General features: G+C 37.7%; 1 protein-coding gene and 4 non-coding genes across 7 annotated transcripts; 1 reads left to right on the forward strand and 4 right to left on the reverse strand.

Moving 5' to 3' along the window:
- Window positions 1-271: 271 nt before the first annotated feature.
- On the reverse strand, window positions 272-343 carry TRNAD-GUC (transfer RNA aspartic acid (anticodon GUC)). The gene has a single exon. It is a non-coding gene; the product is annotated as a tRNA-Asp (tRNA).
- A 709-nt stretch (window positions 344-1,052) lies between these two features.
- Window positions 1,053-1,134, reverse strand: TRNAS-AGA (transfer RNA serine (anticodon AGA)). Its single transcript has one exon. It is a non-coding gene; the product is annotated as a tRNA-Ser (tRNA).
- Window positions 1,135-6,127: 4,993 nt separating this feature from the next.
- TRNAS-AGA (transfer RNA serine (anticodon AGA)) lies at window positions 6,128-6,209 on the reverse strand. Its single transcript has one exon. It is a non-coding gene; the product is annotated as a tRNA-Ser (tRNA).
- A 13,976-nt stretch (window positions 6,210-20,185) lies between these two features.
- TRNAS-AGA (transfer RNA serine (anticodon AGA)) lies at window positions 20,186-20,267 on the reverse strand. The gene has a single exon. It is a non-coding gene; the product is annotated as a tRNA-Ser (tRNA).
- Window positions 20,268-25,511: 5,244 nt separating this feature from the next.
- Window positions 25,512-51,337, forward strand: LOC124233300 (zinc finger protein 184-like). 3 transcript variants are annotated; one of them, XM_046650462.1, is made up of 6 exons: window positions 25,512-25,635; window positions 26,169-26,312; window positions 36,285-36,352; window positions 44,554-44,680; window positions 45,009-45,092; window positions 48,372-51,337. In XM_046650462.1, exons 2-6 carry the CDS (start codon window positions 26,306-26,308, stop codon window positions 50,330-50,332), a joined length of 2,247 nt encoding a protein of 748 aa, XP_046506418.1. In that variant the 5' UTR covers window positions 25,512-25,635; window positions 26,169-26,305; the 3' UTR covers window positions 50,333-51,337. The 3 variants fall into 3 exon arrangements, with proteins under 3 accessions (XP_046506418.1, XP_046506417.1, XP_046506420.1); XM_046650461.1 differs by lacking the exon at window positions 25,512-25,635 and adding an exon at window positions 25,642-25,880; XM_046650464.1 differs by lacking the exon at window positions 25,512-25,635 and adding an exon at window positions 25,911-25,930.
- Window positions 51,338-64,515: the final 13,178 nt, after the last annotated feature.

Raw genomic sequence — 64,515 nt, forward strand, 5'->3', positions numbered from 1 at the left:
GGGGGACGGTGGTTGTTTGAAGAACCGATAGGCTGGTTCCCAGGTAGTTAAATTCTCGGTTCCCAGAGCCCGGTCATCACCGAGCGCGCTCCGGAGGAAGCTGCCGCACCCACCGCGGATTCTGAGGTCCGCTCCCCAGGATTGCTAACCAGAGTGACTTCCGCAATTTTCACATTAAAGAAAGATGGAATGCAATATTTGCTCCTAAACAAACTACGCGATTGCCAGGAATTCTAAAGTGGGTGACGAAATACAAAAGTAAGTTGTTGACCTCCCCGTCGGGGAATCGAACCCCGGTCTCCCGCGTGACAGGCGGGGATACTCACCACTATACTAACGAGGAAGAAGTCAGTTACAGCCTCTTACGGATGTCTAATAAAGTGAAACACTGCGGTCGGCCTTCTTTTAGCCTATAGGTTTGTGTTCTACTTGCTTGCATACCTTTGGCAAATCTGCATCTGAACGCCCTGGGATTGTCCGCCACCAACCAAGCCTCATTCCAGCCCCTCTCGCTCCAGCCGGCTCCGCCCTAGAGCTGAAAAGCTCGGGCCTGGCAGGACAGCCTGCTCTTTTGACAGTGACGGTTTCGTTTTCTTTGACGGTGTTTCTCGTACTAGATTTGCAAGCAGTGAATCTAGGCGACGAAAGCAGTTGAACCTTTGATCCATGGAATCTCTCTGCAAATTAACCAAAGACTGTGATCTAGGAAATAAGGCTTATTTCCGTGGGGAAAGAAAACACTATAAAGAGTTGTCTTGAAAATGTAGGCTTCAAGCGGGTTTGGAGGGCAAGGAAACACGAGGTGTCCCCCAGATCTGCGCGGAGGTTCCGCTGATAGGAAAATAAGTAGGGCTCTTCTTACTAAGGCACCTTTAATTTTAATAAAAATAGTGGAGTAATAATAACTTCCATTGCCCGTTGCTATGGATTTTGGCCTGGGCCAAGCCGAACAAGTTTAATCAAGGATGTTACACATTCCGGTTTGTTTCATTTTTCTCTCTCCGCTGAGAAATCCCCAGTTATTCTCGCTCGGAAGAAAAAAACGTAGCTTCCGTAGTCGGCAGGATTCGAACCTGCGCGGGGAGACCCCAATGGATTTCTAGTCCATCGCCTTAACCACTCGGCCACGACTACACAGCCTCACGGGGTTTTTTTTTTCAAATTATAGACAGGAAAGAACACAAACCAGAGTAACCGTTGCCCGATGTGCAAGAAAATAAACTTTGTGAGTTGAACACAAACCTTCGGGTAAAATGAGGATTTGGTAAAAAAAATTAAAAAGCCTCCCTCTTGCCGCCTAGGCAATTGAAAGCCCTGGGATGAGGGTCCTCACCTCTGAGCACCAGCCTTTCAAGCAAACGAGTCAATTCAGTAAACCGCCAGCGAGGCCTGCCTGCTCTGGGGACCAGGTTGTGGTCTGAGCTCGGGCTCTCCCCTCTAGAGTGGCCACAACCAGAACCAAACTTTGCTTACTCCGAGGCGGAGTCAGGCCCTAACTTCCAGTCGCCTCTGATGTATTGCCTTTGAACAACTCATCTTCCAATAGTCCTGGACGATCATAAGCACAATGAAGACAGAGTGGGAGATTAGATAGCTTGTGTGAAATCACCACTTTGACCGAGGAGGAAACAGGGCAGAAATAGCTGGTGAATTGCAGTTACAATGTCCACTGCAACACTGTAAAAGCAAAAAAAAAAAAAAAAAAAAACCAGGAAGTAATCTGTTCATCGTTAAAGTATTAGTTTTATGCATTCCTACTGCAGGGAACCGTGCAGCTGTTAAAGAATTAGATCCTTATCGTTTTACTTGGAAAATGTGTGTGAACATTAATACACAAAACAACAAATATAAATAGTCCCATTTATATAAAATGAAACCCAAAATTAAACAAATACATTTTAAAAAATCTGAAAGGATACTGACCATCTAACAAGAGAGCAAAGTGGAGTGGAAGTAAGAAATAAAAATGTCTATTTCAGTTACTTTTGTATTCTTTAATTTTTTCATAATAGGCATTGCTTTCTGCATTATTTTTGTAACTGGAAAATATATAAATGGAAAAACAGGTTAAAATCAATATGCCACTACATATTCTTACATCAAAAATCTGGATAGGTATTAACGAAAAACTTAATACTAGTTTCCCTTGGGTTTTGGAACATAGCTTCTCCTTGTTTTCTTCTTTCAGCTTTTCTCTCTCTTTCAAATTTTCAGGTAAAGCGTATGTATTTCTTTGTGTTTAGATTTAAAGTATCCCCACACTTTCTTTAAAACTGTAGGATGATTCCACATCGCTTGTCATTTGTTTGAAGAAACACGGACATGGCACCCCTTGGCAAGCCATGGAAGATTAGCCCTGAGCTAACATCTGCTGCCATTCCTCCTCTTTTTGCTGAGGAAGACTGGCCCTGAGCTAACATCCGTGCCCATCTTACTCTACTTTATATGTGGGAGGCCTACCACAGCATGGCTTGCCAAGCGGTGCCATGTCCGCACCTGGGATCGGAACCAGCGAACCACGGGCCGCCGAGAAGCGGAACGCGCACACTTAATCACTCTGCCACGGGGCTGACCCCTATTATGTCTTGTTGATGTATTTATTCCCTTATCACTATGAAATGTCCCTCTTGATCTGTTTCCAGGCAATAAGCAGGGACAATTTGTTTCTCATTTGTTCTCCTTCTCCCAGGTATCAAAGTTAGTCACTGTCTGAAGTTGTTTACTGTGTGAAGAACATTGTTTGATATACTTTATTCAGTTTTCTATTTTACGGTGGCAGAGTAAGTCTGGTCCCAGGTTCTCCACCATGGCAAAAAAGAGAAGTCCTTCTGGCATAGATCATTTTAAGTCCACCAATCTGACTTTAAATCTTGGTGGGATATCATCTTTCCCTTTGTGTGTGTTTATTCATCCTTTTCTTCCATGATCCTCTCCTTAAATATACACATTACTGCAACTAACTCTATTCCTGGTCAACACTGTAAGGGTTAACAGTTAGAACAAGTCCATAAAAGAAATTGCAGTCAAGATTCAATAAGCAAAAACAGTGGGATGGATATATACACTTCATTTATATATAATATATAATATATATGAGAGATTTGTAGGAGCTGGTTAAGTAGCCTCTTTTATGCTGAAGTTTGAAGTCCATAGGGCAGATTGTCAAGAAAGGAAGATGTATGTAAAGTGGGGAAGATTAGAACAAGCTAGGACCCACAAGCATGAACTGGAGCCCCACAAGATGGACAGAAATCTGTGCAACTCTGATTGCCTCTGACCTGAGTGGTGCAGATGTCCTGCAGAAGCCAGGGCCCTTTGTTTGTAGCTAAACACACACATTTGGTCCAGGAAAGAAGGAGACTGAAGGAGGATCCAGGGGAGGGTGGGGAGGTTGTAGGCCCAACTGCTGCCGCGTGACAAGGTAAGTCAGCAGATGAGTTAGTGTGAGCTACGAAATGGCTGCTACTTGACTTTCTTCCCCCAAATCTCTTACAAGACTATCTCTTGAGGACTGTCCAACCAGAAACCTACAGAAGAGGGAATTCTGGAGAATGTAGTTCAACCTGGCCAAGTTGACATCAAAGATTTGAAGAGAATGTTTCGGTATTTACATATGTACAATAACCAATAGCATACTGTCTTAACTGCTGTAGATTTAAAAATAATCACGTCAATAAATATTGTATAAGTCCTCCAACTTTGCCATCTTCTTCAATATTTTCTCGTTTTTTAAGTTGCTGTACATTTCCAAATATGTTTTTGAAACCCTGAGTTAATTTCCATAAAATACATATTTGGAGGATGATTGGGATTTCATTGACTCCGTTAATCAATTTGGAAATAGTCATCATCTTGACAAAACTGAATCTTCCAAAAAATGAACATAGCATTTTCCTCCATTTAATTTCCACCAGCAATATTTAGTAGTTTTTAATGTAGATTTCTTGCACATCTTTTGTTAGATTTATTCCCAGACTTTTAAGATTTTGCTGCAAATGGAATATTTGAATTTTAATCTCCACTTGTTACTCACACATGCATTTTGTATAAGGTCTATAATGAAAAGAAGAAACAGAGACAAATAGTGTTCAGTCTTAGCTGAAAGTGGACATCTACATATGACTTCAAATGTGAAGTAGAGTGACTGAAGAAATAATGTAGTGAATAACCCTGCTGCACAAGTCACTCTTTAACATTGTAACCACTAACATTAACATAACAGAATGGTAATCATTAATGCTTAAATTAAAATGTTGTTTAAAATTTCAGGTTTGTTTTTACATCCTGGGAGATTGTTTCTTGATTATGAACTTTGATGGTGACTTCACAGAAGAACTCATATAACACTCAATCATTCAACGCACCTCTCATTGTCACCTAATACAAAATCATGAGACTCCAGAATTTGCTAATATTCACACCCTCCTACCATGCATGATACTGCTGTATAATACTTCCATCCTGTACCTATATTCTAAATATCAGTCATTATTAAAAATAATGTTTATTAACTTTGTTGCTTACTATAGAATTTTGCATACTATTCTTTCATGACGTCTAAATTCATATTTAGTAATTTATCACATGTTATATCTAATATTCAAGTTGTATTTGGGCTTTTATTTCAATGAGTGTATTTTTCCTTTATTGTTCTATTGGTTTCTTTTTCTTCTTTCGACTTTTTATTTTGACATAATTTCTAATTTATTGGAAAAGTGGCAAGAATAATACAAAGAATTTTTATAAATCCTTTACCTAGATTTACCAAATGCTAACAATTTACCACATGTGCTTTATTTTTCTCAATAGATAGATAGATATGGATAGATTTACATATATGTAATTTTTTTAGTTGTTGAAAGTGAATTTCAGACAAGATGTTCCTTTATCCCTAAGCACTTCATTGTGTATTTTGTAAAAACAGAGGCCTTCTCTTTCCTAACCACAGAACAATTATAAAAGCAGGATTAAAACTCTTATTTAATTTATACACCTTGTTAATGTTTTGCCAATTGTGTGAATACTTTATTTCAGGAAAATTACATTGCATTCACTTGTCATGTCTCTTTAGTCCTTTAATATGGAAGAGATTCTTAATCTTTCTTTGTCTTTCACTTCACTGACATTTTAAAAACTAAGTAGGTCAGGTGTTTTGTAGAATGTTCCCTCAGTTTGAATTTGTCTGATGTTTCCTGTAAGTTAAATTCAGATCATGCGTTTTTAGCAGGAATACCACACAAACGAGCATGTGTCCGTTGTAGTTCGTCATATTGGGGGGCACGTGACGTTGATTGTCCTAACATCGGAGATGCTAACTATGATCAATTGATTAAGGTGGTGTCTGTCATGTTTCTCCACTGTCAAGTTACTGTTTTCCTTTTGCACTACTCACCACACAATTTATGCAGCTCACTTCTTTTTCATTATATTTGGTTGCTTGAAAAGAATAAGTTCAACGAAGAAGAAATTTAATATTTGATAGACGAACAAGAACAGTTTGTCAGAGCCTCAAAATTCGGTGAAAAGACCCAGCCACCCCATCCTGGAATTGAACCCGTACATTCCAGGTGACAGGCGAGGATGCACAGCCCTACGCCAAACAGGAAGTACTTGAGGGGAAAAAAATACCTCTCACTCCACCCCTATTCCAGACTCCTGGACTGCATGATCCCGGGAGACAGTGCTGGTTTACCTGCTGGTGTGACGATTCTCTTAGTAGAATCATAAACAAATATCTCAGGTTCGACTCCCTGCCAACGGAGCAGTGAATCAAGGATTTCACGGAGCTTACTTTTTTAAGTGAGATATTTTTTGCATTCTCTCAAGAAGGGCGTGATTTGGTGGAGGAGAAAATCCGAGGCGGGGGTTTCAATGATAGGAAATGAACCGGCGTCATGTTTGTTTGTTTTGTTTTTTGCCTATGGAGGCAATTTTTTAAAACATCATTGCACGGTGGGAGCTCTCTGGCAGTAAAATTTTGAGTGGGGGCTGGAGCAGGACACGTTTAGTCAAGAAGTTTGCCCTGCCGTGGTAGGAAGTGGTTAGTGAGTTCCTTTCCGTGTAATTTCAGATTGTCAAACTGATCATTTGAGAAGGTAGTACTAAATTCAGAGAGGAAAAAACATCCCGTAGTCGGCAGGATTCGAACCTGCGCGGGGAGACCCCAATGGATTTCTAGTCCATCGCCTTAACCACTCGGCCACGACTACACCTGCTGAAAAGAGACGAATTGACAGGAATCACGTGGCAGACTGAAAAAGTGATGTGTACAAACCCGCGTCTTTAGTGAGCCTGGTGGAAATGCTGAGGTGAAATGAGAGAGGAAGGGAGGCTAACCTGTCGGACATACCCAGGAATCAGGGGCACTGGAATGAGAGACATAAAGTCGTCACCGCATAAGCATCAGCGTTACCGGCAAACTTCAGGTTAGTTCAGATCACACCCCGCGAGCGCCTGCCTGCTCTGGGAACCCGACCGGCTGGTGCGAGCTTCTGTCCTCACCACCACTGGCGCCAAACCTAGCCCATACCAAGGGGGAGGCAGGTCCTAACCCTCTTCTAGTCTGGGATGTTGGGACTTCCCGACGCCCAAGGCTCCTCTTTCATTAACGCTGTGCGAGGTGGATTCCAGGCAGGGAATCGCTTCCGCTGATTTGCGTTGCAGGTTGGGGGCGCGAAGAATGATGTGGAAAAGCCGCCTCTGTATCCCCTCGCCGTGATGTTGCTAAGCCTTTGGGCTCATACTCTGCTTTGAGTTTTAGCCGACGCAGGGGCTATTTCTTCCTAGATTTAACCAGCGCAACAGGTTTTCTTTTTCTCCTTACATTTCGACCTCAGTTGCTCAGTCACAGTGTTTTTGCCAAGTCTTGAAACTGTTTTTGTCTATCTTGCTTAGAAAATCTTAATCTAATTTTTAAAAGAAGGAGAAAAAGGAAGAGAGATCAAAGAAAGAAGGATTTATTCTATCATCTAAACAAAGAAGAAAAGGACGGAGAAGAGGAGTGAAGAGTGAAATGGTGGGGAGAGGATGAAGAAAGACTGCATTTCTACTGACGTAAAATCAACTCTAAGAAACCTATGGTTTAATGGAGTGGAGTCTATTAAGTCGAGTTTTGGGTAAGGGAGCCAGAATCCATATTTAACTGAGCAGTCTATTATATAAACTGTCTTTTCTATCAAAATGAGTATCAATCACATAAACATTCTTTAAAAATCATGCCAGGTTACGGCATGACTAAATGCAAATTTTAAGTAAAATGTAAGTTGTGTTATAGATGTTGCCACAGTTAGTCATATCATGGCCCTTTTATTTGGTCTCCTCGTTTTAAACAAGAATATAACGTTTTAGGTAAATTTCTTTGGATCTCTAGTTTGAAGGAAGTTAAATACTGAAGAAATAACACAAACGTTTCATGGTTTAAAAAATATCCCATCAAAAAAGGAAAGTGGCTGTGATTAATGCACACTGAATTTGTTTTTTCTTTTTTTACTTAGAATACAATGAACAGAGATCCTTGACAGTTTCAATCTTATCATATATAGTTCAAAACAGGCAGAACAAATCTATGATGTTAGGAATCAGGAAGTGATTGTTGAAGGTAGTCATGGCTGAGACAGTCCATGGGGCGCCTGCTGGAGATGCTGGGAATTGTTGATTCTCATTCTGGGTGCTGGGTACATAGATATTGTTCACTTTGTAAAAATTGCTTGAGCTGTATAATCAGGGTTTATGTACTTTTCTGCTTCACTACTGCGTTATACTATATGTCAATAAAAAATTACTTAAAAAACAAAGCCTCTCAAGTTGTTTTAAGCAGAAGGGATTAATAAAGAATTGCAGAAGCTTACAAAATTTTTTAAAAGAGGGGTAGGGGGAGGTGCCAGCTCTAATCCAGCCCTGCAGAAATGATTCCCGAAACAACCCTGCAGAAATGTCCTCCCAGAGAGGCTGCTATTGTCTCTACAATCAAGAAAGTAGGAAATGAGGATGCTGCCACTGGAATCATTGATTTCAGGCATGTATTGCCTGAACTATACAGCAGAGATTGGCACTACAATATTCTCTCTAGGGCAGTGGTTCTCCAAATTTAGCAGGACAGCTATCCATCATGACAGAAAGCAAGTCAGCCTGGGTCTTAATTTGTAAAGGGAACAGAGTGATGACAAGGAGAAGTCAAAACCATTGAAAGAAAAGTTTAATGTTACTCATAGTTACCCTAGAAATGAGAGGCATGGCACACCACATAGGGCCACAGAGGGAGGCACCAGTTTTGGTCAAGAGGCAGAAAAGAGAAAGGGGAAAGCATAAGCCACAGTCTCTACTGAGATTTCCACAGGAAAGAAAAAGCAGGTCAGTTTAGTATTGGCTAATTTGAATAATTCTTTGAGCTTTAGGGCATGGGAGCTATCCCTAGTTGTCTGTTACCTGGCTCTGGGCTGATGTAGGACACAGGCAATATTGGCTTAGTGTGAGAGAGTTAGATAAAGGAGGTGGTTCAGACCATGGGCTCTGGATTGCAGGCTCTGGCAGTTAATTTGGCCCTGTGATTAACGGGTACCAAATGGACAAACGCAGAAGCTAAGAAAATACGGAACAGTCAGAAAGCAATTTACATTTCTCAACAAGTTGTCAAATGCTGCTGCTGGTGCTGGGCTGGGGACCACACTTTGAGAAACACATGTTCTGGAGCACACTATGCCTCCTAGATGTGAATTAGCAACACAATGGATGTGCCTTACCTTGCAGAAAATTCCAACAAGTCCATGACAATTCTTGTCTTGTCAGCACAAAAAAAAATGAACCAGAAGTTGGCTCATTTCCACATTTGAAAACTCCAAGGCAAAGCTTAAGTCACACTTAGAACCCTAGCTGAAAGGGAGCTAGGGAAATGTAGTTTTAACTTTCTAGCCTCTATAGTGTGGGAAGAATCACCTGAAGGAGATAGAAATAGATGGTTACTGCCAAAAATGGGGGGCCTGCCCACAGGATTAACAATAATTTGTCAGTATCACCCTGAGGGGAAGTTGACTGTCACTGTTCTTGAAAGAGGACCCTACTGTTAGAGACCAGTGTGTCAGCCACTGCCCTAGGAGACTACCCAGATTCCTACCATCTGATTTCTTGCAGATAGCATAGTCTTTTTTCTTATTGATTTAAGGAGTTCTTTATACATTCTAGACATACGACTTTTGTCAGATATATGTATTACAAATATCTTCTTCTACTCTGTGCCTTTTCACACTGCTAATAGTGTCTTTGGAGGTACTAAAGTTCTTAAATTTAAAGAAGTCCAATTTATCAATCGTTTTTATGGTTTTTGCTTTTTGTCCTTATTAAACAGGACCTCTTTGCCAACCCAAAGTTCATGAAAATAGTCTCCTGTTTTCCTCTATAACTTTCATTGTTTTACCTTGAACATTTAGGTCTTTAATCCATCTTAAATTAGCTTAGGGAATAGTTTACAGAAGAGATCAATGTCCACATTGTTTTCCTTTGTATATTCAGTTGACGAAGCACCACCTCTTGAAAAATTTATCAGTTTCCCCATCGAATTGCGAAGACACTTTGTTAAACGTATGTCATTTTTTTATGGACATATCTATTTTGTTCTGTTGATCTCTTTGTTTATCTGTATGTCAGTAACACACTTTCTTAATTAGTTTAGCTTTAGAGTAAGCCTTGTTACGTGGTAGCAAAAGTCCTCCAGATTTGTACTTCCTCTGCAAGATTTCCTTTCCTATTCAAGTTCTTTCCACTTGCACATACATTTTAGAGACAGTTTGTTAACTCTACCAAAAGTTCTGTTTAAATATTTTATTTCAATTACATGGAATCTGAGTCTTTCAACCAATGAATATGGTATACCCTTTCATTTATCTAGATATTTAAAAAAATTCTCTGCACAGTGATTTGGAGCTATTAATGTAGCCCTGTTGCACATTTTTATTACATTTATTGTTATATCTATTATGTTATTGATAGTTTTCTTGCTATTGTAAATGACATTTTAAAAAATTGTCTATTTCTGTCAGTACAACATATATTTGAAAATTGAGTTTTGTATCCATCAAATTTGCTATTTTTACTTAATAATGCTAATAATTCATAGATTTTTGGAATTTTCTGAGCACATAATCATATCAACTTCAAATGACGACAGTTTTACTTCTTCATTTCCCATTTTAATATCTTGTAATTTTTTGCCTTGTCTTATTTCATCTGCTAAAATCTCCAATACTATGTTGAATAGCAGTCATGTTTGTCTTGGTCCCAATTTCTGGGAGAAAGTGATAAATATTTACCATAATTAGGATGTTAGATGTAGGATTTTGTTTATATGAATTATGAGATTAAGAAGTCTCCTTTCTATTCCTAGACTGCTAAAAATTTTAAAAGTGTGGCACTGAATTTTGTCAAATGCTTTTCCTGCATCTACTAATAAGATTATTTGCTTTTTCTCTTTCACTTTGTGATAAATTTAAAGTGACTTGTTTTTTATATTAAACAAATTTCATGTTACTAAAACAAACATTACCTCTTTACTTTTGATTGTTCTTTCTATACGTTACTGGATGTGATTGCTTTTATTTTGTTTAGTGGTTTCGCATCTAGAATGTTTAACACAAAGATTAATTTATAATTTCTTCTCTAGTGACATCTTTGTCAGATTTTAGTATGAAGATTATGCCAGCCTCCGAGAAGAATTGGGAAGTGTTTTTGCCTTTTCTATTTTCTGAAAGAGTATATGTATGATATTAGCTCTTCCTTACTGTTTTAAGATTTCAACAGAGAAGATACTTTTGCGTAGTGCTCGCTTTGTCAGAAGGAGTTATAGGCTGAATTGTGTATCCCCAAAAGTTATATATTGAAGTCCTAACCCCCAGTACCTCAGAACGTGACTATGTTTGGAGATAGAGTCTTTAAAGAGGTGATTAAGTTAAAATGAGGCTATTAGGCTGGAAACTAATACACTCTGGCTGGTATCCCTATAAGAGGAAATTTGGACACACAAAGACACACCAGGGATGAGCAAGCACAGAGGAGTGACCATGTGTGGACACAGCAAGAAGGTGGCCATCTGTAAGCCAAGGAGAGAGGCTGCAGGAGAAACCAAACCTGCTGATACCTTGCTCTTGGACTTCTAGCCTCCAGAACTGTGAGAAAATAAATTTCTGTTGTTAAGCCACTCAGTCTGTGGTATTTTGTTATGGTGGCCACAGCAAATTAATACAGAAGGTAATTATGATTTTAATTTCTTTAATAGACTTCAGACTATTTGAAATTTTAATTTCTTTTTTTAACTTTTTATTAAGATTATGATAGTTTACAACCTTGTGAAATTTCAGTTGTACATTACTGTTAGTCCTGTTGTAGGTGCACCACTTCACCCTTTGTGCCCTCCCCCACCCCCCATTTCCCCTGGTAACCACCAATCAATTCTCTTTGTCTATATGTTTAACTTCCACCTATGAGTGGAATCATACAGAGTTCGTCTTTCTCTGTCTGGCTTATTTCACTTAACATATTACCTTCAAGTTCCATCCATGTTGTTGTAAATGGGACGATTTTGTCTTTTTTTATGGCTGAGTAGTATTCCATTGTATATATATACCATATCTTCTTTATCCAATCATCAGTTGATGGGCACTTAGGTTGCTTCCATGTCTTGGCTATTGTAAATAATGCTGCCATGAACATAGGGGTGCATGGGACTTTCGGAATTGCTGATTTCAAGTTCTTTGGTTAGATACCGAGTAGTGGGAGGGCTGGGTCATAAGGTATTTCTACTTTTAATTTTTTGAGAAATCTCCATACTGTTTTCCATAATGGCTGCACCAGTTTGCATTCCCACCAACAGTGTATGAGGATTCCTTTTTCTCCACAACCTCTCCAACATTTGTCACTTTTTGTTTTGGTTAGTTTTGCCATTCTAACAGGTATAAGGTGATATCTTAGTGTAGTTTTGATTTGCATTTCCCTGATGATTAGTGATGGTGAGCACCTTTCCCTGTGTCTATTGGCCATCCGTGTATCTTCTTTGGAGAAATGTCTGTTCATGTCCCCTGCCCATTTTTTGATCGGGTTGTTTGATTTTTTGTTGTTGAGCTGTGTGAGTTCTTTAAATATTATGGAGATTAACCCTTTGTTGGATAAATAACTTGTAAATATTTCTTCCCAATTAGTGGGGTTTTTTTTTGTTTCAATCCTGTTTTCCCTTGCCTTGAAGAAGCTCTTTAGTCTGATGAAGTCCCATTTGTTTATTCTATTGTTTCTCTCAGCTGAGGAGTTATGGCGTCCGAAAAGATTCTTTAGAAACTGATGTCAAAGAGTGTACTGCCTATATTCTCTTCTTATTGTTTCAGGTCTAATCTTTCGGTCTTTGATCCATTTTGAGTTTATTTTTGTGAATAGTGAAAAAGAATGGTCAATTTTCATTCTTTTACATGTGGCTGTCCAGTTTTCCCAGCACCATTTGTTGAAGAGACTTTCTTTTCTCCATTGTAGGCCCTCAGCTCCTTTGTCGAATATTTGCTGTCCACACATGTTTGGTTTTATTTCTGGGCTTTCAATTCTATTCCATTGATCTGTGTACCTGTTTTTGTACCAGTACCATGCTGTTTTGATTACTGTAGCTTTGTAGTATGGGAAATTTTAATTTCTTTTTGCATCTGCTTTTGTAAGTTGTGTTTATGAAGGAACACGTAATTTATCCTCTATTATGGATTTTATTCCCCCCGAACAATTCATTTCGTCCTCTATCTCTGATCTTGATATCAATAAGATCTTTAATGTAGTCCTCTTTTTATCCTTGATTTTTCTTCTCTGTTTTTCATTCTTTAAAAAAAAAATCAGTCTTGATTTGGGGTAACAATTTTACTAATTAAAAAACAAATTTTTGCTTTGTTGATTTCCTCTATTTTTTCTTTCTTTTTCAGTGATTACAGCTTTTATTCTTAATATGTTTTTCCTTCTAACTTTTTAAAGTTTAATTTACTGGATTTTTTAGCTAGGTTCTTGAAATGAAAGCTTAGATCATTAAATTTCCGTTTTTCGTCTCTTTTAATATGTGAATTTGGAGCTAAAAATTAGACTTTGAGCACTGTTTTATCTTCATGGCACAAGTCGTGATGTATCCTATTTTCATTATCATTCAGTTAAAAATATTTTATAATTTTTTAACTTATTTGACCAATGGGATTACTTAATTTTCAAACTTTTTGGAATTTTTGATTTATTTATATTATTGATACTGATTTTTATTTAATTATACTGTGCTCAGAGAACATACTCTGTGTGATCTCAATCTTTTGAAACGTGTTGAGACTTGTATTATGCTCAGCATATGGCGACTTTGTTAAATGTTTCATGTGTACCTCAAAAACAAAGATTCTGCAGTTGGGTAAAATATTAATCCTATTGCTTAAAATTTCCTTACTAAATTTTTGTCTGTTTGTCCCATTAGTTATTTCTATAGAAGTATTAAAATATTCAAGTATGATTATGGGTTTTTTCCCCTCCATTTAGCTCTGTCAATCTTTTGTTTTCTACACTTTGAAGCTGTTATTATGTGCATACAAATATAGGGTTGTAGTATCTTCTTACTAAATTTACCCTTGAGGTTATGAAACAGCCTCATTATTTCTAGTAATGCTTCTCTCTTGAACATCTATAAAAGTCCAATTATTATCATTAAAGTGGTTCTGGTCTATCTTTTTTGCTTACTTGTTCTGATATGTCTTTTACATTCCTTAATGTTAATCCTTTTAAAAATCCATATGTTTAAATTGTACACCTTATAAAGAGCATGTAGTTTGGGTAAATTTTTTCCATTATGACCATCTTTGTCTTTTAATTCAAATATTTAGTCTACTTACATTCAAGATAAATATTTATTTAGTTGAGTTTGCATGCTATTCTTTTAATTTTGCTAATGTGATCATTGTTCTCTAATTCCTGCTCCCTTGTCTCTTTTTAGATTGAAAAGTATTTATATTATTCTACTTCTCCTGGATTAATTTTCAGTTATATATAAAAGATTTTAGTGTAGCTGTCTTCTCATCTTTTATTAGATTTACCCCAGGGAATTGACACTTTTGATGCTATTGAAATTGGAACTTTCAATTTTTAATTTCCACTTTCTTTTCTTGGTACATACAAATACACTTGACATTTTGTATATTGACCATGAAATCAGCTACCATGCTAATTCACCTATTAATTCCAATTTTCAGATTCTTTATTTTTCTTTAGTCTCAAGAATGTCCTTTATTATGTCTTGTAATGTACATCTGCTAGAGAGGAATTCTCCCTGCTTTTGTTTGAGTTAAACCATCCTCATTTTGCCTTAATTTTCCTCATTTTATAAATTTAGGTATAATTTACATCCCATAAAGAGCACAAATATTAATTATACAGCTTGATGAATTTTAACATATGCATATACCTGTGTAAAAATCACCATGATCAAGATACAGAATATCTTCAGCAATACAAAAGCCTCTCTTTTGTACCACTCCGATCAGTGCATGCCCTCTCCCACAAGGTCAATTACTCTCCTCATTTCTATCACCATAAAATAGTTTTGCTGTTTTTGCACTTCTTCTAAGTGGAAATGTAAAGTGTGCACTCTTCTGTATCTTCTTTTGAGTGACATTATATCTGTGAGATTTGTCCATGTTACTATATCAGTAGTCAATCTTTATAATGACTGTATAATATTACACAATTCCATTCTACCACTGACGGACATTTAGGTGGTTTCAAATTTTGATTATTACAAATAAAGTTGTTATGGACATGCGTGTATATGTTATTTATGTTAGTTATATACTCAAGCAGTGGAATATCCAAGTCATAGGAAATACCATGCTTAGCTTTTGTAGATATAGGGAAACATTTTTTCAAAGTGGTTATTCTAATTTATACTCCTACTAGCAATGCGAAAATGTTCTTACTACCAATCAGCATTGTTAGACTTTTTAATTTTAGCCATTCTGGTGGGTGTGTAATGCTATCTAATTTTGGTTTTGATTTGCATTTCTCTGATGACTAATGATGCTGAGTGCCTTTTCATATGCTTCTTGACCATTTTGAATCTCTTGTAAAGTATCTGCCAATTTTGTACAATCTCTTGTAAAGTGTTTTGCCCATTTTCAAATTAGATTGTCTGTCTAATTCTTATTGATTTGTGGAGGTTCTTTATATATCTGTATATTAGTCATTTGATGGTATATATGTATAAATACAAATACCTCCTCCCATTCCACGGCTTGGGTTTTCACTCTTTTAATGAGTGTCTTTTGCAGCCAATACATTCTTAATCTAAAATGTCTAACTCATCAACTTATTTTATGACTTGGATTCTTTATGTCCTGTTTGAGAAATCTTTGCCTCACCTAAGTCCATGAAGATATTCTACTATGTTTTCTTCCAGGAACTGTGCTATTGTTTCCTTTCACATGAAGGTCTATCTTGAAATAGTTTTGTTTATAATTGTGTGTTTATAATGTGAGGTAAGACTCAAAGTTTATTTTATTCTATATGTATATCAAAATATTGCATCATCATTTATTAAAAAGATCATCCTTGCTCTTAACTGAATAGACCTAGGACCTATTTTGTAAATTGGCAGCATAAGTCTTCTAGTTTAGTTTCTCTTCTTCAAAATTTACTTGACTTTTCAAATTCCTTTGAATTTCCAAATATATTTTGGAATCAGTCAATTACCACAAAAATACCTGCTGAGATTTTGATTGGAATTTCATTGAGTCTATTGATCAATTTAGGAAAAAATGATATCCTAATACTGTGGAATCTTCCAAAATATAAACCTGGTATATCACTTAACTTATTTAGCTCTTCTTTAATTTATCTCAGTAAAGTTTTGTAGTTTTTAGTGTAGGCTTCTTGCACACTTTTGTTAGACTTATTTCTAGCTGATAAATGTTTGTAATGCTATTGAAAATGGAATTTTACTTTTCACTTTCCTGTTGCTAGTATATCTTAACATATGTGATATTTTACATATTGACCATGAAGGAAGTAACCATTAGTAAGTAAATTCACTTACTAATTCCAATAGTTTTTAGATTCTTCTCAGTTTTGTACATTTATAATCATATTATCTTCCAACAATGAAGGCTTTATTTATTTCCCAATATTAATATCAATTTCTATTTTCTTGTTTTATTGCACTAGCTTTTTACTTCCAGTACAATGTTGAGCAGAAGAGATAATGTAGACATGCTTGTCATGTTCCCAAACTCAGGCTCATTGCAGATATTTTATAGTTAACCTTTATTAGACTAAAGAAATTCCCTTCTATTCATCATTTGTAGAAGTTTTTTAATCATGAATTGATGTTGAATTTATCAAATTCTTTTTCTCTGTCTGCTAAGAGGGTCATTTGGTTCTTGTATTTATTCTAGTGATGTGGTAAATTACATTTTAAAAATATTAAATCAATCTTGAATTCCTAGAATAAATCCCATTTGGTCATAATGTTTTAGCTTTCAAAAAAATATGCTCAATTTGATTTGCTAATATTTTGGCTAACAGTTTAGAATCTATGTTTATAAGAGATATTGGCCTATAATATTGCATTCTCATGGTATCTTTTCAGGTTTGGTGTCAGAGTTATATTGGTCCCATAAAATGAGCTGAATGATGTTCTCTCTTTTTCTCTTCTCCAAAAAGGTTTCTCTAAGATTGATGTTTATCTCTTGTTTGTATAGAAGAATTCACAAATGAATCTATCTAGGCCTGGAAGTTTATATGAGTGACTTTTTAACTGTGGATTTAATTTCTTTAATAGGCATAAGACAAAGATTTCCTCGTGTTTTTTGTATCAGTTGTAATATATTGTGTTTTTCAAGGATTGTATCCATTTCATCAAATGCTTCACATATATTGACATAAAGATGTTTATAATACCTCTTTCTTGCTTTTTCAGTATATTTAGGATATATATGAATATCATCTATTTCAATCCTATTGCTGGCACTTTGTGTTTTATCTTACTCCTTTTTTTTTCTTGGTTACTTTTATTCACAGTATACCTATTTTATCAATCTTTTCTAAGAATCAACCTTTTACTTTGTAGATTTTCTCTGACATATGTCTGCTTTCCATTTGTTGATTTCTGCACTTATTTTAAAGCTCCTTCTACTTTTTGCATTTAAGTTTCTGCCTTCCTAAAACTTCTGGAATTAGATCACTGAATTTCACCCTTTCACTAGTTCTAATGCATGCAGTTAAAGGTAAAAATTTCCATCTAAGAACAGCTTTAGCTACATCAAATGAATTAGGATATACCATATTTTTGTTACCACTCAGTTCAAAATATTATAAAATTTCTATTGCACTTTCTTCTTTGACCCATGGAGTATATAGACATGTATTGCTTTTTTTTCCAAAAATTCAAAGGTTTCTGGTAGTCTTTCTGGAATACACAAAGATTGAGCCTTTGTTATGATTGGTCTATGTTAGACTTTCCTCACTTTTAAGACCTAGCCCTTACTCCTTTTGTGTGGTCTTACAGCTAGAGTTTGTCACTTACTGCTAAGGGTTAAAGCTTCTGAAATCTTAAATGACACCTGATAGTGTTCACCAAGTTTCCTCCAACTGAAAGAGACAAAACCACGCAGCTGCTGAATCCCTACAGATCATTAGGCTTCCAGTTGCTCTTTCCTACAGAGTTTTGGAAAATCTTCCTGAGTATGTGAAATTTAGACCTTAGCCAATGATGTAAGGAGAATTTATACATAGAAAGTTGAGCTCCTTCTCTGTGGTTCCCCCATTATCTGAATTTTGACTCTCAGGTTCTACGGATTTGGTAGCCCCAAACACTGACGAGTGTCTCCTCAGTCCAGTGCAACTGCTTCCTTCCATTTGAAGTCTATTCCAAAATGCTGCAAAATAGAACATGACCTCAAGGGCAAGCCCTCATGCAACTCATATCCTGTGTTTCTCTTCTCTCAAGGATTATAGCCCTTCAAGCTCTGCCCACATTGATTGCTCATCGGTGCCTTTATAGTTCTTATCTATGATGAATCATTTTTTGTCCATAAAAAAAGAATATTTTGTCTATGAAGAAAATAAATAATAGTTAAAGACAAATGAGATTCAATTTGTTAGGAGAAAAGGAAGGAACATCGATCCCTCAACTGTGTGGTTGAGTTACTGAAGAAATAATCTAGTGGTTGCACAATAATATTAACTTTTAAATTAGACTACCAAAATTTCATGACAAAACGTTAATAACAAATTTTAAATTAAAATTTCAGATTTATTCTTATATCTTGGAAGGCTGTTCCTTCATTTAAAAACTGTTTGGCTTTGAACATGGCTCACAGAAATACTGATTTTAACACTCATCCATTCAGCAACTAGTCCAAAGTATGTATTGAGTGTATTTCTAATTCTAACCTTATTTGTCATTATAAGGGAATGTAGAATGATTTGGATTTGGTCACACCTTCTCATCTTACATGTTATTGCTGTTTGAATCTCATTACTATCTTGTTTTCATATCTCAAAACGTAGTCATTATTAAACAATGTTGTTTTAGGCACATTCTTTATTTAGCTTTTCTCATTTGTTAGGAATTTCCTTGCTCACTATAGCATTTTGCATTTCATTCCTTCATCAGTTCTAAACTCCTATTCATTAATTTACTCCTTACCTCTTTCATATCTATGGTTCAAACTGTATATTTGTGCCTATAAATTTTGATGAACATATTTTTCATTTAGGGTTTTTAGTCCTTTTCATCTTTTGATTTTTTATTTTGAAATACTTTAACTTTGAAATAACTTCAGATTGACAGAAAAGTTACAAGAATATGGAGAATTCCTGGCTACGTTTTACCCTGTTCCCCAAATGTTAGCATATTTAGCATATTACTGTATTCTTTTCCTTTTCTCTTTCTCTGTTATATATATGAGAGAAAAGCATTTATGTATATACATATATACTTTTTTCCAAACTGTATAACACTGAGTTTGAAAACACCCCTTTACCCTTAAATATTCCAGTATTTTCTTAAGACAAAGGAATTCTTTTATATAACCATAGAAGAATTAATACTGATAAAATAATATTATTTAATCTACAAGCTTTATTCAAATTTCACCAATTGTTTCAATAATATCCTCTATAGCAAAAAAAAAAAAAAAGTCACAGGTCATGTGCTGCATTCAGTTGTCTTTAGTCTGGAACATTTAATCTTTCTTTGTGTTTCATAATATGTATTGCTATTTTTGAGGAGTATAATTCAGTTATTTTGTAGAACGTCCCTTTAATTTGAGTTTGACATTTCCTCTGATTAGAGTCAGATTACGCATTTTTTGCCAGCAGTAGCACAAAAGTGACATTTATCACATCAGGAGGTAAATTTGGCTTGTCCCAAAACTGGTTGAATCACTTGGTTGGAGAAGTACCTATACCCGATTTCTCCACTGTAGAGATGCTGGTTTCCTCTTCATACTACTGAATACTACGTCACTGACTATTTTGTTGGTACGCGTTTGACCGGAAGAACAGAGAAAGTGACCACCGGAAGGTACTTTCTAAGAATCAAACTTTTCTCCTCTCCAGGAAGATCGAACCCTGGTCTCCCGCGTGACAAGCAGACATACGCACTACCACACTAACAAGGAAAAGGACAAGAATGCTGTTCTAAGGAATCCTCATAAAGCTACTGAATGTTGTCCTTATTCCTTTGCTCCGCAGGCTACGCTTCCCCCATCAGCCTTACACAACACGATTCAGCGTCCGGGCCGAACGTGTGCACGTGTAGCCTTGAGTCCACTCCAGTCCCTCCCTCACTTCCGGGAACAGGCAGCGCGGTGGGACTGCGGGAGATGGCGCTAAGTGAGAGACTTAAAAGACAAAAGGGAAAGATAAAAAGTGCCCTCTCTAGTTTACTTTGTTGATGCACTGGTTTCTGTCTTCACTCACAACCTTTATCTGAATCCTAGCGAACACAGCAGGGAGTCGTTAAACCCTAAAAGAGGCGTAAGTTGATTCTACTGAGGCTTTAAGAAGCAGGGTTTCGAAGGCAGGCAATGCGGAGGGGAAGGAAAAGAAGACTGTAGGGGAACGTAAGAAGGAAAGAAAAGTCTGTTCCCTGCGTGTCACGCAGAAGCCACATGATGAGTTTGCCTGGAACAGAGAAAAAGCACCCCGTAGTCGGCAGGATTCGAACCTGCGCGGGGAAACCCCAATGGATTTCTAGTCCATCGCCTTAACCACTCGGCCACGACTACCTGAACAACTGGCTCCCTATGTCAATCCTTAAAAAGAAATTCCTTCAGAATTCAGACCTACCACAAGAGCGAAAGGGAAAACAAGTCAGGATAAAAATGGCTCCTGGCACAAGAAAACATACTCTATGAATTGAATAGAAACCCTCAGTTGAAGTGCAAGTTTGGCATGGAGATCAGCCTCTCTTGGGCAGCCGCGAGAATGGAGAGCATTAGAAGAGGAGTCCTCACGGAATCAGTAATAGTTTCCCCAAACGACTTAGGCCTCTGTATTATCCTCATCTGAAACCAAACAGACTTCTCAACGAAATGGAATCAGACTCTCATCCTAGTTCTAGGCCTGATTCATGTACCCTTTGTTTGGAACTTCCAGGCATTGAGGCTCCTTGATAAAGGCTAATGGCTTTCAGAGAGGGACTTTATTCCTCTGATTTGTGTTCCAAGTGGAGGGCGAGAAAAAGCTTCCGGCACCCCCTTGCAGTGGCGTCAGTAAGCGCCTAGGCCTACATCAATCCTAAGAGCATCAATCCTGTAGGGTTTGCACAGTGCTTTGCATTGCACAATGCGCTTCCACGCTACAGTCGGGTGAAAAACGAAATTTATAAATGGTTCGTGAGTTCCTGTCCCCCCTGGAACCTGGCTACCTTCCAAACGGATGATCCTAGTTTGATTTTTGACCAAAGCAAGAGCTCATTTTCTTAAAATTTAACCAAGGCCAGTATGTTTTCTTTCCTCCTTCTTATGTTGGAGTCTCAGAGTCTAAAGCTGTGGGTCACGTGTTTTCCTGAGCCGGTTGGGTGCATAGATTACTTTTATTGGCTTTTGTCTATTTCTTGGTATCACATACTAATTTCAGAAAAGAGGAAAACGATAGCAAATGGAGAAGTCACGTTGCCTAAACAGAGAGATGAGGAAGAGGGATAAGAAAAGACAGGGAGAGAAGAGGGTGACACTAAGGAAGAAGGGAGAGAAACAAGAAATCAATGGTTTTATGGGAAACAACACGCTCTGAAGAGATAGGCACGAAGCAGCTTTGATATAAATTATGTATAGAAGATTGCTGTCCATAATTTATACACATCACATCCTTTTATTTGGTGTACAGATTTTTGTCAAGCATATATGATTTTTTTTCCTTGCTAAAGTCATTTGGAATGCTAGCTTTGATTGAAATTAGGTACTGAAGAAATACCAAAAACCTCTTGTGCTTAAAAGAAAAACCCGCAAAATAGAAAGCAATTAGTGATGCATTTGAACTAACATTATTAATCAGCATGTTGTTTGTTTTATGGTAACAATGAACAAGGGGTGGACACGGCTGCAACTTCGTTTTACTGGACTGAAAATTTTCTTTTAAATGGCAGACTGGATCTTGGCAAAGGAAGAGTGAAGCTTGAGTTGCAGGAAACAAAATAGTTATTATTTTAGTCCTAGACTGGTAACAAACCAAATGTTCATCTACAGTGGAAAAGACAAATTGTGAAGGTTTTTTTTCATACAATGGAATACCACACCATGAAGAGAGTGAAGAAACTGCAAGTACACACAACCACATTGATGAAATCATACAAACTAATATTGAGTGGGGAAAAGCTACACACAAAAGAATGCATACCATAGTGCATTCCAACTTTAGAAAGTTCAAAAACAGGTGAAACTCATCTACAGTATTAGAAATCAGGATAATAATTACCCTTGGGATGTAGTGACTGGGAGTTTTCCTCTACCCTTAGGGGGAATTTCTGGGATTCTGGTAATGATTGTGGTTCTCAAATTGGATGCTGGGTATATTGGTGTGCTTGCCTTGTGTAAATATATTGAGTTGTTCACTCTCATATTCTTTTTTGTGTGTCTGTTAAACTTCGGTAAATATTTCTCTTTTAAAAAAATCCTTCATCAGTAAGATGTAATACTTTTGCTGCCACAAAAAGGTATGTTATATATGACTATTTATTGGTGACACACACTAAGATATTCATTATGTATTTTTCGAGTAAAAACAAAAATTTGATTAATACCCAAATCCTATCCATTGTGCAAAAAGGCACATTACTAAGGCAGGGTTGTATCTTAAATTATTAATCTATGCATTTTCTGTGAATTTCCATCCTTTTCTGTTCTTTATTTGGCACCTTGAGATAATTAAATGAACTAATTCAAGTAAAGTGTTTAGAGCTTGGCACCAAGTAAAAACTCAATAAACTTTGTCTTTTATTCACTAAATTATACCTTCTATGCAGATAGTGTTTCTTATTGGTGCTTGGCATATAGTAGGTACTCAATTCATATTTTGCCTATACACTTAGGGAGTAATATGTTGCTTCCTATGGTTGCTTAGTTTTTTATGTGTAGACCTAGTGGCTAAAACTAGATAGAGTAGTCACTGAGGACAGGAATTATATATATATTTCTTCCTGTTATCCTTAATATGTATTCGAAGCCTTATTTGTATAAAGTGTGGCTGAAAAATTTCCAAACCATCAAAAAAATGGTTCCATTTGCTTAACAGTTCTTTCCTCACACATTTTACTATAAACAGCAAAGAGAACCAGGCTGCACCTTCCACACTTTGCTTGGAAATCTCCTCAGCTAAATATTCAAGTTTATTGTTAAGAAGTTCTGTTTTCCACCAGACTGTAGAGCACAATTCAGCCACATTTTGCCACTTTATAACAAGAATCACTTTTCTTCAAGCTTCTAATTACATGTGCCTCATTTCCTTCTGAGCCCTTACCAGAAGCACCTTTAACAATCATATATTTTTAATTAATACACTTTGTTATTATTATAATTTCTTTTTAAAGATTGGCACCTGAGCTAACAATTGTTGCCAATCTTCTTCTTTCTATTTTAGTTGCTTTTTCTCCCCAAATCCCCCAAGTAGACAGTTGTATATTTTAGTTGTGGGTCCTTCTGGCTGTGGTATGTGAGATGCCTCCTCAACATAGCCTGATGAGTGGTGCCATGTCCATGCTCAGGATCCGAACCGGCGAAACCCTTGGCCACCGAAGAGGAGAGGGTGAACTTAACCACTCGGCCACGGGGCTGGCCCCAACACTTTATTATTTTTTAACAGTTTTAGATTTACACAAAAATTGAGCAGAAAATACAGAGTTCCCATATACCCTCGTTCCCCCACCTGCAGTTTTCCTTATTATTGACATCTTGCATTAGTGTGGTAACTTTGTTACAATCGACAAGTTAATAAATTATTATTATAAATTATTATTAACTAAAGACTATAGTTTACATCAGGGGTTCACTCTCTGTTGTACATTCTATGGGTTTTGACAAATGTATAATGACATAGATCCACCATTACAGTATCATACAGAGTAGTTTCACTGCCCTAAAAATCTCCCGTGCTCCATCTCTTCATCCTTTCTTCCCTCCCCCAACCATAGTTTTGCCTTTTCCAGAATGTTATATAATTGGAATCATACAATATGTAGCCTTTTCGCATTAACTTCTTTCACTCATGAATATGTATTTAATGTTTCTTTGTGTTTCTTGTTAGCTTGATAGCTCATTTCTTTTCATTGCTGAATAATATTCCATTGTATGGATGTACCACCATCTATTTATCCATTCACTTATTGAAGGGCATCTTGGTTGCTTCCAAGTTTTGGCAATTAGGTTTTTGTGTGGATGTAAGTTTTCAACTTATTTGGATAAATACCAAAGAGTGCAATTGCTGGATCATGTTGTAAGAGTGTGTTTAGTTTTGTAAGACACTGCCAAACTGTCTTCCAAAGTAGTTGTACCATTTTGCGCTCCCACAAGCAATGAATAAACGACATATTTTTTCTTAAACTCAGGAAATTGGTCATCTCGTTACTAGTGTTAGAGATTAAAAGTGAGAGCTTGAGACCAAATTACTAAATTCAAGTCCTAGCTTCTTCATTTACTGGCTATGTGACCTTGGGCTAGTTACCTGTGCCTCAGTTTCCTTTTTTGTAAAGTATGAATAATAACACAGAAATAACTTCAATAGGTTGTTTAAAGAATTAGTTAATAGATATAAAGCACTTAGAACACTGCCTGACACACAGAAAGTGTTAAATGGCAGCTGATTTCATACTATCTCTCCTTCCTGATGACCAATATCCACATCCTCTGTCTTTTATATCTATTACTCCATTCTCCTTTATTTCATTCATCTTTTTCTTTTGAATCATGGAGGAGCTTTAAAAGAATATCCTACACATAAAAGTTGTGATTCACTTTTCCACAACATTGATTCAGTTCTTCTCCAGTATGATTTTAATTATGTTGCTGCATCTTAAATATTTTTGCCATATGTTTTAATCCTTTTTCATCTAGTGTCTTTATTTCAGCCTGTTCTCTCACAGCTTTCATTCTTGTTTCATTCAAGCCATGTCTTCTTGCAATCTACTGGGAATACCAAATTTTTTCCTGAAATTTTCTAGGTCCTACAGTAGATCTTTCCTGAAATCTGCTCTTAGAGACTTCTAGATATTGTTCCCTTTTCTTTGACTTTGTTTTCATACACTCAGTGTTAGAATTTTCAAGTTTAGAGTTTTGTCAGCCAACAGGCTGAGTGACTTGACCTTAGCCCCTCTATGCAAATGCTGGGGTCGCAAGGAAGCACGTAAAGTGCGTGGGTCACACATTTAAAGATAGAAAAGCCTACCGACTCCTGTTGGATTCTTTTCTGCCAAGGACACAATGACAGACTGGCCTAAGGCTCCATTCGCAGCTTTGCGCTGGCTGAAGTAGGCATACACAATGCACTACTGTAGGGCAAAACATGGCAACACCACCTCCTAGTTTAAAATGTGGGTCGCGACCCATTTGAGAATCATGAAAGCAATATAATGCGTCACGACTAGAATTTTTAAAACGACAAAGGAATAGGACACTAAATAGAATGCAACACAGGCAATAAAGGTAAGGAATGCATCGCGAAATGCTTGTTTGCGTTTTTAAATTATATTTATATGTCTTACAATCTGTCCGGTCATACAGGCTTGAGAGTCACTGCTCTGAAATATACCTCTACCTGAGACATTTAGGAACAAACCCTGGGGAGTTGAACGTCTGGCGCTGCACAACGGGATCTTACATGTTAGCTGAGCCCTCTGGGAAATGGAGTCCAGAGTCGTGGAGCATTCTGGGAATCGTAGTCCAGCGTGTCGGCGGGGCACAGTCGAACGCAGCCGGCAAGTAGGGGCGGGGTTCTCTCGGCACGACCGGAAGTGGCCGTTGAAGCCGGCCGTAGGCGTGAAAAGACGTCGGTGCTGAGGAAGTCCAGCCCCTTTGGCTCTCTGAGCTAGGTTTGGTGATTGTCCCTGAGCTTCCGGACCCGGGATCGGAGTGTGTGGATTGCTGCAGGGGGAGGGAACCCCAGGTATCACCATGGCAACCGGCAGCCCTTCGGCCCCGTGACGTCACCCTTCTCGCTTTGCTTGAGGCGGCCTCTACGGGAGGGAGCGGGGGAGTCCTCGAAGGGGGCGCCCCTGGCCTCCTCCAGTGCGGGGCGGTTCCGGCCTGATCCCTTGGAGGGCTTTGTTCTTTTGTTCCGGTCTGGGAGGAAGGACTGGACCCGGGCCCCGCCCTGCTTGTCCACCTTCCAGCTTTTCCGCTCCGCAACAGGTGTGTCTTCCTGAGCCCGCGGGGGTGTGAGCCCGTCAGGGTGCACAGAGGTAACGGGCCGGGTCTTTGGGTGCCTTTGGCAAGATTCAGGGTAGGCACCAAGGGTTTTTCGAATCTGGTGCTGAACCTGCGTACTCGATCTCCACTCTTGTTTTTGTTCAGCGGGAGTGCCACATGCCTGTTTATTGCTCTCTCTGGGCACTTCCCTTTTCCAAGGACTTCTTGGCCACTATGCAAAATTCTGTGATCGTGTGACAGACGCTGCTGACTCCATCCTGTGTCTTTCAGGGCAGCCAATCTGAGCGTGTCTAAGGGCTCAGACTCTCTGCTGGGCATCTGAGCGCTAGATCGAGGACCCAGCTGGAGCTACGACGCTGCTTGGGAAACTCTGGTGTCCAAGTTCCAGAGGAACGGGATGAACTGAGATGGAAGGTAGTGGGGACGACTGGGGGGAGAGTGGGATGTTGGTGATAAAAGAACAGTTAATGACTTGAAGATCAAATGCTTGACAGAGCTGGAAGAGGTGGAAGCCAGGAACTTATATTTAAGGATCCAGAAAAGAAACTGGATTACATTTTACTGGGAGACTCATTTGACCTTATAGGGAGAGGCTTGCAGGAACAGTTAATTTTCCCTGGCTTCGGGATTGGGGAATGAAAAGGAGCAATGATTCAGAATATCTGTGATCCTTCCATGACTTCTGCTTATTAAATATTAGAGTGATAATCTTGCAGTCAGAAAAACTCTTGGTAATCCTCCCTTCAATGCACCAGTTTTGAAAATATCCCTGGCAGATGGCCATCTGTTAAGCCTGTGCTTCAACAGTGTGGCATTAAACTCTCCATTTTGGCTGCAGACTATAACTTTGTTGGCTCTTTGTTTTTAGTTCCTTATATTAGGCAGAAGTGCCTGTTTGTGTAACTTCTGTGTTGATCTTAGTTCTTAGTCCCCAAAAGCTAGAGACTGCTCTCTCTTTCTGGCTACTTCCCTTCAGATATGTGAATTCAGCTGTTGCAACTCCTACTCACAAATTCTTTTCTAACCAGAATAGCCTCAGTACCTTTGATGGGTCTTCACGTGATATATCTAGACCTCTTTGAAAATTCTCCTGCGTGACAGCATGCTTCTTACAGTGCATTGCCTAAAATTAAACATAGTTCTTTAGATATGTTTTGAACATACCTAAAAGTATGATGTACTGCTTCTTTTGATTTGGATTATACTTCTACTGTTCAGTGTCAGATTGTATTAGCTTCTAAAAAATCAGCAATGTTATGCTGCAAACCCTAGATCTTTTTTACATAAACTGCAGTTAACTAGATTTATGTCATCCTTGTGTAATAGAGTTGTTTTTTATTCTTAATGTGAGGACTTCACATTTATGATTGTTCAGTTTTTTGGCCACGTGTTTCAGCTTGTCAGAATAATTAAGAATCTTAGTTATTGTGAGTCTTTTAACACTCCTTTCCAACTTTATGTCACTAGCATATTTAATGAGCATTCTTCTATTTCTTCCTACATGTCATTGAACAGGTCAGGGTAAGGACAGAGCCCTGTGACATGTCACTATAGACTTCCCTCTGCATTGTCATTGTCTTTACGTTCTTTAGGTACAGCTATGCAGTCAGATTTGGTTTAACCTAACTATTATCATACAGTCCTTTTTCTTGCATTTGTTTAATATCGTTAGAAGTCTTTGTATTATTTAGGTTTGAGCTATACTTTATATTTGTCATCAGTTTTTTTTAAAGAGTACAAAGAGTCTGTTTTATTTCGTACAACTGCATGTGTATCTACAATTATCTCAAAACAAAAAGTTTAATTTAAAAAAGTCAACTGTCTTTCATTATATTACCAATGAACAATTGAAAATTGTAAGAAAAATAATAACTCCATTTACAATAGCATCCGAAATATGAAACAGGAATATATCTAAGAAAAACTTGCAAGAGCTGTACCCCGAAAGCTACAAAACATTACTGAGAAAGATTTTTTTCCACCGTTATTGAGATATAATTGACTCATAACATTGTTTAAGTTGTCCAACGTGATAATTTGCTACACCCATTTTGTAAAATGATTACCACAGTAAGGTTAGTTAATCCATCTAGAACCTTACATGTTTGTCTTTGTGTGTATGTGAATGTATGTATGTGTATGTGGTGAGAACATTTAAGATTTACTCTCAACAACTTTCAAGTATGTAATACAATATTGTTAACTTAGTTACCATGCTGTACATTAGATCCCCAGAACTTATTTATCTTATAACTGGAAGTTTGTACCCTTTGACCAAGATCTCCCCCATTTCCCCCACCCCCCAGCCCCTAGAAACCACCATTCTACTCTGTTTTAATGCATTTAGCTTTTTTAGATTCCACTTAGCATCATGCCCTCAGGGGCCATCCATGTTGTCAAAAATGGCAGGATTTCCTTCTATTTTATGGCTGAATAATATTCCATTGTGTGTGCATGTGCAAGACGCAATACACATATATATATACACGTCATATGTATATACACACATACACACATATCCCCTCTGTTGGTGGAAATGTAAATTAGTATACCCACTATGGAAAATAGTATGGAAGTTCCTCAAGATATTAAAAACAGAACTGCCATGTTATTCAGCAATCCTATTTTTCTGGGTATATATCCAAAGGAAATGAAACCACTGTCTTAGAGATCTGCACCCCCATGTTCATTGCACCGTTATTTACAAGAGCCAAGACATGGAAGCAACCTAGCTGTCCATCAGTGAGTGAATGTATAACGAAAATGTGGTGTATATATTTCCATAGCAGCTATACCAATTTACATTCCCATCAACAGTGTACAAGGGTTCCCTTTCCTCCACATCCTAACACTTACCTCTTGTCTTTTTTTTTTTTTTAGAGATTGGCACCTGAGCTAACATCTGTTGCCAGTCCTTTTTTTTTTTTTCCTTCTTCTCCCCAAAGCCGCCCAGTACATAGTTGTATATTGTAGTTGTAGATCCTTCTGGTTGTGCTGTGTGGATGCCACCTCTGCATGGCTTGATGAGCGATGCCATGTCCGTGCCCAGGATCCAAACCAGTGAAACCCTGGGCCGCCAAAGCGGAGTACGCGAACTTAACCGCTCGGCCATGGGGCTGGCCCCTCTTGTCTTCTTGATAATATTCATTTTAATAGATCTGAGGTAATAGCTCGTTGTGGTTTTGATTTGCATTTCCCTGATGATTAGTCATGTTGAGCACCTTTTCATGTACTTCTTGGCCATTTGTATGTCTCCTTGGAAAAATATCTATTCAAGTCCTCTGCCTATCTTTTAATTGGATTCTTTGTTTTTATGCTGTTGAGTTGTATGAGTTTCTTGTATATTTTTGATCTTAACCCGTTATCTGAGAAACGATTTTCAAATATTTTCTCCCATTCCAAGGCTTGTCTTTTCATTTTGGTGATTTCTTTTGCTGTGCAGAAGCTTTTCAGTTTGATGTAGTCCTATTTGTTGATTTTTGCTTCTGTTGCTTATGCTTTTGGTGTAATATTGAAAAAATTATTGCCAAGACCAATATCAAGGAGCTTTTTTCTTATGTTTTCTTCTAGGAGTTTTAGGTTTTAAGTCTCGTTTAAGTCTTTAATCCATTTCAAGTTAATTTTCACTCTTAATGTAAAATACAGGTTTAATTTCAATCTTCTGTATGTGATTATCCAGTTTTCCCAGTACCTTTTATTGAAGAGACTGTCCTTTCCCCATTAAGTCTTCTTGGCTCTTTTGTCAAATGTTAGTTGACCATATACAGGAGAGTTTATTTCTGGGCTTGTAATTTTGTTCCATTGGCTTGTGTATCTGTTTTTATGACAGCTCCATAATGGTTTAATTACTATAGCTTTGTAATGTTGTTTGAAATCGGGAAGTGTGATGCCTCTAGCTTTTTGGTTCTTTCTCAGAATTGCTTTGTCTTTTCGGGGTCTTTTGTGATTCCATACAGTTTTTTGGATTGTTTTTCCTATTTCTGTGAAAAATGCCATTGGAATCTTGATCAGGATTGCATTGAATCAATAGATAACTTTGGGTAGTATGGACATTTTAACAATATAAATTCTTTTGATCCATGAACATGGGATCTCTTTCCATTTATTTGTGTTGTCTTCAGTTTCTTTCATCAGTGTCATAGTTTTTAGGATACACATCTTTCACCTTCTTGGTTAAATTTATTCCTAAGTATTTGATTGTTTTTGATGCTATTCTAAATGAGATTCTTTTCCTTATTTCTTTTGCAGATATTTCCTGGTTAGTGTACAGAAACACCACTGATTTTTGTACGTTGGTTTTATATCCTGCAGCTTTATTGAATTTTTCGATTAGTTCTAACAGTTTTTTTCATGGAGTCTTTAGGATTTTCTATTTATAATATTATGTCATCTGCAAAAGGAGACAATTGTACTTCTTCCTTTCTGATTTGAATGCCTTTTATTTCTTTTTCTTGCCTAATTGCTCTAGCTAGGACTTCCAGTACTATGGTGAATAAAAATGGTGAAACTGGGCACCCTCCTCTTGTTCTGGATCTTAGAGGAATAGCTTTCAGTCTTTCACATTGAGTATGATATTAGCTGTGGGCCTGTTATATATGGTGTTTATTATGTTGAAGTACATTCCCCCTATAGTAGTTTGTTGAGAATTTTTTTGTCATGAAAGGATGTTGAACTTTGTCAAATGCTTTTTCTGCGTCTATTGAGATGACCATATGAATCTTGTCTTTCATTTTGTTAACATGGGGTATCACATTTATTGATTTGGGTATGTTGAACTGTCCTTGCTTCCCAGGGATAGATCCTACTTGATAATGATGTATGATCTATTTAATGTGCTGTTGAATTCAGCTTGCTAATATTTTATTGAGAATTTTTGTGTCTTTATTCATCAGGAATAGTGGCCTGTAGGTTTCTTTTCCCATAGTGTCCTTATCTGGCTTTGGTATCAGGGTAATGCTGGCCTTGCAAAATGATTTTGGAGTGTTACATCCTCTTCAGTTTTTTAGAAGCCTTTCAGAAGAATTGATGTTAATTCTTCTTGCAGTGTTTTCTAGAGTTCATCTGTGAAACCATCTAGTCCTGGACTTGTCTGCGTTGGAGGGTTTTTGATTACTGATTCAATATTCCTTTTCCTCGTTGGTCTGTTCAGATTTTCTCTTTCTTCATGATTCAATCTTAGTAGATTGTACGTTTCTAGGAATTATCAGTTTCTTCTAGGTTATCCAATTTGCTGGCGTATAATGATTCTTATTAGACTCTTGTGATCTTTTGTATTTCTGTGGTATCAATTGTAATGCTTCCTCTTTCATTTTTGATTTTATTCATTTAAGTCTTTTTTTTTCTTGGTCTAGCTAAAGGTGTTTCAGTTTTGTTTACCTTTTTAAAAAACCAGCTTTATTTTCATTGATCTTTTCTATTATTTTTCTGGTCTCTATTTCATTTATTTCTGTTCTGATCTTTGTTATTTCCTTCATTCTGATAACTTTGGGCTTATTTCTTTTTTTAGTTCCTTTAAGTGTAAAGATTATTTGAGATATTTTTTCTTAATATAGACATTTATTGCTAAAACTTTTTTTTTAGAACTGCTTTTTCTACCTTCCATAAGCTGTGATATGTTGTGTTTCCATTTTCATTTGTTTCAATATATTTTTTTGATTTCTCTTTTATTTGTTGACTTATTGATTGTTCAGGAGTGTGTTGCTTAATTTCCACATATCTGTGAGTTTTCTAGCTTTCTTTCTGTTATTGATTTCTAGTTTCATACAGTTGTGGTCAGAATAGATACTTGGTGTGATTTTAATCTTCTTTAATTTGCTAAGACTTGTTTTGTGACTTATCATATGATCTATCCTGGAGAATTTTCCATGTGTGCTTGAGAAGAATATGTATTCTGCCATTGGATAAAATGTTCTGTATATGTCTGTTAGGTCCATTTGGTCTAAAGTATGGTTCAAGTCTAGTGTTTCCTTGTTGGTTTTCTCTCTGGATGGCCTATCCATTGCTGAAAGTAGGGTATTGAAATCCTCTACTATTGTTGTATTATCTCTTTCTCTGTTTAGATCTATTAGTGTTTGCTTAATATATTTAGGAACTCCATTGTTGGACACATATATATTTATAATTGTTATATCCTCTTGATGAATTGAGCCCTTTATCATTATTTAATGGCTTTATCTCTTTTTACAGTTTTTAACATAAAATTTATTTTGTTTGATACAAGTATAGCTCCCTCTGCTCTCTTTTGCTTTCCATTTGCATGGAATATCTTTTTCTGTCCCTTTACTTTGATCCTATGTGTATCCTTAAAACTGAAGTGAGGCAACCTAAAATTGGGTTCTGTTTTTTTATTCATTCAGCCACTCTATTCCTTTTGATTGGAGAATTTAGTCCATTTATATTTAATGTAATTCTTAGTAGGTAAGGCCCTACTAATGCCATATTATTAGTTGTTTTCTGGCTGCTTTGTAGTTCCCTTGTTCCTTTCTTCTTCTTTTGCTATCTTCCTTTATGAATTGATGATTTTTCATAGTGGGATGCTTTGATTCTATTTTCTTTATATTTTGTATATCTACTGTAGGGTTTTTTTTTTCATGGTTACCACCAGGCTTACAGAAAACATCTCGTAGATGTAACAGTCTATTTTAAGCTGATGACAACTTAACTTTGGTTGTATACAAAGACTCTACCCTTTTCATGCTCTACCATTTTATGTTTTTGATGTCACAATTTACATCTTTTTATATTTTGTAGCCATTAATAAATTACTATAGCTATAGTTATTTTTAAATAATTTAATCCTTTAACTCATATCGGAATTAAGTGATTAACTCATCACCATATTACCGTATTAGAGTATTCTGAATTTTGCTGTATACTTATGTTTACCAGTGTGTTTTGTAATTTTATATGTTTTCATATCACTAATTAGCAGCCTTTCATTTCAGCTTGAGAGACACCTTTCAGCATTTTATAAGGCAAGTCTAGTGGTGATAAACTCCCTCAGCTTTTGCGTGCTTGGGAAAGTCTTTGTCTCTCCTTCATTTCTGAAGGACAACTTTGCTGGGTAAAGTATTCTTGATTGGCAGTTTTTTCCTTCAGCACTTTGAATATATCATTCCACTCTCTCCAGGCTGAAGGGTTTCTCCTGAGAAATCCACTGATAGCCTTATGGGGGTGGCCTTGTGTGAGAAGAATTTTTTCTCCTCTTGCAGCTTTTAAATTTTTCTCTTTTGTCTCTGATTTTAGACAGTTTTATCATAATGTCTCTTGGAGAAGATGTTTTTCAGCTGAAATGTTTTGGAGACCTTTTAGCTTCATGAATTTGAATGTTCCATTACAAGATTTGGGAAATTCTTAGCTATTATTTTTTGAAATAAGCTTTCTGCTCCTTTCTCTCTTCTCCTTCTGGGACTCCAGTAATGCATAGATTGTTTCTTTTAATGGTTTCTCATAGTTCATGTAGGCTTTCTTGACCCTTTTGCATTGTTTTTTTCCTTTATTCTCCGCTGACTGGATAATTTCAAATGAGCTGTCTTCCACCTCATAGGTTCTTTCTTCTGCTTGATCCAGCCAGAAATTGATGTCTGTTGCATTTTTCTTTTCATTCGTTGTATTCTTTGGCTCCAGAATTTTTGTTTGTTTCTTTTTTATCATTCCTATCTATGTTAAACTTCTTATTTTGTTTGTGTGTTGTTTTTCTGATTTCATTTAATCATTTCTCTGTGTTTTATTGTAGCTCATTGAGCTTCCATAAAACAACTATTTTGAATTCTTTATCGTGCAAATTGTAGATCTTCATTTGTTAATGGTTGGTTACTGGAAGATTATTCTGTTCTTTTGGTGGTGTCATGTTTCCTTGATTTTTCATGTTCCTTGATGTCTTGTGTTGCTGTCTTTACCTTTGAAGATGTAGTCACCTCCTCCAGTGTTTACTGACTGGGTTTGGGAGAGAAATACCTGCTGTCCGTCCTGTTAGGGATTCTCAGGCTTTCTCAGACCTTCTGTGAATATGTCTGTTTTACACTTCTTATTCCCTCTTTGGGGGAGATTCGTAAGACTGTATGCTTTCTCTCAATCCTGCAGAGTCAGGCTGGATGCTGACAGCCTCCTGTTTTCTTTTGCTTGGCAGTTCTTAATGCTCAGGTTTGAGTGCTTACTCCCAGTCTTGCAGAGTCAGGCTAGTTCTCTCCATGTGCTCCCTAGCTGTCTATACGAGCTTGCTCTTGCCATCATCAGGGTGTGCACAGGGAACTGGCTACAGGGTAGAGGAGTATGTAGGTGGAGTGCACAGAGCATTGGGGGTACCTGTGGGCCAGTGAGGGGGATCCACAGGCAAAGCATCCCAGTGGCTCTTTGGCAGGCTTCCTGATGGAGTCTGTGAAGTGGTTAGTAGGATCCACATTCCTTTGATATGCTTTCTGACGGCCCTGACTGCTCTTCTCCCAACTGCTCCCTTCCCCTGAGTCACTCAGGACACCTCAGCATTCTAGATGGGACAAGAATGAAGTAGGTCTCTTGGTGGCATCCCACACAGCTGCAGAAGCTGGATGGTCACATGCCTTACTTTCCCCCATGAGGGAAATTATAGGCCAAGAAGGTCTCTCTTGGCACTGAGCTGTGCCACCTTGGGGGAGGGATGATTCTCATAAAGGGAAGGTGTTCCTCTTACCCTCTTCAGTGCTTCCAGTCTTGGATTTTTTTACTCCAGTGGTGTGCTGGAACTTCTCCACTGGACTCCTGGACTTCCACAGAGACACTGTTATCCATGGGTGATTATCTAAATTGGTGTTCTTTGGGCGGAAGATGGTAGAAAACACTTATTCTGCCATGTTGATGACATCATTCCTCCTCAATTCTTTGCCCTTATTTCTTTTATGAACGTTCTTTTTAATTCTGCCAAAATGGTTTCATTATAAGTCTTTGCTTTTTTTTCTCTCTTTGGGATTTTTCAGTAGTTAAGTTTGCATGTTCCGCTTCAGCAACCCAGTGTTTGCTGGTTCGGATCCTGGGCGCGGACCTATGCACCGCTTATCAAGCCATGCTGTGGCAGGCGTTCCATATATAAAATAGAGGAGGATGGGCATGGATGTTAGATCCAGGCTGATCTTCCTCAGCAAAAGAAAGGAGGAGTAGTGGCAGATGTTAGCTCAGGGCTAATCATTCTGAAAAACAAAAAAATTAAATCTAGAATAATAGTTCCCTTTATCGCTGCTTCTAAATTGGGCTTTCCTGTCAACCATTGTTCTGAATACACCTACCCAAAAGCAAAGTTTGTTTTTGTTTTGTTTATTCGTGTATAAGTTACATACATGAAGTACACAAATCTTAAGTGTACTACTTGATTAATTTTTATATGTTATGTACCAGTGTCACCACCCACACTAACATGTGGAATGTTTCTAATGCCCCAGAAGTCTTGTGCCTCTGCCCAGTCACTCTCTAGAGGTAACTGCCCTTCTAACTTCCATCACTGTAGATCAATTTGGTCTGTTTTTGGACTTAATATAAATGGAGTCATACTGTATGTATTCTTTTGTGTCTGGCTTATTTTGCTCAATATTGTTTATGAGATACGTCCATGTTGTGAGGTATATCAGTAGCTCATTCTTTTATATTGTGGAATAATATTCTGTTGTATGACTATATCATGATTTGTTTATCCAGTCTCCTGTTGAAAGATAATTGGATTGTTTCCAATTTGAAGATATTATGAATAAACCTGCTATGAACAATCTTGTACAAGTCTTTTGGTGGACATAAGCCCTCATTTCTATGAGTATATGCACAGGAGTGGAATTGCTGACTCATAAGGCAGGCATATGTTTAGCTTTAGAATATACTCTCAAACAGTTTTCCTAAGTGATTGATAAATTTACACCCCCCACAGCAATGTACAAAAGTTCCAGTTGCTCTGTATTCTTGCCAGCAGATAGTATTGACCGTGTCTATTTAATTTTAGACATTCTGGCGGGTGGGTAGTATAAGTAGTATATGTCATTGTGATATTTAATTTGCATTAATACCTAAGTTTCAAAGGGCCTAGGAAGACTTTTGGAAAGTAATTGATTATTCATATTTTATATGTAGCAGAGAAGGCAGCAGAAATATTTTGCTCTACTTAATGAGGAATATACATTGAGTTGTGTGATCCATATGACTAAGTATCTGGGGACAAAATTGTGAATCTTATAGTAATGCTTTACTAGTAATGCTGAGAGTACCAGGGCTCCAGTCAGCAGTTACCATGTTTCTTTTTCAGGATTCTGAGAAGTAAAGGAAATGGCATAGTTCCTCTTATTTTCATAAAGAAAAATAAGTGGATTTTATGGATTGCTGGGAGCAGCTGAGTTGAACAGAATTCTTCATGGTTTCTTCTTCCTCCCCTAGATCTGTCCTCTCCAGAGTCTGCCGTTCTCCAAGGGAGACATACTCTACCCCCGTCAGCCAGTTTTCAGGTAAGTTGGGATTTCCTGAAGTGCCGTTTCAGTCCTTACTGGGACTGTGTATTCTTTTGCTGTAGGGTGTGTTTATCCAAAAAGCAATGTTGGCAATTCATCCTGGGCTCCCATCTGCCCAGTGACCTTCTTCCTAGCTCTGCCTCTCCAGCTTAACTAACACATTCACCATTTACCTCTTGCTTAGTATCTTGCCATGCTCCCGTGACGAGAGAGCAGAAGTAGTACAAACTTGATCCTTGACTTGAATAGACCAAATGACTGCAGAAAACAAAACAGATAAATATAAAAAAGGAGAAATGAGTACCATGGAAAATCGAGAATGACAAACATATGTGTTGTCTGGAAGGGCTCGTAAAGGGTGTGAGATTTGCACTAACTCCAAAGGACAGGTGGCATTTGAATATTTGAACAAATATATAAGGTGGGAGGTATGAGGATTCCGGGTATGGAGAAGATTATGAGCAGAGATTCACACGTAACAATTAGCACGTATTACATAGGATTCAGAAAAATTTGGAAGAGATGGTTTATTTTGGCAAGTGGTAAACAAATGGTTGAATAAGTTTGGAATATGAAAGGGCTCAACTGTCTAGATAAGCAGTTGAAGGCTTTATTCTGTAGGTCATTTGTGGACCATTAATGGTTTTTGAGGAGGAAAGTGACATGATACTGTTTTAGGAAAAACCAATAACTGAGAATTTTGACAAAAAGGTAATGATTGTTCCACCAGGTATAATCAACCTCAAGCCTTCCTTTAATCAGGCTCCTTCTTAGACTTTTACTCTCTTCTTAATTCCTATCCCACAATTTAATCATCTTACCAAAGAAATGGTCCCACTTCTTCCCACTTTCAGCTCTAGTACTTTTGGCATTTATTTTTTATTGAGATATACAGGCATATTTCATTTTATTGTGCTTCACGAATATTGTGTTTTTTTATAAGACCCTCCACCAGCAAAAAGATTATAACTCACTGAAGATTATAACTCTCTGATTATAACTCAGATGATAGTTAGCATTTTTTAGTAATAAAGTTTTTTTTTATCTAGGGTATGTACATTTTTTTAGACATAATGCTATTATACACTTAATAGACTACACTAGTATAAACATAACTTTTATATGCATTGGGAAAAGCAAAAATTCGTGTGACTCGCTTTATTGGAATATTTGCTTTGTTGCAGCGGTCTGGAATTGAACCTGCAGTATCTGTGAGATATGCCTGTACTGTGACAATTAACTGCACATATTTGAAGTATATAACTTGATAAGTTTTGGCATACACTCATGAAATCATCATCACAGTCATGATAATGAACATATGCACTGTCGGAAAGCATCCTTTGTATGACTTGAATCCTTTTGAGTTTTTTTTTTTTTTAAGATTTTTTATTTTTTCCTTTTTCTCCCCAAAGCCCCCCAGTACATAGTTGTATATGCTTCGTTGTGGGTCCTTCTAGTTGTGGCATGTGGGATGCTGCCTCAGCGTGGTTTGATGAGCAGTGCCATGTCCGCGCCCAGGATTCGAACCAACGAAACACTGGGCCACCTGCAGTGGAGTGTGCGAACTTAACCACTCAGCCACAGGGCCAGCCCCTTGAGTTTGTTGAGACCTATTCTTTTGCCCCGAGTATGGTCTGTCTTGGTAAATAAGCAGTGAGCACTTGAAAATAATCTATATTTTGCTGTTATTGGGTGGAGTGTTCTATGAGTGTATTAGTTTCATATTGCTGCTGTAATTAATTTACTACAAGCTTAGTGGCTTAAAACAATACATTTACTATCTTACAGTTTTTGGGGTCAGAAGTCCAAAATGCATTGGCAGGGCTGCATTCCCTGAAGGCTCTGGGGTAAAATCTGTTCCCTTGCCTTTTGCATCTTCTAGAGGCTACATGTACACTCATGTCCCACATAACGACATTTCAGTCAACAATGGACCACATACACAGTGGTGGTCCTGTAAGATTAGTACCGTATAGCCTAAGTGTGTAGTAGGCAGTACCATCTAGGTTTGTATAAGTACACTCTATGATGTTCACACATTGACAGAATCATCTAATGATGCATTTCTCATAACATATCCCTGGGGGCCAGCCCCATGGCCGAGTGTTTAAGTTCGTGCACTCCGCTTGGGCGGCCCAGGATTTTGCCAGTTCGGATCCTGGTCGTGGACATGGCACCACTTGTCAAGCCGTGCTGAGACAGTGTCCCACATAGCAAAACCCAAAGGACCAACAACTAGAATATACAGCTATGTACTTGGGGCCTTTGGGGAGAAGAAGAAGGGGGAAAAAAAAGATTGGCAACAGATGTTAGCTCAGATGCCAATCTTTAAAAAAATAAACTAACAAAAGAACATATCCCTGTTGTTATGCAGTGCATGACTGTACTCTTTACCTTGTGTTCCCTTCCTCTATCTTCAGGGCCATCAGTGTGGCATCTTCACATCTCTTTCTCTAGTTCTGATTTGTCCTCTATCTTCATGTCTCCTGCTCTGACTCTGCCTCTCTCTTATAAGGACTCTTGTGATTACATTGGGTCCACTCATGTAATCCAGGATAATTTCCCCATCTCAAAGTTATTAACTTGATCACATCTGCAAAGTCTCTTGCTATTTTGGCTAACAGTTTCATGAGTTTCAAGGATTAGGATGTGGACATCTTTGGGAGGGCCGTTATTCTGTATACCACAGAATGTCATTTAGGTCAAGTTGGTTGATAGTATCGTTCAAGTGTTTCATATCCTTGATTGATTTTCTGTCTACTTGTTTTATCAATTATTGTGATAGGGTATTGAAATTTTGGGCTATTATTATGTGGATTTGTCTTTTTCTCCTTGCAATTCTATCAGTTTTTACTTCATATTTTCTGAAGCTCTGTTATTAGGTACATAAACATTTAGGATTGTTATGTCCTCTTAATCAAGTGACCCCTTTATCATTGAGAAATGACCTTTCTATGCCTGGTAATATTGTTTTGCCTTGAAATTTACTTTGATATTTGATAGTGTCAGCATGTTATATCTTTTTCCATCATTTTGCTTTTAACTTATTTGTGTCATTATATTTAAAGTGAGTTACTTATAGGCAACATGTAGTTGGGTTTTGCTCTTTATTAATCCACTCTGGCAATCTTTGCCTTTTAATTGTGGTGGGCTAGGTCATTTATATTTAATGTGGTATATTTGCATTTAGATATTTGATATGATTAAGTTTGTTTATCATCTTGCTATTTGTTTTCTGTCTGTATTTTTATTCCCTTTTTCCTGTATTCTTTTTGGGTTGAATATTTCTTATGATTCCATTTTGTTTCCTTCAGTGGGTTATCAGTCATAAATCTTTTATTTTAATTGTTGCTTTAGGTATACGTATTTATCACCATTTATCTTCAAGTGACATACCACTTCATGAATAATGTAAGAACCTTACGATAATGTACTTCCATTTCTTTCCTCCCAGTTTTTAAGGCTATTGTTGCCATTTATTTTACTTATAAACCCCATAATACTTGTTATTATTTTTGTTTAAGTAGTCAGTTATCTTTTAAAGAGATTTAAATAGTAAGAAAAATATTGTATATATTTACCCATGTAGTTTACTATTTCTGGTGGTCTTCATCCTTTATGTAGATCAGTGATTCACAATTAGTGTGATTTTGCCCCCTAAGGAACAACTGGAAATCTTAGGAGACATTTTGGATTGTCATAACTTGGTGGGGAGTGCTACAGGTATCCAGTAGGTTAATGCCAGTGATGCTGTTTGCAATACACAGGATAGCCCCCCACAATTATTTAAAAGAGTTATCTGGTCCAAAATATCAATAGTGTCAAGGTCAAGAAACCTTGATATAGATCTGTATTTTCATTGTTATTGTTTTTGTTGTGCATGAAGGACTTCCTTAAGGTTTCTTATAGGGCAGTGTGCTGGTGATGAATTCTTTCATGTTTTTATGTCTGAGAAGTCTTTATTTTACCTTTGTTTCTCAATTCTATTTTGACAGTTTTTCTTCTTTGTAGTATTTAATGATGTTGCTCCATTGTCTTCTTGCTTGCATTGTTTCCAACAAAAAGCTACTGTCATTTTTATCTTTGTTCCTTTATATTTATTTGTCTTTTTTTTCTCTAGATGCTTATAAGATTTTCTCTATCACTAGGTTTGACCTATTTGATTAAGATATGCCTTGGTGTAGTTTTCTTTGTGTTTCTTGTGTTTGCATTTTATTGATTTTGTTGAATCTGTGGGTTTTATAATTTTCATCAAGTTTGGAAAATAGTGAGCTATTATTTCTTCAGATATTTTTTCTGTTCCTCTCCCTTCTTTTTTCCCCCAGGGACTCCAATGGCACATACGTTGGGCCACTTGAAGTTGTCCCATAGCTCCCTGAAGCTATTTCTTTTTTGAAATTCTTTTTTCCTATCTGTTTCATTTTTGATAGTGTCTATTTCTGTCTTTGAATTTGTCAGTCTTTGTCAGTGCCTCATCTGCTGTTAATACTTTGTAGTGTATTTTTCATCTCAGAACATTCTCATTTTCAGCTCTAGAAGTTCCATTTGGCTCTTTTTTTCTTTTCATGTCTTCATGTTTCTACTTAACTTTTTGAACATATGGAATATATTCATAATAACTTTTAGTGTTCTTTTCTGCTAATTCTAGCATCTTTGTTAGTTCTGGGTTATTTCAACTGATTGATTTTTCCCCCTCATTATAGGTTGTATTTTCCTGCTTTTTTGCATGCCGGATAATCTTTGATTGAGTGTCAGCACTAAATTTTACCTTACTGGGTTCTGCATACTTTTGTATTCCTGTCAAATATTCTTGAGCCTTTTTCTGGGATGCGGTTAAGTTTCTTGAAATAATGTGTTCCTTTCAGGTCTTGCTTTTAGGATTTGTTAGGTGAATCCAGAGCAGCATTTAGTCTAAGGCCATTTATTTGCCACTGCTGAGTATTCTACCCAATCCCTAATGAATTATGCAGTTTTCCAGTTTGACTGATGGGAACAGGTTCTATTTCCAGCCCTTTTGAGTGCTGGTACTGTTCCCTTGAATCCTTTTGGATGATTCTCTCCCTGTCTCCGATAGTTTCATCACACCCGCGTGCTCATTCATATTTTGCTGAATACTCAGGTGGAACCTCCGTAGTTCTCCTTGCTTATTTGCTGATGTAGCTCTCTCTTCTACAGTATTCTGTCCTGTGAACTCTAGTCACCTTGATTTCCCCAAACTCTCAGCATTATCTCTTCAGTTCAGGGAGTTGGCTGGGCGGCTCCTGGGTTACACCTCCCTGCACCACTGTGTGGAAACTCTCAAGGCAGTAAGCTGGACCAATTGTGTGACTCGCTTTATTTGTTTCCTCATTCTCAGGGATCACTGTTTTTTGTTGTCTGAGATTCACTGTCTTGGAAACTGTTGTTTCATATATTTTTTCTGGAATTTTTTGTTATTTCATGCAGAAGGGTAAATCCAATCCTTGTTAATCCCACTTTGGCCACAACTTGATCCTTTCAAGGTTTGTTTTTGAATGATAAGCTTTGTTAGGACTGATCTATCATCATCTTACTCTAGGACTGTTTGGAGGGGGCCCATGATCACTCTTTAGCTCAGTGATTTTCTAGAATGACTCACCCTACTCGGTAGTATAACTCAGGGCTGGAGATTATTACAATAAAGAATACAAAACAGGACCAGAAGGAAAAAGATATTCATAAGCAAAATCCGGGAAAATCAGATGCAGGCTTCCAAGTCCTCCCTCTGTGATGGTCACACAGATGTACTTTCTCTCTAGCTGTGATCCCCAGAGACATGAGAAATGTCTCTACCCAGGGCAGCCTGCTTGAATTCTGGAGTCCAGAATTCTTAAAAGGAGCTAATCACTTCAGCATACACCTGCTATAGACCAGCTGTGGTGCAGAGCCCAAACTCGGCACTGTGTGTTCATCATAAGTCTTCACCTGTATGTTAAACAGTGCTGACAGTCTGCATCCTGCCCCACTGCTCCAGGCATACAGTAACATCATCAGTTGGTGACTTTGTAAGCATTAGTTTTCAGAGCTTGTTCAAGGTTCAGAAACATGTATCCGCGTGTCCCTGGAGATTAGCAAGGAGTGAGCAAACCATACTTGTTGCTTTAACTTGTTGCTAAACTTGCCCTGTTCCTAAAGTGTGCTGGAGCTGTTGTGGGACCTGATTGTGCATGTCTTTTCTTAACTCTGGGTTCATTGATGTCATATTGCTAATGATGTTGCCCATGGAGATTGTATTTACACCACATTTTTGGAGCTCCTCCTCTATGTAGCTCCCTCCTCTCTGGTATACATCCTGCAAATCCCCTGCCTCAGTAGTTGTGAGCTGCCACCTTTGTCTTCTCAGCTCAGTAAAACCACCATGCTTTGCAAGGGCTCTGCCTCCCTGCACTGCAGTCTGGAGGATGCCAGCTTTGTGGCAGGAAGCTGAGGGGATTGTCAGGCTCATGTGACGGTCTCCCTTCTCTCAGGATCACAGATTTGTCCTGCCTGCTTTTCAAACACTTGTTTCAGATATATTGTTCAGTTTTATTTTTCTTTACACTGGGAGAGCCAGTCCAGTTGCTCTGTTGTGATTAGAAGCAGAAGTCCCAATAATTTACCTATTTTAAAATAAAATTAACTCATCTAATTTCAAATACGTAGTAAATAAAAAGTAGGAAGTTCCCCTGCATTGCCTTCAAGTCCCACTGATAATATTTAGTAGTATATTTCTTTCAAATTATTTTCTGTGCATTTACATATAAACTTTCCTATTCATAAAAATAAAAATGGGATCATACCATGTATACTGTATACATGTATGTGTAATATATATGCATATTTCCTAATCAGTACATGTAGAGATACCTCATTTTAAAAACGTCTACATAAAGTACTTTAGTAAGGATATACCGTAAATTCTTTAACCACTATCCTATTAATGAACATTAAATTTGCGTTTTTTCCCTTCACACAAACAATGTTGCAAGGATGCTTGTACATATGTTCACACCCTGAGGTATTTCTGAAGAATAAATTCCTACAAGCAATAAAACTTTGAGTGATATATGCATTTCAAGTTTTGATAAATCCTGTCCGATTGCCCCCAGATAGATTCCCACCAGAAGTGCACATGTGCACTTTCAGCAGTGCTAGCCAATCTGGTATCTCATTATTTTACTTATTTTTAGTGGAGTGAGCATTCTTTCATGGTTTATTAACAATATCTTAGGTGAATTGCCTGTTTGGGTTCTTGGCCTTTTTTTGTTGTTTTTCTTGTGGGTCGTCCATCTCTTTTGCTAATTATTTGTAGGAATTCAGAATATCGCCTTTTGTCTATGGTTTAATAATATATATAGAATAATATATATAGAAAGTTTACATCTTTATGTGGTTATATCTGTCAATCTTTCTGTTTGTCTTACAGTTTTTGCCTTTCACATTCAAGCTTATAAAACTTTTCGTGTCTTTTATTCTACCGTTTTATTTTGCTTTTTCTTTAGAATTTAATCTCCAATGCAGCCAAAATTTTGTGTATGCCATGAAGTAAAGAACCCACCTTATTTTTTTCCTTAAATAGACAGTCATTTGTTATAACACCATTTAGTGACTAATCCAGCTTATTTTAACTAACTTGAAAGTTGTTTAATCCTATTCAATTCTTATAAACATGGGTCTGTTTTTAGACTTTATCTTTTTTTCATTGAGTTTTATTCCATACAAGGCCACTCTCTTTTAATTTATCTTTATTTTTTGGTATATTTTGGTATATCTCTTGGTATATTTTGAAATGTGGTAGGGCAAGTCTCCTTCCCAAATTTTTTCAAAAACGTTTTTGGCTATTCTTGCACATTGTAGGTAATAAAATGTATTATTGATGTTATTAGGTATACTATTAATACTTGATATATCTTGGAACACAGAGATAATGATGATGATGAACAAAAACGATGGCTAACATTCACTGAGCACTTGTTAGATCCAGACCCTAAATTAAGCATTTCATATTGAACATTTTTTATTTAATTCTTGCAATAACCCTGTGAACGGGGTACTGTTTTTATATTTGTTTCACAAAGGAGCACATATCAAAATCTTTCTTCAGATAGCCTTTTGCTTGCCTTATTTCTGTCAGTATTGCTAACTTCGCCCCCTTCTTATGTAAATACTTTATGGCTAAGCAGAAATATGTATTTCAGGAATCAGTGACCTTCAAGGATGTGATAGTGGACTTTACCCAGGAAGAATGGAAACAGCTAGATCCTGTGCAGAGAGATTTGTTCCGGGATGTGACATTGGAAAATTATACACACCTGGTCTCCATAGGTAAGGCTGACTTCTCTGATTTAATATCTGGGGCTGTAGAGGATGGGGGTTCTCTCGTGCTTAGGTGAGTTTTGCCTTTAAGTTAAGGAACCAAAGATTCCTAAATTTTAAAAGGTTTCTACTCTCCTAGCAAGTAGAAGGACAAACTAATAATTTTTCTGAACCCATGTCTGGTGATTTGTAACACTGAAGCTTTATACGCTATACACTCCCATCAGATTTGTCCTACATATCCTTTCCTAAAAACAAAGTGCTGAGACTGAATTCTGATATGGCACTTATCCCTTACTACATGATAAGTACCTTTTTTTTTCTTCCCCATGAGCAGGACTCCAAGTTTCCAAACCTGATGTGATTTCCCAGTTAGAGCAAGGGACAGAGCCATGGATCATGGAGCCCAGCATTCCAGTAGGTACGTAATGGATATGTGCCATATGAGTGTCATTAACTCTAACCACCAGCCTGATAAGAGCTTTTTATGTCTGTAATGTAGATTCTTGCTTCTCTTTAAAGTGTCTCCTGTGGAGAATTGGGAAGCTAACTGGACTCTCTTTTGCTTTGTCAAAACACTAACTGTTTCAACATATGTTCTGTTTCTATACTCCTTTCAGAGGTGGTATCCTTCTTGCTTTTTTCTAAAGGCAACCTCTTGACCTGGACTCTGGATTCCGTCTTTCGTACCTCCTTTGGGACCCTAATCACGTAATTATCACCTTATTTTTCAGCCCTAAGTTTTCTTTTTGGGTCTCCAGGCTCCATTGCTAGTACCTTTAAACAGAAATAGGTAACCCTAATTTTCAAATACTGTTACTCAACACTTTTTATCTTTCTGACCACAATCCAGTCCGCCTCCTTGCTTTCCCAACCAAACTCGGCAAAAGTGAATTTCATTCCTATAGCCTTCACTTTTTCATCTCCTATTACTTTCTTAATCTCAGGGTGTAGCTTCTGATCCTATCACTTTAACAGACTATCCTTGAAATTATGAATGATTTTCTTGTAAATGATCAATTCCAAAACTGCAGAGAGAGCTCTTCAAAGATCTCAGCCTGGAAAAATGTACAAACTTGGTCACTCCAGGTAAGGGGATGTCTCCAGAGTTAATGGGATAGGAGTGGGGGTCCTCTTTTATGGGTAGAAAAAAAACAAGCCATGTCCAAATTTGGGAAGTACTGGATTAGCTAAAATTTTAGCAGATCTTTTACTGGAAGAATACTCAGAGGTTTTTTTAATATGTAGTTGGGCATTAGGAATTTCCAACAGTGTTGCATAGAATATGACATTTCTTCTCCTCCCACCCCAAACAACCATGAATTCTTTTTTTCATACTACACCTTTAAAATATTTCTCTTAGAAGATGGTTTCATGAAGCACAATTTAGAAAACTTTTTTTTTTTTAAAGAGCTTTATTAACTTGTGCTTACGGTTTGTTAACTTTCGGAAAAAACAAGTTTTATTACAAATGAAAAAGGAAGTTTTAAAAAAATCCCAACTTAAGCAGGTAGAAAAAAATTTTTAAATATTTAAATGTGTATTAAAAAATCCTAGGCTTTTCAAAAAATGCTTTAGTCATTACTAAAAAGAGATTTATTTAGGTAAAAATAATAATGAGAAACCTGTGTTGCAGAGATAATGTAGATAGTTCCTGTGATCCAGTCAGTAGGCAGAAGATAATCCCTTGAAGTATTTAGCTCCATTCTTTTGTTTACTTTTACACTGGAATGTGACCCAGTGATGGTAGTCTTGGTAAGCTAGCCCTTGGTCCTGCCCTCTTCAGAATTTGGAGCAGACTTATTCTGAGCTGGCGACTTGGCTGCTTTCATCTCTGTGAAAATGATCTACAGTTTTATAGGCATCTGTACAGGTAATAGAAGTTGCGATGGTACCTACGTTCAGGTGGCCACTGGGCCTGGGCCTTGTCTGTATCATTTTCCTTATCCTCTTTATTGCCATCTTCTCTGGGTTTTCTTGGTGACCTGGCCCTTGCAGAATCATGATCAATTACCCTGATGTGTATTCTGTCTCATTTGTCTATCTTGTTCTTTTGCAGCCTGTTTGTTAGCACCCTGTATTATTTCTCCATACACAAGAGTGTTGGAATACTGTGGTCAAGACCTGTAGACTTTGCTTGTAGTAAAGTGGGAAGTCCTTTCTGCAGTAGAGATGGCTCTGTTCAGTCTTGCCTTCTGGAACTTTGTCCAGCATTTCATTGTTTTCCCCACCCCTGGTGTTCTGGTAACTCTGTTGGTTATTGTGTGGAAGACATGACAACATGGACAACATTGGTCATGGTCTGTTGGATGTTTATTGCCTTCAACTGGGACTGCAACCAGGGCTGGAGATCAGCCACTTCCACCCTCTTCTCTTTTAACAGCATCAGACTCCGTGGTCTCCATTTCCTTCATTGTGAAGTGCCTGCAGGAAGTATTCTTTATGGTCATCTGCTGTCAAATGTATCTTTCTTGGTGTCATTCCTGTTAATGAAAACATATCCATTTCTTATATTGAACAATTGGTTGTTCCCCAGAACCTGTGTTATTGATCTTCTTGTCCCTGCTGGAGAAGTACTGCTGTTAGGAGGCTGCCTGCACATGTATATGCTGCACCATTACCCGTGGTACCAGTTACGGAGGGGATGGTAGGCAGCTCTGGGTTTCTGCCTCGCTGCTTATGCTTGCAGTGATGATGATGGTGATAGTGACTGGGCTGGCAGCACAGGAGATTCAGGGTTCTCTGGGATCTGCTGTACCTCCCTGTTACTAGTGGAACCAAAGAAATGCTATTTTCTTTACTAAATCTGCCAGCATTGATTAGCCTGCTTCTCTTAGTTGTCGTCTTTCTTGTCTTGGGCAATGCTCTACTTCCTGATTATGTTCTTTCCTGTCTTTTGTTTCTTCTGTTGTTTGCTGATAAACTGCTTTCTTTCATTAGTATATTTTATTCATCCCATTACCCTAAAGACCCTCAGGTCAGAGAAAAGACCTCTGCTCTTTTCTCACATATGTTCCTGTGGCTTCAGCTATCCTTTTCCTTGCTCTTTTGAGCTGATACTTCCTATCCTATATTTGAACACCTTAGTTATTCTACTCCTTTTGGCATCTTCTACTCCCCCACAAACACCCATAGTCTAGTCCTCCATTTCTCTTCCTAATTCTCAAAAATACCTAGAGTTGAACTTGATATCTTCCTCCCCTTAAGTTATTTACTATTTCCAACTTTCCTATTTCCAGCAGTGATATGACTATTCCTGCAGTGTTCCAGGCTAAAAACCATGGCATCTTAGAAACGTCTTTCCTGTTTGTCATGTCTTGACATCTTGGCTCTTAGATTTTTGTTTTGTTGTTCATTGGCAAGGAGTCCCAGTTCAGACTGCCTCCTTTAGATTCACTCCATCTGTGTCTCCTCTTAGCCATCTCTGTGGTTACTTTTTAATTTACTCTCACCTTAAATGGAGTTCTCTTACTGGTTTTTAGAGATTATGAAATTGAATTAGACATTCTCTTGCCACTTTCATATTTTATTTATCGTTATTGTTAGCTCCTTCCAACTTTCTTTCTAAATAATAGGGCTATATTTGAAAACCTTCAGAATTTCTGAGGGCTTTATTTTTAATTTCTTTAGTTCATTCTCACAGCAACAGGTTTTCCCCCCCTTCTATTCAGAGAATACAGGCATTTTATTTTTCTTTCAGACTGGGAGACAAGACCAGAAAATAGCATATCAGTCCCAGAGCTGGACATTTCTGAAGAACAGCCATCTCGGGTGGTAATAGTGGAACAACAGAAAAAGGATGATCCTTGCAGTTCCAACTTCTTAGAAAGTTGGGAATCTGAAAGCAGTCTAGAGAGGCATCAGGCAAACCAACAGCCACTGCCAAGAGAAATAAAAATAACTGAAAAGACAATACCCACTTGGGAGAGAGGCCCTGTAAATAATGACTTTGAAAAAAGCGTCAATGTGACTTTAAACCTTGTAACACAACAAGGAATATCTCCAAAAGAGACGTCTACTAAAACAAGTGTCAAACAGAATTTAAATCCAGTTAAAAAAGAGAAATCTTGTAAGTGTAATGAATGTGGGAAAGCTTTTAGTTATTGTTCAGCTCTTATTCGCCATCAGAGAACACATACTGGAGAAAAACCCTACAAATGCAATGAATGTGAAAAAGCCTTCAGCCGGAGTGAAAACCTTATAAACCATCAGAGAATTCATACTGGAGACAAACCATATAAATGTGATCAATGTGGAAAAGGCTTCATTGAGGGTCCATCTCTTACTCAACATCAAAGAATTCATACTGGAGAAAAACCCTATAAATGTGATGAATGTGGGAAAGCCTTTAGTCAGAGGACCCATCTTGTTCAGCATCAGAGAATTCATACTGGTGAGAAACCATATACTTGTAACGAGTGTGGAAAAGCGTTTAGCCAGAGAGGCCACTTTATGGAACATCAGAAAATTCATACAGGAGAAAAACCTTTTAAATGTGATGAATGTGATAAAACCTTTACCAGGAGCACACATCTTACTCAACATCAAAAAATTCATACTGGAGAGAAAACTTATAAATGTAATGAATGTGGGAAGGCCTTCAATGGGCCCTCAACATTTATCCGTCATCATATGATTCATACTGGTGAAAAACCATATGAATGCAATGAATGTGGGAAAGCCTTCAGTCAGCACTCAAACCTCACTCAACATCAGAAGACACATACTGGGGAGAAACCTTATGATTGTGCCGAATGTGGAAAATCCTTTAGTTACTGGTCATCCCTTGCTCAACATCTGAAAATTCATACTGGAGAAAAACCTTACAAATGCAATGAATGTGGAAAAGCCTTTAGTTACTGCTCATCCCTTACTCAACATCGGAGAATTCACACCAGAGAAAAGCCATTTGAATGCAATGAATGTGGAAAGGCTTTCAGTTATCTCTCAAACCTTAATCAACATCAGAAGACTCATACCCAAGAGAAAGCCTATGAGTGTAAAGAATGTGGGAAAGCCTTTATTAGGAGTTCATCTCTTGCTAAACATGAAAGAATTCATACTGGCGAGAAACCCTATCAGTGTCATGAATGTGGAAAAACCTTTAGTTATGGCTCTTCTCTTATTCAGCATAGGAAAATACATACTGGAGAAAGACCTTACAAGTGTAATGAATGTGGGAGAGCCTTCAACCAGAACATACACCTTACACAACACAAGAGAATTCACACAGGAGCAAAGCCTTATGAGTGTGCTGAGTGTGGCAAAGCCTTTCGACATTGTTCATCTCTTGCTCAACATCAAAAAACTCACACAGAAGAAAAACCCTACCAGTGTAATAAATGTGAAAAGGCTTTCAGCCAGAGCTCCCATCTGACTCAGCATCAGCGTATTCACACTGGAGAGAAGCCCTATAAGTGCAATGATTGTGACAAAGCCTTTAGCCGGAGCACTCATCTGACTGAACATCAGAATACTCATTCTGGAGAGAAACCTTATAACTGTAATGAATGCAGGAAGACTTTCAGCCAGAGCACTTACCTTACTCAGCATCAGAGAATTCATTCAGGAGAGAAACCTTTTGGATGTAATGATTGTGGAAAAGCCTTCAGATATCGTTCTGCTCTCAACAAGCATCAGAGACTACACCCTGGTATATGACTATGATAGAAGCAGCATAAACATAGGGGATGCATTTACTTTAGTTTGTCCTTTTGTTAAGTACTGAAGAATCAGAATGGATTGACAAACTGCTTAAAATATTGTAAGTTTTCACTGTTACACTATGGAATAGAAGAGTACATTGGGCTGAAGTAACCAATTACATTGTCAACCAACTTCGTGATACTGAAAATTTAACTGTTTTCAGTTTCAGTTTCCTCTGTGAAATGAGAGATTTGGAGTAGATGATTTCAGAGGTCATTTGGAGTTTTATATTCAGTTTTGTATATTCACAATATATTCTTGAATAGGATTATTATACATCAGCATTTTGATGTGTTGCATCTAGAGTGTGTATATTTATGCATGTTTTCCCTATAGAAAGCGTTTGTGCTTCAGTAACTAGACTGGGGGATTTATTATGCTCCTATTCTAACACATTTAAGTTGTTTAAGTAACTGGTTCCTAATAAAAAGAATTGTAAATGCCCTCAAATTAATAATTCAGTAGCATATAATGGCTTAACTCAGTACAAGTATTAAACCTTCCTATTGCTTTCTCTTCCAGTGTGTTTTAACATTCTAGGAGTTTAGTGCAAGTACAGAGATTCTCTTCTACAGCTTAAACCAGTGTTATTTAACCCTAGTTGTGTAGTAGGATCACTTTAGGAACTTTATAAAATTCTATTGCCAAGGTTCCACCCCCAGAGACTATAATTTAATTGGCCTAAGCAGTGGGACCCAGGGTTCAGTTTTTTTTTTTTTTTTTTGATTCCTAACGTGTATTCTGGAAGGACAATTGGGTTAGATTTCAGTACCCACTCCTTTGGCTAGTAGCTTCTTCTTGTGGCTCCTCCTAGAAGCCTCACAGATTAGCTGTGCTCAGTACACATGATGTAATTTTGACTGTCATATTGTTGTGTAGATTGGGTTCTCACAAGCTCTGGGAGGTAAGGTCAATTTGTTTCCTCACTAAAGTGCAAAAATTAAACTGCTGTGTAAAATAGTGGTCATTTCATTTGCTTTTCTTGGTCCCCTGATATCAGAAGCAGATGACAGTGTGAATGACATCTCTGAAGATGTGTAGCCCAGCCTGCGTGGCCATTTAATATTTGAGCCAGAAATAAATATGGGTCTAGCTATAAAGAGATGAGCCCCTTATATTGTCTTCAGATACAGTTATCAGGTTAGCTCTTTTAGGAGCAGCTGACAATTTCCCAGCCTGGCCTTGACAATGGAGAGCACTGAGAACAGAGGGTAGCACAGAAATTGATCATTATTTAAATAAAAGGAAAGGTTGGGGGTAGTGGTTGCTGCAGATTTTTACAGTGAAAAACATCAAGGCAGTCTTTTTTGCTTATATAAATGCCAGCGACCTGCATCAGAATTTTGTCACCTCCTTAACTGAAGATGCCATACGGTGAAGAACAGATAAAATTCAGGAAATAATGTAGCCACTTAAATCTCAGGACCTTTTCCTGTTGTAATTTGAAACATCTATAAAGGAATGTCATTTGGTATTTCTTAATTTTACAAGGCTTCCATTATTTAGGAATTACAGTTTTCCCATTGTAGAGAGGTGGAAACTGGCAGAGAGGAATGGCTCTCAGGTTATAGGGAAGTTTTGGTTGGAATCTGAGCCACTCCCACAGTATAAGGAAATGAAGTTTCTATATCCAGGTGAAAGTCCTCCCATTTCAAAGGAGATCCCAAGATGGAAAACAAGAGTCTGGAATGGGAAGACTCCTGTCCTTGTGCCACTCTGATTCCTATTTGAAGGAATAGAATTTATTTGAAAATTTGGCATTAACTCTGAAAGATCCCACTTTGTCCCATTAATTCAGTCTCTTCATGGATACTGTTAGATCAAACCCAGAGCACCAAGAATATGTGGTCACTGCCTCACTTAATTCCTCTTTTAATGATAATAATATAATAGTGATCTGATCTTTCATGCCTTCCCTCCACTTGCTTGTCCTCCATCTTCTAAGACTTTGGGAATATGCTAACCACTCCCAGACAATACAGGCCTGGAGAAGGGATAGGCAGTAAGGCTCTAGGAGTTAACATGATCTTGGTTTCTCTATATTATTTATGAGTACCTAAAAAACGTCTCTGCTAGCTATCCAGAACACATTCCTATTTCCCAGAGTGGGTGGATTTGTAATTGCTGTTCCTGCTTAGACCTGTCATTCTAATTATACACTGTGGTAAACTGAGGTTTTGTCCTTTGTCATCTGAGATGTCCCTTAGTGTGTACTTAGATTTTTTCCCTTCTTACCCTTATTTTAAGAGCAGAGAGAGGGAGTTATTTGAAGTGGTTTCTTAGTCTCTTTTTTTCTTAATTTTGTTATTTCTATGCCATAAACACCTAGTATAACACTTAATTCCTTAATATTTATCATACTGAGAGTAGAGTAAAATTAAAATCTAAAAGGGAAAATTGGAAGTTAGAAGTTTTAGCCTTTTCCTTGAAGTTATAATTGGTCCAGAAAAATAGCAGAGGGATTCAGATTATATTATAGGTCTAATATCCATTGACAGAGTACCCAGAAATAAACATCTCAGAAATAACCAGTGAAGCCAGACAGTTCTTTATGAGGCAAGGAATTGTTTACTATTTACAAAACATTCTAATACTTTCATTTGTAGGGGTTTTTTTTAGGTGTTTCAGTATCCAAGATTGAGCATATAGAGACCAAACATTTTCCTCTAGGTCCTAGATTGGGAATTTTCCCATCTGCCACCAGATTGTAGATATAGGACCACTAACTAGGTTTTTGTCAAATAACTGGGTGAGGGAAGAAGAGGAGGGAGAAAATATCATGTAACTTAGTCATTCGTTCTTTTAAACATTTGGGTCTTCATTATAAATCATTCAGGGGCCAGTGCAGTGGTGTAGTGGTTAAGTTTTGCACACTCTGCTTTGGCGGCCTGGGGTTCACAGGTTCAGATCCAGGACATGGACGTACATACAGTTCATCAAGCCATGCTTTGGCAACATCCCACATACAAAAAAAAAAAAAAAGAAATTGACACAAATGTTAGCTCAAGGTCAATCTTCCTCACAAACACACACACACAAAATCAACCACAGCCAGTATTTATGAGGAGCCTGACCTCGTAGTGGTTGGGGTTCAGAAGTCAACAAAACCATCTCTGCTTTCACTGACCTCACATCCTATTATAAATATATGTGTAAAATGCCAAGTGGTGATAAGTGTTATACATAACAATAAAGCAGCATGAAGGGCCTGTGAGAAATCCCCACCAGGGGATGTGGTACTGTTGTAGATATGCCTTTCTACTGTATCATTGGGGCACAGACTGGAGGACGTGAAGAAATGAACCAGGTATATGTCTGGGAGAAGAACGTTCTAGGCAGAGGGACTAGTGGCCACAGAGTTCCTGAGATAGGAGTGTCTTTGGCAGTTTTAGGAACACCAGCTGGAGTGCAGTGAGTGAGTGGTAGGAGATGATAGCAGAGAGACAACTGGAAATGTTAAGGATGTCGCATTTTATTCTGAATGAGATAGTCATTGGAGGGTGTTGAGCAAGGGAGTGACATGATTATAATTATGTTTTAAAAGAGTCACTAGCTGCAGTGTAGGGAAGAGATTGTAGGAGGTCAAGAGTGCAAGCAGGAGTCTAGTTGGAATGCTACTCCAATAGTCCAGGTAGGAGCTAATAGTGATTTAGACAAAGGTATTAGTGATAAGAGGTAGGAAGTAGTTGGATTGAGGCTATATTTTGAAAACAGCAGACACAGTTTGCTGATAGTTTAGACATGAAAGTGTGAGAGAAGGAGAAACCAGAATGGCTCTAAGAGCTTTGGCCTGAGCAACTTGAAAGGAGCTGCCATGTACTGAGATGGAGAATACCAAGGAAGGAGCAGGTTCACAGAAGGGAGGAGGAATCAGAATTCAGTTTTGGAACTTATTGAACACAGGAAAGAACACAAAATATAAGTGTACACAGTGAATACATCTGTATAACTATCACCAAGGTCAAGAAATGGAGCATTATCAGGCTCCCAGTAACCCCTCTTATTCCCCCTTCCAATCACAACCTCGTTCTTCCCCAAAGGTAACCACTATTGCAAGTTCTAAAGCCATGGATTAGTTTTGCCTGTTTTTGATCTTTAATCATAAAATGTGCTTTTGTGTCTAGCCTGTTTTTTACTCAGATTGTGAGGGTCATCCATATTGTTGAAGTAGCTGTGAATGTAGCACTATTTGTCAATTCTGCCGCAGGTAGATCATTTGGATTGTTTCCAGTTTGAGGCAATTATGAATAGTGCCACTGAGAACATTCTTGTACATGTCTTTTGGTGCACATGCGCACCCACTTCTATTGGGTGTATACCTAGGAGTGAAACTGTTGTGTCATAGGGGATACATATATGCAACTTTAGTACACATTGCTTAATGGTTTGCCAAAGAATTGTAACAATTTATACTACTGTCACCCATATTTGAGAGTTTCCATTGCTCTACATCTTTGCCAACATTTTCACTGTGTCTTTAATTTTAGCTATCTGGGTAAAGTGTTGTTCTTGATGCCTTAGACATCCAAGTGGAGATATGAAGTAGGCTGTTGGATATGCAAGTCTGGATTATGAGGGAGAGGTCTACTGTAGAGATACACTTTTGGGAGTCTATAGTGTATATTTAAAATCATGGAATGGATGCTATGGCCTAGGAGGAGAGTATAGGATAAAAATAAGTTCCAAGGACTGAGCCCTTAGAAATTCCAACTTTCAGAAATCAGAAAGATGAGGATCCATATGTGAGGTAGGCAGCATGTGAGATAGGAAGATAATCAACAGAGTGTAGTATACTGGAAACAAAAAGTGTTTCAGAATGAGAAATGATCAACTATGTCTCCTGAGAGGTTTAGTAAGATGAAGACTGAGACTTAACCTTTGGATCTGGGAGTGAAGAAGTCAGTGGCAATCTTAAGACTAGTTTTGGTAGATTGATGCAACTAAAATCTGAGTGAAGGGGGTTAACATGAGAATAGGAAGTAAGCAATTAGAGAAGGCAAATTTGAGCACTTGAAGAATTTCACTATAATGAGAAAAGAAAATTGGGGTAATTGCTGGAAGGGGATGTGGAGTTGAAGATTTTTTTATAGAAGAGCTATTACAGTATGTTTGAATGCTATTGAGACTGAGCCAGTAGAGAGAGAAAAATTGGTGATCCAGAAAGGGGAAAGGATAAATAGAGTGAAGTCCTTAGGAAGCAAGATGCAATGAGCTTCAGTGCACAAGTGGGAAGAGCTGCCCTTAAAATAAGAGCTGTTAAAACAGGAGGGAACATAGAGTATTTGGCTATGGTTGCAGGTAGGTTGGTGGAAGAAGGATGTGGAAGTTATCTTCTGATTGCTTCTGTTTTTTTGTAGAAATTAGGTTATCAGCTGAGAATGAGAAGTGAGTGAAGAGCAGTTAGAGGTTTAATGAGAGGAGGTAAGGCATAGAATAGTTACCTCTTATGGTGTCAGAAAGCGAATTGGCTAAGGAAATGTGGGATTAGAAGGCAGCACTGACAGTTCCTTTAAGGTATTTGGCCATGAGTTTTAAATGAGACCAATCATTTTTGAGTTTTCTTTAGCTATGTTCAGTGCATGGGGTCATAGATGGAATAAACTGAAAATTGGATTTAACCAGGATTTTTCTAGGAGAGTGTAACCCAAGAGAGAGGGATTGTAATAATATCCTGTGGAATTTAAGCTGAGAGGAAATGAAAGTAAGGGTAAAGTAAGGGTGGAGAAGGTGGGACGGGAGTGAGGGAAGCAGAAATAAATCCACACAGGTCTTACAATTTTAGGTGGTGTTGGGGTTGAAAAAAATTAAAATTGCATTACTAGAGGGAGGAAGTCGAAAAGATAAGACATGGTAGTCAGGAAGTAGGATGCTTGAAATTGAAGTTTTGAGGGCTGTTCTTATTGGTAATGCCACAAGGTCTATGGTGGGACTATAGGTGTGGATGTCTGAGGAGGAAGAGAGAACAGTTCACTGGAGGAGAGGAAGCCAAAGACCTCAGAGCCTGGGGTGTTGGATGGACTGACTACATACATATTAAAATCATCAGGTATAATGGTCTGAGAAGTCACGGGAAGAGTGAGGCAGATGCTATAATCTCCAGTGAATGAGGGAGTGACTTGGGATCAGTAGATGACTTCAATAAGAATGGGTAGTGGATGGTCTAGTTTCATGGCAGATGTCTCAGTGGAGTTGGAGAATTCTAGGGAGGAGGCAGAAACAACAGCCTGTAAGTGGCAATGAGGAGTAAGGACACCTGCCTTTCCTTCAGGCCCAGTTAAGTCTGTGTACGTAAGAGAGATGGAAGGGAAGAAGAGGAAGAAGCTGAAGGAAATATTCCAAAATAGGTGCCAGAATTATTTGAGAATTGTTTTTAGAGTCTATGATGCATTTTATTGTGAATTCTGTCATTGCGACAAATGCAAATAAGAAAGTAGATTTGGTAATTTAGGAATATTTTCAAGAATAAATAGTGATCACAGAGCCTGGACTCTAATCTTACAGTAAAGAGGAAGAAGAAAAGGTAGCAGAAGAGGACATAAGCCCCTGGGCACTCTGCCTTATGGTGAGCACTCAATTAGTATTTATAATTAAGTAGTCAACTGAATGTTAAGTAGGGCCAGTACATTATAAGGGAGAAGAGGAGTCAATATTCATTATAATGATCCTATTCTTTGGGGGGAAAGTAATCATGGTCCAAGTCCCTAGGTAAATTATAGCATCCGGACTGGAGGGAACAGAAAATGAAACTAGGAAGAGGCTGAATAAATAGAGGGGCACGCGGCCCATGAAGAATATGACAGTGTTGATGTGATCTGCATCAGGCTATTTTACTAGGATCCAAAATAGTTACAATCACACGACTAATTCCCCTTGCACAAATTTCACATTTTCTAGGCTTTTTTTCCTTCCATACCTTTATTTTCTGATAAGTTAGTTTCCCCTAGAGAGCTGAGTACTGGGAAAGAATGCAATGCTTGTACTCATTAAGTATTCCAGTCTTCATGACAGTTGCACTTCTCATTGTTAATTAATAAATTAGCATTCTGTTTTATACATCAGTCTCAAATGACTGATTAGATTTGTATCAGTTAATGTGAATCACTCCCCCTATCAACTATTTTCTGGCCACATTTAGTTTAAAAAACTTGGGACCAGGTCCTGGATGATGATAACAGCAATAATAATTACATTTATTAAAAAGCAACATTCCAGGCCACTTAACGTGCGTTATCCCCTTTTTTAAAATAACAACCCTAGGAGGTTTGTGTTGTTATACCTATTTTTACAGGTGATAAAATTGAAATTTAAATGGTAAACTAACTTTACTGTCAATCATATAGAAAGCAGTCAAGTCAGCATTCAAATTCTGTTATGGCTTGCTTCAAAGTCCATATTTTTACACCTTATCACAAAAGTAATGCTACCCTCTGAGTGGTCAGCCAACTGGATTTCTTCTAGTGATGAATACACAGCTATGCACCTCTTTCAACCTCCATCATAGTTTGGAACTTCCCTTTTATATACTCAGCATTCCATCTCTATGACACTTCCCTTGTCAAAAAGTTCCCCCAAACATAAAATGAGTCTTTAAGAAAAAAAGTAACTTTTAATGAAGCTCCTTGTCAGAGGCTTTTGAAAATCTAAATCACATTATCATCATCATCATCAAGGCAAACTTCTTCACTGCATCAGTGTACCAGAGGACTGCTGGTGTACCCTCAATTAATTTTTTAAAAAGCAAATGATCAGTGCTGATGTAATGAATGTGTATACTGTATTGATTATGGAGTAATGGACGGAGAGTAGCATTACCATTTAGATCCAAGATAAAAATCTCAGCACTATTTCTTATCGATGGAACCTCTCTATACATCAGAGAGCTACAGAATTATAAAATGGACATTGCTGTGCTCCTCAAAACCGATTCTTTTGGGTGCTTGAGCCATTTCTCACCATCTTTCAACAGAGCTTTCCTTTTGTTGAAAAATCAATTTGTCATAAATCAACTACACAAAAATCAATGAAAGACCAATTTGTTGAAAAATCATTCATCTGTTTTACAAAAAAAAGTGTTTATTTAACTATAAAGTTACAGATGGGTAGAGTAGGAAAGGAAATAGGCAATGAGAAGAGTGAAAATATTGGATATATGAGTTCTAACATTTTTGAAGATTTCTGTAAAATTTCAGCTAGGCAATTTTCATTGTTTTACTAAATAAATACTCAATTTTGGGAAAGTTAAGGATCATAGGTCAATTCCATCTTCTAATCTATTATACAAAAAAAAGATACTCAGTAACCAAAAACTTCAATATGATATTAATACTCCAAATCTGATATAAATGGATCATACATTTGCTGAAGAAGAGTCTAGAGTGGTGCTTCTCAAACTTTGAAGTGCTTATGAGTCATTGGGGATCTCGTTACTGATTCAGGAGGACTGTGAAGAGGTCTAATATTCAACATTTCTAACAAGTTCATAGATGATACTGCTGATCTACGTACTACACTCTTAAAAACTAGTCACTAGACTGACTTCTTCAACATGAAATAACAAAGTTTTGGCTATGAATTCCTAGAAACATGAAATTAAAGCTAATGTGCCATTTAAGACAATGAGGAAACAATGGGAAACATTTCTAGAGACTGGCAAAATGAAAAATAATGTTAAAAAATATAAAAGAACTCAAAAGTGGCCAAAGAAATTTCATACACATAGAATGTTAAAATTTATCAATTTAGTTGCAAAATTTGAGGAATACAAAATTTGAGTAATTGAAAGAATACTAAAAGTAACAAGTTTTTAAAAAGGTGGTATTCCCCCTTCTTCTGAGAGTGCATGTGCCCTCTGCCCCTCCCTTGCCAGTCACCTGGGGCCAGGCAGCAGATACCTGGGTGGCAACCTCACTGTGAGTCTGCTGGGGTGCCCAGCACTGGGAAAGCGGACCATGAGCCAAGAGCTGTCACACCTTGGGTGACCTTGGTAGGTGGCAGCAGGCCCAGCCCCCATATTCTGACCATGAGGCCTCGACCACTGGAGGAAGGTCTGGCTGGGAGGAAACGCACTTGCTTCCACCCCTACCGTGTGCAAGCAACTCAGTCTCTGAGACTGGAGTTTCTTTGTGGTATCCCCTAGATAGAATTACTGGGAATTGCCAGTGGGGATTAGCTTGGCTACTGTGAGAATAACAGGGACAGGGAATCTCTGGTTTTTAAAGAGACATAATGCAGCAATGCAATATGTGATCCTTGTTTGGATTCCAATTTGATGAAAAAACATTTTTAAAAAACTGAGCTGAGGAGTGACATCAGCATCATGGTGGAGTGAGCTCTTCCCTTAGACTCTCCCCCATAAGATACAAATGAAAAGGACACTCAGAAACCAATAGAAGACATTCACACAATACAATAGACATCTGTGAGATCCATGCAGCCATACATCTGAAGGTGGAGGTGCTGGACCCCCTGGGAGGCAGTGGAAGGAAGTAAGGGGATCTCCTCTCCCTCCACCAACAGCAGCAAGCTAAGGCACAGGATCACACGTGGCTCTGAAAGGAGACTGGGGAGGGAGCTGCCTTCTGCAGGAATGCGAACACCTTTCCCAGCCCATGGGAAAGCTCCACACCAAGGAGGCTAAGCAATCGTGGGGGCATCTTCACCAAGCCAAGCACTCCAGGAGGGCAGAGAGCAAGTGCAGAATGGGAGCACCCCTGGGATCATGCACACAAAACACAGCACTCCTCCTCTCACCTGGCACACCAACTTGGTCAGTCAGCCAGCGCAAGGGACCTGCCTCCCCCCCCAACCAAAGCACCAGTGCATACGTTTGTAAAGCAACAGCAATGAGCATGCAGATGCAGACAGGCCCTGTCAGTATAGCTTCCAAAGGACAGACACAGCTGCCAGGGACCATGGCAGGCCCAGAATACATAGCTTCTGCCCACCCCCAGTGGTGGCAGGTGGAATCTGTGAACAGACACTACCACTATGCAAAGGAACAAATCCACCCCATCAAATAATATGAAGAGGTATAGTAACATTCCAGACCAAAAGAAAAATGACAAGCACCCAGAAATCAATCCTGAAGGTACAGAAATTTACAATCTAAATGACAGAGAATTCAAAATAGGTATCATTAAAAAACTCAATGAGTTATAAGAAAACTCAGAAAGACAGTTCAATGAAATCATGAATAAAATTAGTGAACAGAGGGAATTCTTCACAAAAGAAATTGAAACAAACAAAAAATCAGAAATGTTGGAGATGAAAAACACATTGAATGAGATAAAGAAAAATCTGGAGTCCTTAAATAACAGAGTTGATATTATGGAGGAAAGAATCAGCAATTTAGAGAACAGAAATATAGAAATGCTTCAGATAGAGGGGAGAGAACTAAGACTAAAAAGAAATGAAGAAATTCTCCAAGAAATATCTGACTCAATTACAAAATGGAACATAAGGATTATGGGTATTCAAGAAGGAGAAGTGAGGGAGAAAGGAGCAGAGAGCTTGTTCAAAGAAATAATAGCAGAGAATTTCCCAAACCTGGGGAAGGAGCTGGAATTAAAAGTAACAGAAACTAACAGAACTCCTAATTACAGCAATATGAAAAGATCTTCTCCAAGGCATATATTGGTAAAACTGGCAAAAATCAATGACAAAGGAAAAATATTAAGGGCAGCAAGACAGAAGGAAATGGCCTACAAAGGAACCCCTATCATGCTTTCAGCAGTTTTCTTAGCAGAAATTTTACAAGCTAGGAGTGGAATGATATATTCAAAATTCTGAAAGACAAAACTTTCAGCCAAGAATACTCTATCCAGCAAAAATATCCTTCAGTTATGATGGAGAAATAAAAACTTTCCCAGATAAATAAAAGCTGAGGGAATTCATTGGCACAAGACCGCTCCTACAAGAAATCATCAAGAAGGCCCTCATACCTGAAAAAAAAAGAGTTTACAGGGGCCAGACCCTTGGCACAGTGGTTAGGTTCGCACATTCCGCTTCGGCGGCTCGGGGTTCACCGGTTCGGATCCCGGGTGCGGACATGGCACCACTTGGCAAAAGCCATGCTGTGGTAGGCATCTCATGTATAAAGTAGAAGATGGGCATGGATGTTAGCTCAGGGCCAGTCTTCCTCAGAAAAAAGACGGGGATTGGCAGTAGTTAGCTCAGGGCTAATCTTCCTCAAAGAAAAAAAAAGAGTTTACAAAGCCTTGAGCAAGGAGATAAATAGGCAGACAAAATCAGAAAACTGCAGCTATCAGAAAAGGTTAGCTAATACTTAATTATAACATTAAAGATAAAAGGAAGGAAAGCACCAAAATAACTATAAACATTTCATTTTAATCACAGACCTACAACACAAATGGAATAAGTTGTGACAACAATAACTTGGACGGGGAAGAGGAAAGGGATGGAACCTCCTTAGGGTAAAGAGATAACAGGCTATCAGAAAATGGACTGTCTCATCTACGAGATTTTTTATACAAACCTCATGGTAACCACTAAAGAAAAAATCAGAACAGAGACACAAATGATATATAAAGAGAAAACTGAGAAAACCATCATAAAGAACCACAAGGCTGAACTGGCAATCCAAAATACACAGGACAAGAAATAAGAGAAATACAGAACAACTGGAAAACAAGTGATAAAACGTCAGTATTAAGCCCTCATATATAAATAATTATTTTAAATGTAAATGGATTGAATTCTCCAATCAAAAGACAGAGTGGCTGAGTGGATTAAAAAACAAGACCCAACAATATTCTGCTTCTAGGAAACACATCTCAGCTCTAAAGAGAAACACAGGCTCAGAGTGAAGGGATGGAAGACAATACTCCATGCTAATGGCAAACAAAAGAAAGCAGGTGTTGCCATACTTATATCAGATAAAGTAGACTTCAAGATAAAAAAGGCAATGAGAGATAAAGAGGGACGAATGATAAAAGGGACACTCCACCAAGGGGACATAATGCTTACAAATATATATGCACCTAACACAGGAGCACCAAAGTACATAAAGTAACTATTAACAGACCTAAAAGGAGATATTAACAGCAACACAACAATAGTAGGGGACCTTAACACTCGACTTACATCAATAGATAGAACATCCAGACAGAAAATCGACAAGGAAATAGTGGAATTAAACAGAAAACTAGACCAGATAGACTTAATAGAGAGATATAGAGAGAGAATTCTCCACCCAACAATCGAATACACATTCTTCTCAAGTGCATATGGAACATTCTCAAAGATAGACCATATGTTGGGAAACAACGCAGGCCTCAATACATTTAGGAAGATTGAAATCATATCAAGCATCTTTTCTGACTATAATGCTATGAAACTAGAAATCAACTATAAGAAAAAAGCTGGGAGAGTGACAAATATGTGGAGGCTAAACAACATGCTACTGAATGGCCAATGGATCACTGAAGAAATTAAAGGAGAAATAAAAAAATATTTCAAGACAAATGAAAATGAAAATACACCATACCAACTCAAATGGGATGCAGCAAAAGCAGTCCTAAGAAGGAAACTCATAACAATACAGGCCCACCTTAACAAACAAGAAAAATCTCAAATAAGCAATCTTAAACTACACCTAGCAGAACTAGAAAAAGAAGAACAAACAAAGCCCAAAGTCAGAAGAAGGAGGGAAATAATAAAAATTAGAGCAGAAATAAGTGAAATTAAAATGAAAAGAACAGGAGGAAGGATCAACGAAACTAAGAGCTGCTTCTTTGAGAAGATAAAATTGACAAACCCTCACTCAGACTTACTAAGAGAAAAAGAAGTCTCAAATAAATAAAATTAGAAACGAAAAAGGAGAAATTACAACAGATACCACAGGAATACAAAAGATTATAAGAGAATACTATGAAAAACTACATGCCAACAAATTGGACAATCTAGAAGAAATGGATAAATTCTTAGACTCATAAAACCTCCCAAAACTGAATCAGGAAGAAACAGAGAATCTGAATAGACCAATCACAAGTAAAGAGATTTGAAACAGTAATCAAAAACCTCCCAAAAAGTACAAGTCCAGGACCAGATGGCTTCCCTAGAGAATTCTACCAAACATTCAAAGAAGATTTAATAGCAAACGTTCTCAAATTATTCCAAAATATTGAAGAAGACACAACCCTTCCTAACACATTCCACAAGGCCAACATCACCCTTATCCCAAAGCCAGACAAGGACAACACAAACAAGGAAAATTACAGGCCAATTTTGCTGATGAACATAGATGCAAAAATCCTCAACAAAATATTGGCAAACCTAATACAGCAATATATTAAAAGCTTCAGACACCATGATCAAGTGGGATTTATACCAGAGATGCAGGGATGGTATAACATCTGCAAATCAATCAATGTGATACACCACATTAACAAAATGAGGAATAAAAACCACATGATCATCTCAGTAAACGCAGAGAAAGCATTTGACAAGATCCAACACCAGTTTATGATAAAAACTCTCACCAAAATGGGTATAGAAGGAAAGGACCTCAACATAATAAAGGCCATATATGACAAGCCCATAGACAACATCGTACTCAACACTGGAAAACTGAAAGCCATCCTTCTGAGAACAGGAACAGGCCAAGGGTGCCCGCTCTTACCACTCTTATTCAACATAGTACTGGAGGTTTTGGCCAGAGCAATTAGTCAAGAAAAAGAAATAAAAGGTATCCAAACTGGAAAGGAAGAAGTGAAACTCTGGCTCTTTGCAGATGACATGATTTTATATATAGAAAACCCTAAAGAATCCATCAGAAAACTATTAGAAATAATCAACAACTACAGCAAAGTTGCAGGGTACAAAATCAACTTACAAATGTCAGTTGCATTTACATACTCTAATAACAAACTTACAGAAAGAGAACTCAAGAATACAATTGCATTTACAATCACAATAAAAAGAACAAAATATCTAGAAATAAATTTAACCAAGGAGCCAAGAGACCTATACAATGCAAACTATAAGACATCTTTGAAAGAAATCGATAAAGACATAAAGAAATGGAAAGATATTTCCTGTTCATGGATTGGAAGAATAAACATAGTTAAAATGTCTGTATGACATAAAGCAATCTACAGATTCAATGCAATCCCAATCAG

The sequence above is a fragment of the Equus quagga genome, unplaced genomic scaffold, assembly GCF_021613505.1.
Source record: "Equus quagga isolate Etosha38 unplaced genomic scaffold, UCLA_HA_Equagga_1.0 188_RagTag, whole genome shotgun sequence".
NCBI lineage: Eukaryota > Metazoa > Chordata > Mammalia > Perissodactyla > Equidae > Equus > Equus quagga.

Coding starts and splice junctions, on each gene's coding strand:
- LOC124233300 (XM_046650462.1), top strand. Junction 36,353..44,553: donor CCCCGTCAGCCAGTTTTCAG/GTAAGTTGGGAT, acceptor TATGTATTTCAG/GAATCAGTGACCTTCAAGGA. Junction 45,093..48,371: donor GGAGCCCAGCATTCCAGTAG/GTACGTAATGGA, acceptor TTTTTCTTTCAG/ACTGGGAGACAAGACCAGAA.